Source organism: Bombus vancouverensis, unplaced genomic scaffold (genome assembly GCF_051014615.1).
Source record: "Bombus vancouverensis nearcticus unplaced genomic scaffold, iyBomVanc1_principal scaffold0073, whole genome shotgun sequence".
Classification (NCBI taxonomy): domain Eukaryota; kingdom Metazoa; phylum Arthropoda; class Insecta; order Hymenoptera; family Apidae; genus Bombus; species Bombus vancouverensis.
In genome coordinates, this window is record NW_027468964.1 from 186,363 (window position 1) to 251,626 (window position 65,264).

The window sequence follows — 65,264 nt, forward strand, 5'->3', positions numbered from 1 at the left end:
CTTCTAAACAATTTCTCTCAAAAGTGGCAGGAATTAATATTTTTTTATTCTGAAAACAAATAACTCTGGAAATATTGAAAATGTAAAAGAATAGGAAGCTTAAAATCCGTTCACTTGTCGATGCAATGAGCAGAACTATACATATTTGCGATAATAAGAAGATAAAGTATCTCTAATGATACTTTTAATACATCAAAAGGCAAATACTATAAAAAGATTCGACGCGCTCTTTGAATACAGCTACTATCAAGATGTATAAACATTAGAACACATAATTAGCCTAGATCGTGTCGAAGTAGTAAGTACGTATGTACTTTTGACGAATTTTTAAATTCAAAATTCTTTTGAAATCACGTTTAAAATACAGTTATTCTTAGAATATGATTTAAAATATAATCTTCTTTTTACTTTTTGCGTAATTTATTACGCAAATCATTACTAAAGAAAGTTACTTTCCAGTTGTGTTACAAAGTAATCCACTTTGTATACAGGTATGTAATAAATTGCCAGAAACTTTGATGAGAACGAACTTTTTATTAAAAAAAGTGACATCTTTCATGTATGATTTCCTCTTCAATCTAATATTTGCTTGGTAGTAGTATATCAAATATTTTTGAGCTAAAAGTAAGTAATAAATATTCGGTAGGTTTATATGCGGAATGCATAAATAATTGTTATGAGTATTGAAAGTATTACATTTTTCTGTCTAAATCGTTTCGGTTCAATTTGGAAAATCTTATTCTGCGTGTGCAATTAATACCAGCAGCATGTCAACTCTAAAGTTTCATATCACGAAAAGAGTTTATGCAAAAGACGAATAAGAGTTAAGTTTGACATCGAGTAAAGAAAACCCAATTTGAAATTGATCTAACAGTGTTTTTCTAAATTATTTCTAGGTATTGTTCAATTTGTTCTTTTCTCAATATTGTTGGATTTAATTAACGCAGCGTCATATTTACGCTAATATCTGCTTGTTAAGCATAATTTTAATATATAATAACATGATCTATAACTCTTTACAATTTATATTTTATCATGGCATATGTTTTAGAATATTCTCCGGCTTCTTGTAATTTTTATTCATACCTATTCCACGTGTATCATGTTCTCTTTATTAACTTGAAACGTTTTACACGCACAGGTGTACGCGAGTACTATCAATTACACGTACATACAGAACTTCCTCAAGCTAATATTATCAACTCTAGAGCTATTAATAAATGTTCATAAAGGGGATACTTCTTCACGACATGTAGTTTAATAGTTTATTAACACATTGACTGCCACGCGTGTTTTCAAAAAAATCTGCGTCAGGCCACGCGTACAGCAGTACCAAGCGTTCTCTGCTAGGTGCTCCTATCGATATTTTAGTAATGCGAATCGCTCAAGTGGTGGTCTCAAGAATGATCTTTCGTTTCGCTTGTTCGCTACATTAAAACCGCTAGCTGTTGTCGAATATAACGAAGGAAAGTGTGGTATAGATTATTCCGATCAAATGGTTTCTTATGCCACCACAATTAGAAAAGGAATCAAATGGTACAGAAAACGTGGCATTCAATTCCTTCTGGGAATTTCTGTTGTAAACGCTTTGACGGTTCACAAAATTGCAACAAGGAAAAATATAAATATTGGAATATTTAGACAATTACTAGTTGCAAAATTATTAGGGTTGTCTAAAAATACGAAGAATCCTTGTCTTCGACAGAGTCAGCACAATATCGCCGTTCGGAAAAATGATTCCGGAAGAAGCATTAGACGCGCGTGCAAACTATGTTATGCAAGTAAAAGACGTCGAATGGACCGAACAAAGGCACAAAAGAATTTGAAGAAAACAACAACTTCTTGTCCAAATTGTCCCGACCAACCTCAGCTATGTATAGAATGTTTTTCTTTATTTTATTTTTATTTTATATTTTTTATTTTATAACAATTTTTATTTACAACGTATTACAACGTATTTTTATTTTATAACAATTCAACAGTTTTATTATTATGAAATATCTTTTCAAATACCTACGACGATCCTTAGCAAGTAGTCAAATAAGCGACACCCGAATATGGGTTACGCGGCCTGACCAGAAACTTTGCTGACACCCGAATGCGGGTGTCGTGGTAGTCAACGTGTTAATAAATGTTCTTCAGTAAATTATTAATTTGAATTAAAATACTGGTGGAACTAATATACCTAATTTTGTTTTTATCATGTATTGTTTATGTAGATAGCTTGCTGAAAAAATTGTGCAGGAACGAATCGCGTAACAAAGTACAGTGCATTCGAGATGTAACATTTCAGTGCAAATAATAAATTATTTTCAAACAAATAATCAAAATTTTTATTTAAATCTTCTCGAGATTTTTACGTATTACAAGACAATTGTTATTTTATAAATTCAGAAACATAGTTATATCCACTGTATATACTACGTACATATATGTATAAAATATATGATTTTTTAGGAATATCTCTCTACTTTAAACTGTTACTAGCAAAAATACTTTGCAAGTAGCATTCTTATATGTTGGATTACAAGCTATTTCAATTAGCCTTGTAGTGAATATACTGTACAATATTTGTAATTTTAGCGAATGTCGTGATATTGTTCTGTAGGAGTACCAAAACATAGTTATCTTCTATTAGCAAATAAAATTCTATTTTTGATGAAATTTAGTAAAAAATATTAAAGTATCCGAGGAACAATTTCTTTTGCCTGCAAAAGTCACTTTGAGCAGGTGAAATCGAATCCTCAAGATTTTGATTAACTTGTGATGATCCGAGATACAGTAAAACTTTGCATCGCTCTATTGAAAAATATTCGTGCGCTAGGAATAAATCTCGAGTAAATAATGAGTTTGCTATTTTAAAGATAAAACCTGTAACAGGCATTACATGTAAGAAATACAATGCGGGCAAAATAACAGCTCACTTAACACTTCTGTTAATTTCTAAATACATAGGATTTTTCACCAGATATTAGCGCTTTTATTGGAACAAACAAATGAAAATGAACAATTCCGTGTAACATATTTCGGAGCCATATTGATCTGATATGTCAAACATATACATTGATATTTCGAAAATTAAAAATTATTTTCTAGAGTTGACATGTTGTTTTTCAGGTAAGTAAAATGTTTTTTAATGTACACTATATCTAATTTATTAAGTGTAATTACTAGTTATTTGCCCCACTTTTATAATTTCCTTTGTATATTATATACATTATAATCTAAAACGTATTTGTTCAACGTATTTGTCGTCCAATACCGATGATTTAGTCATAGACCGAATTTCTTTTACCTGTAAGTTCAATATTTTGGCAACTGAGACTAAATTAGAAGGTGTCCGTTTAATTTTTCTTCTACCTTTTCCCATAGAAAAATGTTTGAAAGTCCAAAACAGAAAAGAGAGAAATGGTCAGAGGAGAACATGAATGGGGCTTCGAAGCTACTCTTCAAAAATAAAATGGCCCAAAGACAGGTCACTGAAGCTTTCAATGTTTCAAAAACGACGAATGTGAAGTCTGGGCACACGTCGAATGCGCAGATCAAGAAAATATTAAGTATTTTCCATACGATATACATAATAATCAAATTTGAATAAGAATATGTATACTGACATCTAGAGGACTTTTTAAAACATTATTAACCATTTAGAGCAAAAGATCAAATAATTAAATAATTGATCGGTACTGGACGACAATTTTTCGTTTCCTACAAATTCCGACATTACTATTCTTGCACATTGTTAATTCGTCAATTCGTATTATTGAATTTCATAAAATTAATTTTCCTACTTTTATCAAGTTCCATTTGTGCTATAAAGTCACTTTGTAAATTCTCACTTTTATCAACTCTAGCACAAGGTACCGTGCGACTCTCCCCTGCATCTTAATTTGTATGTGATTCGAAATCCAAATTATTCGATATTTTTCATACCAAACTACGATAAAGATTCTTAACAACTTCTGCAAGATTACCTATACTAGCATTTATGACGTTCCTGTCTCACAAGATCAATAACCAAGCCTTTTCCTCGATTCTTTTTCTCTGATGAAACGTTAAATAGTTTTCTTCCTTCTTTCTGTCCGGATGAATTTTATCTTTTTCGTAGGTCATTGATATCTGGTCGCTTTTTTAAATTACTTTTTCCGTAGTTTTCATGTCACAATAAAGAGATTAAAAAATGCTGGATCAAAATTCTTAATGCTTTTCTCACCCACTCCGTACTCTTATCTTTCTGTTCATGTTCAAAATAGCGAATAGAGGTACATATAGAGGCGAATACTTCTGTGTTTAGTCTATTGACACCCCCTCCCTCTCGCCCCTTGATGAGGTTGACTCGTGTTAGATTACAATATCAGTTTGCCTAACAATCAGAACTACATGGAATTTTGGGGATATACAGGCTGAGTCTTCAACAGCAAACCACCTGAATAATTCTTTCAATTTTTTGAGACGCAGGGAAATGTTTGAAACAAAAGTTGTTTGGTTTCGAGGAGGCTATTACGCGATGGAAAAAGTTTTTCTCAGATGGACGCGTTTACGAGTTTTAAAGAACACTTTAATAGGCTTCGTTTTTTCTTTTAAGTGTAGCCGTGTAGTTTTGAATACCTATTTGTCCCATTGTTGCTCTTTTGAAGACGGATTTAAATATCGCGGTCATTTAAGGTCACTCAAGGTCATAAAACGTAGTAAAATAGTCCAATCGAACGTAATGTTTCAATATTCCGAAACAAAGGAAAATGGATTTACCATTTTCAAGATAAGCGGCCCGTTTATAAAACACCATTAAACTAGGAGACGCAATCAATTGGAGAAAAGATAAATTTTCTGTGACTACTTATCGTACTCGAATTCGACTCTACATCTTCGTTACTTTGTCGAAATTGCTATGTATAATAATTATTAATTATGAATAACGAAAGAAATCCTTAACCGAAAAATACTTCGTTATTCAGTATTCGTTGTTTAATATAATTATAAAACACCAATCAATAATAACACAGGTACTTCACAGTGAGATATTTGAATTATTCATCTAATATAAAGAATAAGAATTTTGGAACAAAAAATTAAACGGTTAGTACAAACATTCGATAATTGCACGAAAAAGTCCTCTACGTAGTTACACAGCCGTCGTGTCCACTTTGAGAAGGACAGATTTCCCTGAGGTATCGCGGAAATTTGGCGGTCCATTGCGATCGAGCAGTGTAACATGATCCAATATTATCAGTTATCGTTGAGACAATGTATCCGAGTAATCATTCAAAACTGAAAATTGCCTTATTTTAGGCTTTTTAAAATTAAATTTCCACTAACGCATTTGTAGGATTTCCCCGACTAAAATAAGATCAAACATGATATAATATGAATAATATTTAATTATCAATTATTAAGTAAGCAAATATGTTCCAAATTTTATCGTGTTTGGTGTCATTTTAACCAGTAAAACGCGAGAAACATATTAGCAAAAATTTCATTGATCAAAAATCGCAAATAAGAATCTTTCAACTTATCGCCAGTCTTTAACGAGGCTCTCTTTCTCTTTCATTCGCGTTGTCAATTTTGAGGAATAGAGTCGTTCCTACGTCTCCATAATTGTAACGTTTCAGTCCCGATTTTTGTGCAATTATCGAATGTAATTATTAAAATTGTATACACGACATATTACAAACATTGAATCGAATCTTCTTCTGCAAAACGTTATCGAACACGAAAAAACGAACACGAATAATCGAATCGAAAATTACTAAACGATCGGCTGTTGGATAAGTGTTTACTAAGAATCTGACTAAGTACACTCTCTTAAATGCAAATGACTCATTGAACTTTTTTGATATTAACTTTTTAATGAACGGCAATCCTCGAATAAAATCTTACTCAAACTGATAACATTAACAAAATATTTAAAAAATGTCAAAATCGGCGGTATCTCCTTTTTTTGTAAATATTTACCGGCTATTGAATCCATTGATTCTCGATTGCCTTATCTGTTTGCTTGTGTATATCTTTTATATATACATAGATGGATACACAAATAAGTTTCGTCTATGGCGAGATCAATTTAGCCACCTGAGTAACCAGCTATCTTTCGAATCAACAGATACAATACCGATACAATGATACGACATGCGATGTACATACTCGAAACGTTACAGATTGAATCAATGAATTAATGAATTAATGAAGAGTAACTGCTAATCATTGGTAGGATACACGCTTGTTAAAGATCGAAGATGTCCGTGAATTAATTAGCTTTGAAATTAAAAGGTTAGGTACGTGGGAGATTTTGCGTTTGAGGAAAATTATTCGAAGATAGCAATATGGTTGATGATACGGAAGTGTAGGGGTAATAGGGTGAATGCAACGAGCAATGTATAATAAACAACTGATAATTGGTAATAATGTATAAATAATTCGTAACGATTAAGAATAGAAGCAGATAGTAATATTTAATTAGAACCCATGTTTTTTGTTTCAACTTCCAATTTATGTTCCTTTGATAGCAAAAACTAAAATAGAATTGATTATAATAAATTTTGAATATAGGAGATTGAAAATTGAAATGGTTTATCAATTGGGCTGATTTCAAACTAATCTCGTAAAAAAGTTGTAAAGAGGAGAAATATAGCTTTAAGAAATACGCAATTAGTCGAGTGTTTACGGTACGTGCCAATAACAAGACAAGCTTTTGACTTTTGGAGAAGTCGACTGTAACAAAAATATATTATATTATATTATATTATATATTATATTATATATTATAGCTATAATTTTAGCAGATACTGTTTATCTATTTCGTTTTGCGTGTATTAACGTTCTCATGGTGTATCGTATAGTAATTAATGCATCAGATTATATACATATCGGTGTTTGTAGGTAACACGTTATACAGAGTGGAGAAGCAGCATCAAATTGTCACGATTGCGAAATAAAATGAGTGAACGGCTGGTGAACGAGCAAAATACTCGTACAATAACAAGTGAATGTAAAGGGAGCTCTAAATTCCAAGAAATTCCATTTTATCAGCCGAACAAAATGTATAATCTGATAACGTTTTGAGGATAGTAAGTTAGGCAGGCGAAAAAAATAGGTGTTAACGATCAAGTATAACAGATACAGTAGTAAATATTCAACAATTTTTCAACCGTAATGTATTTATACACAAATCTGCGTACTTTGTATCAAAGTTTCTGTTGAAAATGACAACGTGAGTTCGTGCTCGCCATCCATATGCAGATGCGTTAGTGATAAGAAATAGTAACTAGAGGATGATGCTAGTTACAATCGATAGATTTAATCGATAGGCTTAAGATGCTTTTTTGTTTTTATCCCTAGTTTTTGTAAGCGTGTGCAATAAAGGCTTTTTTTGGCTCAGAACGGTGTAATAGATTTATCCATTCAATAAAATAATAACTACTCTGATCTTACCTCTGAGTATAGAAATAACAACAGTTTCGATACATATATTTTTATGTACAGCATGTATAAAAAGTGTCAGGGCGTATAAGTGTCCACTAGCGTGATTTCGGAGGATCGGAGCCTCTGGATCGATTGATTCATGCAAAATTTTGTAAAAATTGACGTTTGCTGGCACCGTATGCTACTTAGCACGAGGATCAAATGGAACTTTACTGGGAAAGTATATTTGGATACCATGACGTGCAAGATATTATTCTTGTATATGTAGGATTTCTATACATTTTAATCAATTTACTTTTTTTAATCAATTTAATCCTCATTTTATCAATAAATCCAATTATTTTGCCATCTATCTCTATTACCGACTATCGAATTGTTCGTTGTTCCAAAAATGTGTTGCGCGCAATACTGGGCACTATTAAATAAATTTTCATTTAAATAATTGTTTAAATGTTAAAAGACAGAAATAAATTATTTGCAATTTCAACAAGTTTAGATATATTATTTAAAATAATGAGATTAATTGTTATTTACAAATTTTAGTTTTTATTTATTCTAAAAGAAAGCTAATAAAATCAGAATCTTTGTTTGAAAGTCTTTTTTCACGCAGTAGATAATTCTGTAATAATGTGAAATCACGCTGATTGCTCCATTCTGTTTATCACGGGCTATCCCACCTGCTAACGAAAACTTGTTGTTTTCTCGTTGATGTCACATTGCTTACTTTCTACCTGACTGCGAAATATAAACTTGTTGCGAATAATCTCGATGTAAGACCCAATGAAATTTCAACGTCATTTCTCCAGAAAACGGTTCAATTGCGACTCATAGCTTATTTTGAAAAGTTGGCAAGTTGGTCCTCGCGATGAGTAGACGTTTGTAAAACTGTATCATCCAGAGTTGTAGAATTAGGATGGTCCGGTCAAATAAGTGTATTTTTTATATACTCTGTACATATACAGGCTTTTCCAGAATAATTCCATACCGCCAGACAGGATAAGACGTCAAACAAGAAAAAAAACATTTTTCTTTTCTTCAGCTTATTTTTGCGCGTAAACTTTTTGTATTTAAAGCTAAAGTTTGAAATAGTTGTCGATACTCTGTCACACTGAATGTATTTGATTGTAAGCTAGCTCAAGCAGAAACAAAGCCTTATACAAGAAAACTTCATCCTCTTCCTTTGACTTACTTTTGCATACAGAAAAATCTGCAGTCTAAGTGTGCTATCCTGAGGTTCCTTGATTATACATATCTTTTCTAAATTTTTCGTTTCTGTTAACAAAACTTCCATAAATGATAAAGTGCAGGTATTCCTAAAGGAAAAAAATGTAAAGAAACTAAAATTAACGCCCAAACACCCAAAATTTCAACATTAACCCGCCATATATATATTGTTAAATATGTAAATTCGCACGTTCGTGGGGAGACGCGATCTCGAGGAAGTGCGCCAACGGGAATCGTAAATTCCCGTTACGATTGACTAATCGACGCCACGAATCGTTCAATCCCTTATTTCTTTTGGGATAATGAGGGTAGTTAACATGAAGAGAACGCTGCTATTAACAGATTATTATATATGTCGGAGATGAAAGGAAAACCGGAGCCTTCCCTTTGCAATTTTGAGGAAGCCTTCTAATGCTTTAGCCTAGATTTTATCATAACTGTAATTAAGCAATTGTCATTTGTAATTGTTTGACATTTGTGAAAGCGAAAGTGGGTTCGAGGTGACAACTGGTCGCCGAACGTAGCCACGGTCACGGGATAAACGTTTTGCCTGACGAAGGTGTGGATCGGTTGTATTGTTCTCCCTAGAAATCACATAGAATTGTACTTTGGAGATGCTGATATAATGGGACACACGTTGTATTAGGAATCAATCTCCAGACAGAAACTGCCTAGTATCGGCGTTTGGATCTTTCTCGATGTTTCCAAAGAGTATACAACAAACTTTTGACAGAAATTGCCTAGCAACAACGATTGGAACCTTCTCGATGTCTCCAGCGAGCATATAACAAACAAATGCAGTCGTATAGCGAAAAAGATTTTCATCAGATATTCATTCGTGTGATCGCCTTGGAAAGTGATACATCGAGCAATTTACCGAGTGTCTCAGCAATTGTATTTTGTGTTTAAAATTATTCTACGCATAATAAAGAGTTATCCCGTTGACCGTGGATTCGTTTGGAATCATTAGTTAAACTTATCATTTGTTAATCTTATCATTTGTTAATCTTATCATTCATTAAACTCAATACTCATAATATTTTGTAAAATCTTGTATATTCGCGTAAATATAATCTCTGTTTCATAAAACGATAGCTAATTCAAACGAAGAATCGTTACACGCCTTAAATTCTAATGTTAACCCGACATATATATATATATATATATATATATATATATATATATTATATTATATTATTTATATATATATATATATAAATAATATAATAATAAATCAAACTTGCTCGAGCCTGCTTGAATCTCTGTATCATTGTATCATAATGTGAGAACTTTCACAAGCCTAAATCCTGGCAGTCTGACGATCGAGAATATTGCTATCGGAAGAATCGCTCTCATCCGTAAACAAGATATTTCCAAGGATTGCGTTATAATTTTCTTAGCGGCTAACCATCGAATATTCGTCAAACGACATAATTTCGCACACGGCGAACCTTATAACGTACACCTTTTTGGCGTATTATTTTTCCCACTTTTTTTTTTTTTTTTTTTTTTATTAACGTGGAGGAAATCCGCACGGACACCAGGTCGCTTCTGGGAAAAAGCGGCGTGGTAGTGGCAGACGCCAACGGACTAAAACCTCCACGATGACCGTCCCGGCAGCGATCTAGAGGAGCCCGGGAACTGGTGTGAGGGATACACCCCCTCCGCGCTCAATACACCCCCTAATGGAGCGATATGCGGCCACGTTACACCGCGCCTCGTCGCCGGAGCCGCCGTGCCAGACAATCCGGTTCCCCTGCCGGGCAGATTTGCGACGGACCTAGCGCACCTCACCGAAGCGCTTCCATGGCCTCTGCCGCGCCCTCGCCGGTCAATTCTCTCAGGGTGAGAGTATTATTTTTCCCACTGCTGCGTGTGAAACCCCTATTGGACAAACTGTTCTTTGCAATACATCGATGGATAAATACGCGCACAAACACGCAATACGTGCAATAGAATGCTCGAGGTCAATTTTGTGATCCTCTTTTTCAACAGATCTTCGCAAATCCGAAGGTGTAGAATTACCTCCCAAAGACATAAGATGACAACAAACACTTTCTTGACACACTGTATAACATTGAGGTATCCAGTTTTGCCACATACAATTTTGTCATTGTCACGTTTGACTTTGTTCATTGTAAAGTCAAATTTGCACACTCCATCTGTGAAATAGTACGAAGAAATCATAGTGACTTGTATTTCTTATGATATCATGATGCCACATAATATATAATACAATACAATAATTCGCGAACAGATCACTCGTTAATTGCTTTTAAAAGAATTACCACGGAAGCTTCCTAACACGGTACCCGGGGGCCAGGGATTTATTTCGTCGATAAGTTAGGTTATTAAACTTATGTTCTTTCATTGAAGACATCGATGGACGCTGTGTTCCAGAAATAGCCAATCACACTTGGCGAAGCATAATAGTAATTTACAATAACAAATACTTAAGAATGCCTAATTTTGTTAAACATAGGGTTCAATTTACAATTATGTAAATATTACTTCTTGAAAGTAACTTCTTAATCAATTTTAACAAATTTTGTAAAATCATGTAATAAATCTTATTATTTATCATACGCGTGTATTAAGCCAATTGCCAACCGAACACGTTCAAACTGTATTTTTTTCAAAACGGGACCTTAAGCTAAAAAGCTTTATTTCACATATTCGATTTGTTCTTGTATGTGGTATCAGCACCTAGTCGGATGCCCGCGTTATGCAGGACACCCTGATGGCGTTGAACGCAACGATTCAAATTGAACTGAAAAGTCGTTATGTTTTCAGAGGACTTGTGTGTAGAGGATGGTTGATCGTGAGATTTATTAGACAAGATTGCTCGTTGTTGAAACCTTCAAGTATATTTTCAAATGATTAAATAAATAATTATAGATAATGTTCGCAAAGACGGTAGATACTCGTAGATACTGATCCATAACTCTCGTGAACTCTTTACGATTGCGTCCGTTTAAACTGGTGTAGTATAAACAGGTCGGGGGAGAGTCGGAGAATTCAAATTCGTCTTTGTTCGACGGTTCGACGGTAACGTAACGGCGACATTGTTTTGCCCGGAGTTTATTTATTAATATATTATGTATGTCCTCACGATCTTGATACTCCGAAGCAAAAAAACAACAACATGATTTGAAATGTTCTCTAGCTCATGTACCGCTACGTGTACTTTCAAGGAGCAAAACTGACACAGTTCCGCTTGTGACGCGAGACGGAGATTATCGTTTCACTTCCTTTAACGCATTTTTGCCATTGAAAGACACTAATTTCTGTGACTTGCTTTATCTCTGTTATAAATCTCTCTTTATATTTAAAATTTTATAGTTTTTGTGCAAACGTAAAAGGTAAGTAAATATTAATAAATATTATAATAATATAATATAATGCTATATAATAATATTAATAAATACTTCGCTATTTACTTATTTTATTTCCATTAAGGTATATTGTATTTTTCATTGCATTACTTTCATTTTTATTTAGTGTAATAATAAACGCATACGTTAATATTCATTGGCATTAGTGTAATTGTAAGCTTCACTGTAAATTTAATAAAATTTATAAGAACGGAATTATTAAAAGGGTATATATGTGTAATTAAACTAGATTCTATTCTCAATGTTACTTCATTATTTTATTATTGTTTCATATATATATATATTTTTTTTAATTTACATGTGCTTCTAAGTTAATAGAACTAAACACATGTGTATGTATTAATTGCTATATACGTCATAATTTCAACCATAATATTAAATTATGGTATGTATTATTAAAAAGTATAGTTTAATGTATATATTAAATATATATCATTTATTCGTAGATTTTAAATATGGATACTGGATCAAAGAAGGAGATTAAAGAAATGATTACCAAAGATATATCGAATATACATAATTACTTTCATTTCGAACTTTTTTAGTCTTATTGTTACGTCGATTCTTATATTTCAAGATCTAGTCTTGTATGTACGCTGGGGAGCGCTTTTATTTATTGATTCAACAAAGAATATCGTTGTAGGTGTCATACATGCGAGTAAAAGTAACGAAGTACGAGCAGTTTCACTGTAACATACTTCCTGATAATTTCTCGTTATTTATACCATAAGAAAGTATCAAAGAGGAACTCTTATCTCGAACGTGGATCTATTTGTCGATAATGCATGCGTGTAATACTCGAGTGTCGTTCATACAGCGTAAATATACGTGCAGATACGTAAACCTTTTATGATTTTTGTATCAAAGGCAGACCTGCTATAATACTCGCAAGTGAAATATAATTCTACGAAAGAAAATGGAGCAAAAGAGTTTCCTTGGTAATATATTCTTCCTTTTTCATCACAAGTTTCCTCTTTGTTGTGCTTCTGTTACATTATAATCCTGTTAGATTTACGCGCGTAAAATTTCACTTTGTTGCACTATATATCTCATCATCGCCATCTGCCGAACACCTGTGAGAAACGCGGTTTACTTTGTCTCAAAGCGAGCAAACGTCTAATTTCACAAATTGGATTTTCATCAACAGCGAGAAGGGCATATGCGATGTAAAGGAGGCTGTAAGGGTGTCCTAGGGCTTACGGTGGTTGTCACGATGCCGGAAGTGGCGCCGAGCAGACACGTCAAGGGAGAATCAGAATCGCTATTGGCAAAAACCATCACGAACATTTGTCCTTCGCGCCACCAAAATTCTATCTTCTGAGATATTTTTCGCGTTTCCGAGGTCATCGCCACTCTCCTTAACTTTGCCTTACGATGTATAATATCTCGATGTTACGGTAGTTAGAAATTTGTATTAATTTGGAGAACCTTGCAAAAGTACGCAAATCTGCTACGATAGTCGGATAGAGAGTATCGGCAGAGATCTGTTCCTTTATCGTGAAACTCTCTCGGACAACTTAGATGCTACCAGATATCGATTCTCGCATCCAACCATTTCGTAATAAACGTAGATCACCCAAGAAATTTCTCAATTGTCATCCGTTAATTTCGCGCAACTTTTGCTTTATTTTAGCTACGTGGGAACCTATTAGTGCGCAAATGTTACCCCGAAAATGTTACTCCTCTGTGCCAAATATCGTTCACGTGTATAATCAAAGTTGCATAAAACCGCGTACAATTGCATCAGGAAATTTCTAATAATTTGCTCGTCTCGCAGGACGAAAACAGGCTCACGAAGGATCCCTCTGTTCTGGCTATCGAATGTACCGCAAGCACGTAGTTTCAAGTGTCCGTTCTCTAGAAAATTCGAAACAATTTATGGTCGATGGTCGAGTGAACGGTGCAACGGTCGAGTCGGAAAAATCAGAAAGACAAATCGTCATAGTTCGAACAGACCGGGAAGCAGAAACGCACTTCCATGATCATTTGTATCGTTGCTCGATCTGTTGCTGCGCAATGACCGAGCAAGCTGTTGATTTTTCTTTTTCTGCAATGCTACTATACTCTACACTCTATGCTTTATACCGTTCTTTTGCCCGCTATTTACCTTGTACGCGAACTTTTTATCGCTAGTGGATTGCAAAAATCCTTTTTTATCACGAATTTTACGTGACAATGCGTAGGTCAGGGTGGACGTAAGACAAAGGAAGGTGTAGATAAATAAGACAGGGTGTATTTAAAAATAATAAGTTATTTATTACAGTTTATTTAATATGTATACAGGCTATTCGTATTATAGCAGCGATAGCTAGTGTTAAATTGACAATGACAGTTTCCATCGTAGTTAATATTATATTGGTTATTGGCCATGACGAAGGCGAATTTTGATAGCCCTGGTCGAGGTCGGTGGTCTGGATCTATAACAAATAATACTATATTAATATAGCAAAGAAATGTCGTAAATATCGATATCATTTGCAAGGCGATTCTTTTTGGGCATAGTGAAATTATGTTGATCAGTTTGTGGATATTAGGTTGAAATTAGATAATAAAGTTATAGATTTACCCGTTTTAAGGGATTGTTCAGGCGCCGTTAATTCACTGGATATGTCGCCCTGAAGCAGGATGTTTAAATTTTGGATCATATATTGTACTGATAGGAAGTATTTTATCGATACAATTATGAGTTTATTTGATTAAAATATCTAACGTAGTGTCTAGTCACCAAACGAATTAGTAGATCAGCCGTGAACAATGGCAGTAATTTGTATAATAACAAAGGATAAGCCAAATATAGCAGAATGACTCATCGGCTAGCGGGAGGTTGTGTCTAATTATCAAAAGCGAAAGAAATATGAAAGATCCTAGTTTGTAGGACTTGTTGACAATCAATGTCAACAATTTTTTCGTTTGGTCCATAGAATGTTTTGAGTGGGCTGTATTTCGACACACGACAAAATTGATAACGCAAATAAATCTTATATATTTGTTTCAAGAAATGATAGCTTGTTTGTGAGCGGTATCTTTAGACAGGTTGTTGAAAACTGGATGTTAATTCGGATTTTATATGTTCAATAACTTCGCATGAGTATTTTAGTCAAATCTAGCACGAATCGAACAGGTGAAAACAATCTATACGGCGTTCGTGCTGAGGTGGTATGGTGATAGGTGCGTAAGGAACTACTCTTGGTGTTTTTAACGAACAATAGCTTATTTAGAACTAATCAACAATCAGAGTTAACAATTAACAATTAACAATTACACTTAACAGACAATTGGTAACAACTAACAAATAACGATAGACACCGAGAGATCATTCGACGCGTTGCTATGCAAATAATACCGAGGAGTTACGCATTTAATGGCGTAAGACAGACTGCCTGTGCTTTTGTTTCGGATCGCGCAGATTCTTCCCTTCGTAGCCCATCGATATCGTAGCTCTTCCGAGCTGTATGCTCTTCCGAGAATTCGGCGGAAAGAGTGTGAAGATATCGATGGTACATTGGGCACGTCGGTGTTGCGCTTTGGCGGCGTCGCGCTTTGCATCCGGAGCCGTTGAAAAGTTCCGTGGCCCGTGCCGCCACAGTGCTTGGCAGGCTTTTATTTTGTTTACCTAGTGGATCGGTATGATAGAGTTCGAGACATGTGGAAAGTACGGCTTCCAGGCAAGCAGGGGCTGATTCAGCGCATTAAAATAAGAAGAAAATTTCGTATAAACGTTTTCGAGTAGACGCTTGCTTTGTGTCACAGTACTTTCTTACCTATCTTTAGAGAAATTACTCGAATCGATCAGTTCCAGTTTCTACGGAAACGCGAATGCGTCGCGTCATAGATCGTCCATCTTGTTCGAACAGCTTACACGAATTTGTCGAAAATTTTGATCGTCACGTCAACTAACGTTTTATAAGTAAGAGATTTTAAACGCCCCCGTATTTAATAATCGAACGGATTCGGATCCGAAGAGCGTATTGGTCCGGAAATAAGGCCAGCACGATTTATCTATTTTCCAAGAAATCGTTCATCTGTGTAATGTTTAGCATCGCAAAATAAGCTATAAGCGGAACGTATGGTCATATTAGGCATATTATGTTATATAAAATTTTCTTCTTATTTCAGTATTCAGAATCAACCTCTGCCATATTTTCCACGTGTTCTGATTCACCTTGTATAATATATAAGAATGATAATTGCAAATATATTTGTATAATAACTCTATGATAAGCGCTTAATAATACATACAGTGAACTTGTAGAGAGTAACGTTTGCTGACTGTCGGAGGCACATTGTTGCTGTCTATGCAAAGACAAGTGCCCATTTCTTGTCGAAGAACTCCAGTCAATTCTAGCGTTTCACCCACATAAGTTTTCAACGCTGAAACATGAAAATATATAGTCGTTATTTTTTAGCTTTGCCTCTATTTGATCTTCATCTTATCTGCTTACGCGCTTAATAATAGAACTAGGTTTGGTCTACGTAAAAAGTAACTTCTTTTTATTAAGACTCATATTTATTAAGATTTAATAAGATACAATTTATTAAGATACATGTAACGAAAGGCAGGAAGTAGTAACATTTTACGTGAATTTGCATGGATCGAATATGCTGATGTGCTTACGAATAAGAGAGTATTGATCGATAATTATTAAAGCCAATTGTTTGTGACATGGGAATAAGCAAAAGTCATTTTTAAGTTTAAAGATCTTTAGTTTAGTATTGAAATGTGTTTAATGTATTTTAGCAAAAGTAGATAAAATAGGAATATTAAAAAGTTGTGTTTGGAAGACAAAATTTGACAAAAATGATGCATATACAAATGCTATCTGTGGTCATTAATATATTTTTTCGTTATCGACAGAACATTTTCCCTTGATTTTATTGACATACTGGATTAATCACTTCTTTAAGTTACTCGTTCTTGAAACAACATCAAAATCGTATATTGTTTCGTGCTAAAAAATCTACTAAATCCATTGACAGTGAAACGATATTTCGTATACGGTTCTTACAAGAATTATTATTATTTAAGACTTAGGAAAACGTATATACAGTAGCCACGCACACTGTGCGTATTTCTGGCGCGCGTTTCCGTTCAGTGACAGTACTTCGGCGGACTGGATTGCCGAAGCGAAAGGGTTAAAAAAATACGATAAAATCACATGTAGCTCTCTATTTGTCTAGTCGCTTTTGTAGCAATATCACTATGTCCTCTGACATACTTGAGGTTTCTTACAATTCATAAATTAAATGAACAACTGTGCAAGCGAAATCGCTGCTGTAGAATCCCCGCTTCTGTAGAATCAGTCGTATGGATTTCAAAATTTAGTGTGTCGCCGGGATTAGCGTTATCCAAAGTACGCCACAGGAATAGAACATAAAGATATTTCTCAAAATTTGTTATTGCTGGTATGATATTGCTGAAATACAAGGCTGCAGTTTCGTAATGTCGTCAAAACATTCAGTTCTTTTTTGGTCAGTCACTTTTCGCGTGCTTTGTATTGCTCTGTCGAATTTGAAAGTTTCTATTACGATAGCGGATGGTGCGAAAGACGCAAGTTTCTAGTATTTTAGAGATGTCTGAACGTCAGCTGCGTGATTATGTAACAAAAAATGGAGATATCCACTGAAATATTTTAACACGCAAGAGATTTCATGTTAAGACAATACACGCAAAGTAAATACACACGAATATAATAGTATATCCCTTTCGATGTCATTCGATTTTTGTATCATTCATTTTTTCCCCGATATATTTGAGCGATTCGAGATAAACAGGATACACTTCTAAACAATTTCTCTCAAAAGTGGCAGGAATTAATATTTTTTTATTCTGAAAACAAATAACTCTGGAAATATTGAAAATGTAAAAGAATAGGAAGCTTAAAATCCGTTCACTTGTCGATGCAATGAGCAGAACTATACATATTTGCGATAATAAGAAGATAAAGTATCTCTAATGATACTTTTAATACATCAAAAGGCAAATACTATAAAAAGATTCGACGCGCTCTTTGAATACAGCTACTATCAAGATGTATAAACATTAGAACACATAATTAGCCTAGATCGTGTCGAAGTAGTAAGTACGTATGTACTTTTGACGAATTTTTAAATTCAAAATTCTTTTGAAATCACGTTTAAAATACAGTTATTCTTAGAATATGATTTAAAATATAATCTTCTTTTTACTTTTTGCGTAATTTATTACGCAAATCATTACTAAAGAAAGTTACTTTCCAGTTGTGTTACAAAGTAATCCACTTTGTATACAGGTATGTAATAAATTGCCAGAAACTTTGATGAGAACGAACTTTTTATTAAAAAAAGTGACATCTTTCATGTATGATTTCCTCTTCAATCTAATATTTGCTTGGTAGTAGTATATCAAATATTTTTGAGCTAAAAGTAAGTAATAAATATTCGGTAGGTTTATATGCGGAATGCATAAATAATTGTTATGAGTATTGAAAGTATTACATTTTTCTGTCTAAATCGTTTCGGTTCAATTTGGAAAATCTTATTCTGCGTGTGCAATTAATACCAGCAGCATGTCAACTCTAAAGTTTCATATCACGAAAAGAGTTTATGCAAAAGACGAATAAGAGTTAAGTTTGACATCGAGTAAAGAAAACCCAATTTGAAATTGATCTAACAGTGTTTTTCTAAATTATTTCTAGGTATTGTTCAATTTGTTCTTTTCTCAATATTGTTGGATTTAATTAACGCAGCGTCATATTTACGCTAATATCTGCTTGTTAAGCATAATTTTAATATATAATAACATGATCTATAACTCTTTACAATTTATATTTTATCATGGCATATGTTTTAGAATATTCTCCGGCTTCTTGTAATTTTTATTCATACCTATTCCACGTGTATCATGTTCTCTTTATTAACTTGAAACGTTTTACACGCACAGGTGTACGCGAGTACTATCAATTACACGTACATACAGAACTTCCTCAAGCTAATATTATCAACTCTAGAGCTATTAATAAATGTTCATAAAGGGGATACTTCTTCACGACATGTAGTTTAATAGTTTATTAACACATTGACTGCCACGCGTGTTTTCAAAAAAATCTGCGTCAGGCCACGCGTACAGCAGTACCAAGCGTTCTCTGCTAGGTGCTCCTATCGATATTTTAGTAATGCGAATCGCTCAAGTGGTGGTCTCAAGAATGATCTTTCGTTTCGCTTGTTCGCTACATTAAAACCGCTAGCTGTTGTCGAATATAACGAAGGAAAGTGTGGTATAGATTATTCCGATCAAATGGTTTCTTATGCCACCACAATTAGAAAAGGAATCAAATGGTACAGAAAACGTGGCATTCAATTCCTTCTGGGAATTTCTGTTGTAAACGCTTTGACGGTTCACAAAATTGCAACAAGGAAAAATATAAATATTGGAATATTTAGACAATTACTAGTTGCAAAATTATTAGGGTTGTCTAAAAATACGAAGAATCCTTGTCTTCGACAGAGTCAGCACAATATCGCCGTTCGGAAAAATGATTCCGGAAGAAGCATTAGACGCGCGTGCAAACTATGTTATGCAAGTAAAAGACGTCGAATGGACCGAACAAAGGCACAAAAGAATTTGAAGAAAACAACAACTTCTTGTCCAAATTGTCCCGACCAACCTCAGCTATGTATAGAATGTTTTTCTTTATTTTATTTTTATTTTATATTTTTTATTTTATAACAATTTTTATTTACAACGTATTACAACGTATTTTTATTTTATAACAATTCAACAGTTTTATTATTATGAAATATCTTTTCAAATACCTACGACGATCCTTAGCAAGTAGTCAAATAAGCGACACCCGAATATGGGTTACGCGGCCTGACCAGAAACTTTGCTGACACCCGAATGCGGGTGTCGTGGTAGTCAACGTGTTAATAAATGTTCTTCAGTAAATTATTAATTTGAATTAAAATACTGGTGGAACTAATATACCTAATTTTGTTTTTATCATGTATTGTTTATGTAGATAGCTTGCTGAAAAAATTGTGCAGGAACGAATCGCGTAACAAAGTACAGTGCATTCGAGATGTAACATTTCAGTGCAAATAATAAATTATTTTCAAACAAATAATCAAAATTTTTATTTAAATCTTCTCGAGATTTTTACGTATTACAAGACAATTGTTATTTTATAAATTCAGAAACATAGTTATATCCACTGTATATACTACGTACATATATGTATAAAATATATGATTTTTTAGGAATATCTCTCTACTTTAAACTGTTACTAGCAAAAATACTTTGCAAGTAGCATTCTTATATGTTGGATTACAAGCTATTTCAATTAGCCTTGTAGTGAATATACTGTACAATATTTGTAATTTTAGCGAATGTCGTGATATTGTTCTGTAGGAGTACCAAAACATAGTTATCTTCTATTAGCAAATAAAATTCTATTTTTGATGAAATTTAGTAAAAAATATTAAAGTATCCGAGGAACAATTTCTTTTGCCTGCAAAAGTCACTTTGAGCAGGTGAAATCGAATCCTCAAGATTTTGATTAACTTGTGATGATCCGAGATACAGTAAAACTTTGCATCGCTCTATTGAAAAATATTCGTGCGCTAGGAATAAATCTCGAGTAAATAATGAGTTTGCTATTTTAAAGATAAAACCTGTAACAGGCATTACATGTAAGAAATACAATGCGGGCAAAATAACAGCTCACTTAACACTTCTGTTAATTTCTAAATACATAGGATTTTTCACCAGATATTAGCGCTTTTATTGGAACAAACAAATGAAAATGAACAATTCCGTGTAACATATTTCGGAGCCATATTGATCTGATATGTCAAACATATACATTGATATTTCGAAAATTAAAAATTATTTTCTAGAGTTGACATGTTGTTTTTCAGGTAAGTAAAATGTTTTTTAATGTACACTATATCTAATTTATTAAGTGTAATTACTAGTTATTTGCCCCACTTTTATAATTTCCTTTGTATATTATATACATTATAATCTAAAACGTATTTGTTCAACGTATTTGTCGTCCAATACCGATGATTTAGTCATAGACCGAATTTCTTTTACCTGTAAGTTCAATATTTTGGCAACTGAGACTAAATTAGAAGGTGTCCGTTTAATTTTTCTTCTACCTTTTCCCATAGAAAAATGTTTGAAAGTCCAAAACAGAAAAGAGAGAAATGGTCAGAGGAGAACATGAATGGGGCTTCGAAGCTACTCTTCAAAAATAAAATGGCCCAAAGACAGGTCACTGAAGCTTTCAATGTTTCAAAAACGACGAATGTGAAGTCTGGGCACACGTCGAATGCGCAGATCAAGAAAATATTAAGTATTTTCCATACGATATACATAATAATCAAATTTGAATAAGAATATGTATACTGACATCTAGAGGACTTTTTAAAACATTATTAACCATTTAGAGCAAAAGATCAAATAATTAAATAATTGATCGGTACTGGACGACAATTTTTCGTTTCCTACAAATTCCGACATTACTATTCTTGCACATTGTTAATTCGTCAATTCGTATTATTGAATTTCATAAAATTAATTTTCCTACTTTTATCAAGTTCCATTTGTGCTATAAAGTCACTTTGTAAATTCTCACTTTTATCAACTCTAGCACAAGGTACCGTGCGACTCTCCCCTGCATCTTAATTTGTATGTGATTCGAAATCCAAATTATTCGATATTTTTCATACCAAACTACGATAAAGATTCTTAACAACTTCTGCAAGATTACCTATACTAGCATTTATGACGTTCCTGTCTCACAAGATCAATAACCAAGCCTTTTCCTCGATTCTTTTTCTCTGATGAAACGTTAAATAGTTTTCTTCCTTCTTTCTGTCCGGATGAATTTTATCTTTTTCGTAGGTCATTGATATCTGGTCGCTTTTTTAAATTACTTTTTCCGTAGTTTTCATGTCACAATAAAGAGATTAAAAAATGCTGGATCAAAATTCTTAATGCTTTTCTCACCCACTCCGTACTGTTATCTTTCTGTTCATGTTCAAAATAGCGAATAGAGGTACATATAGAGGCGAATACTTCTGTGTTTAGTCTATTGACACCCCCTCCCTCTCGCCCCTTGATGAGGTTGACTCGTGTTAGATTACAATATCAGTTTGCCTAACAATCAGAACTACATGGAATTTTGGGGATATACAGGCTGAGTCTTCAACAGCAAACCACCTGAATAATTCTTTCAATTTTTTGAGACGCAGGGAAATGTTTGAAACAAAAGTTGTTTGGTTTCGAGGAGGCTATTACGCGATGGAAAAAGTTTTTCTCAGATGGACGCGTTTACGAGTTTTAAAGAACACTTTAATAGGCTTCGTTTTTTCTTTTAAGTGTAGCCGTGTAGTTTTGAATACCTATTTGTCCCATTGTTGCTCTTTTGAAGACGGATTTAAATATCGCGGTCATTTAAGGTCACTCAAGGTCATAAAACGTAGTAAAATAGTCCAATCGAACGTAATGTTTCAATATTCCGAAACAAAGGAAAATGGATTTACCATTTTCAAGATAAGCGGCCCGTTTATAAAACACCATTAAACTAGGAGACGCAATCAATTGGAGAAAAGATAAATTTTCTGTGACTACTTATCGTACTCGAATTCGACTCTACATCTTCGTTACTTTGTCGAAATTGCTATGTATAATAATTATTAATTATGAATAACGAAAGAAATCCTTAACCGAAAAATACTTCGTTATTCAGTATTCGTTGTTTAATATAATTATAAAACACCAATCAATAATAACACAGGTACTTCACAGTGAGATATTTGAATTATTCATCTAATATAAAGAATAAGAATTTTGGAACAAAAAATTAAACGGTTAGTACAAACATTCGATAATTGCACGAAAAAGTCCTCTACGTAGTTACACAGCCGTCGTGTCCACTTTGAGAAGGACAGATTTCCCTGAGGTATCGCGGAAATTTGGCGGTCCATTGCGATCGAGCAGTGTAACATGATCCAATATTATCAGTTATCGTTGAGACAATGTATCCGAGTAATCATTCAAAACTGAAAATTGCCTTATTTTAGGCTTTTTAAAATTAAATTTCCACTAACGCATTTGTAGGATTTCCCCGACTAAAATAAGATCAAACATGATATAATATGAATAATATTTAATTATCAATTATTAAGTAAGCAAATATGTTCCAAATTTTATCGTGTTTGGTGTCATTTTAACCAGTAAAACGCGAGAAACATATTAGCAAAAATTTCATTGATCAAAAATCGCAAATAAGAATCTTTCAACTTATCGCCAGTCTTTAACGAGGCTCTCTTTCTCTTTCATTCGCGTTGTCAATTTTGAGGAATAGAGTCGTTCCTACGTCTCCATAATTGTAACGTTTCAGTCCCGATTTTTGTGCAATTATCGAATGTAATTATTAAAATTGTATACACGACATATTACAAACATTGAATCGAATCTTCTTCTGCAAAACGTTATCGAACACGAAAAAACGAACACGAATAATCGAATCGAAAATTACTAAACGATCGGCTGTTGGATAAGTGTTTACTAAGAATCTGACTAAGTACACTCTCTTAAATGCAAATGACTCATTGAACTTTTTTGATATTAACTTTTTAATGAACGGCAATCCTCGAATAAAATCTTACTCAAACTGATAACATTAACAAAATATTTAAAAAATGTCAAAATCGGCGGTATCTCCTTTTTTTGTAAATATTTACCGGCTATTGAATCCATTGATTCTCGATTGCCTTATCTGTTTGCTTGTGTATATCTTTTATATATACATAGATGGATACACAAATAAGTTTCGTCTATGGCGAGATCAATTTAGCCACCTGAGTAACCAGCTATCTTTCGAATCAACAGATACAATACCGATACAATGATACGACATGCGATGTACATACTCGAAACGTTACAGATTGAATCAATGAATTAATGAATTAATGAAGAGTAACTGCTAATCATTGGTAGGATACACGCTTGTTAAAGATCGAAGATGTCCGTGAATTAATTAGCTTTGAAATTAAAAGGTTAGGTACGTGGGAGATTTTGCGTTTGAGGAAAATTATTCGAAGATAGCAATATGGTTGATGATACGGAAGTGTAGGGGTAATAGGGTGAATGCAACGAGCAATGTATAATAAACAACTGATAATTGGTAATAATGTATAAATAATTCGTAACGATTAAGAATAGAAGCAGATAGTAATATTTAATTAGAACCCATGTTTTTTGTTTCAACTTCCAATTTATGTTCCTTTGATAGCAAAAACTAAAATAGAATTGATTATAATAAATTTTGAATATAGGAGATTGAAAATTGAAATGGTTTATCAATTGGGCTGATTTCAAACTAATCTCGTAAAAAAGTTGTAAAGAGGAGAAATATAGCTTTAAGAAATACGCAATTAGTCGAGTGTTTACGGTACGTGCCAATAACAAGACAAGCTTTTGACTTTTGGAGAAGTCGACTGTAACAAAAATATATTATATTATATTATATTATATATTATATTATATATTATAGCTATAATTTTAGCAGATACTGTTTATCTATTTCGTTTTGCGTGTATTAACGTTCTCATGGTGTATCGTATAGTAATTAATGCATCAGATTATATACATATCGGTGTTTGTAGGTAACACGTTATACAGAGTGGAGATTGATTGGAGAGAAATTGTCACGATTGCGAAATAAAATGAGTGAACGGCTGGTGAACGAGCAAAATACTCGTACAATAACAAGTGAATGTAAAGGGAGCTCTAAATTCCAAGAAATTCCATTTTATCAGCCGAACAAAATGTATAATCTGATAACGTTTTGAGGATAGTAAGTTAGGCAGGCGAAAAAAATAGGTGTTAACGATCAAGTATAACAGATACAGTAGTAAATATTCAACAATTTTTCAACCGTAATGTATTTATACACAAATCTGCGTACTTTGTATCAAAGTTTCTGTTGAAAATGACAACGTGAGTTCGTGCTCGCCATCCATATGCAGATGCGTTAGTGATAAGAAATAGTAACTAGAGGATGATGCTAGTTACAATCGATAGATTTAATCGATAGGCTTAAGATGCTTTTTTGTTTTTATCCCTAGTTTTTGTAAGCGTGTGCAATAAAGGCTTTTTTTGGCTCAGAACGGTGTAATAGATTTATCCATTCAATAAAATAATAACTACTCTGATCTTACCTCTGAGTATAGAAATAACAACAGTTTCGATACATATATTTTTATGTACAGCATGTATAAAAAGTGTCAGGGCGTATAAGTGTCCACTAGCGTGATTTCGGAGGATCGGAGCCTCTGGATCGATTGATTCATGCAAAATTTTGTAAAAATTGACGTTTGCTGGCACCGTATGCTACTTAGCACGAGGATCAAATGGAACTTTACTGGGAAAGTATATTTGGATACCATGACGTGCAAGATATTATTCTTGTATATGTAGGATTTCTATACATTTTAATCAATTTACTTTTTTTAATCAATTTAATCCTCATTTTATCAATAAATCCAATTATTTTGCCATCTATCTCTATTACCGACTATCGAATTGTTCGTTGTTCCAAAAATGTGTTGCGCGCAATACTGGGCACTATTAAATAAATTTTCATTTAAATAATTGTTTAAATGTTAAAAGACAGAAATAAATTATTTGCAATTTCAACAAGTTTAGATATATTATTTAAAATAATGAGATTAATTGTTATTTACAAATTTTAGTTTTTATTTATTCTAAAAGAAAGCTAATAAAATCAGAATCTTTGTTTGAAAGTCTTTTTTCACGCAGTAGATAATTCTGTAATAATGTGAAATCACGCTGATTGCTCCATTCTGTTTATCACGGGCTATCCCACCTGCTAACGAAAACTTGTTGTTTTCTCGTTGATGTCACATTGCTTACTTTCTACCTGACTGCGAAATATAAACTTGTTGCGAATAATCTCGATGTAAGACCCAATGAAATTTCAACGTCATTTCTCCAGAAAACGGTTCAATTGCGACTCATAGCTTATTTTGAAAAGTTGGCAAGTTGGTCCTCGCGATGAGTAGACGTTTGTAAAACTGTATCATCCAGAGTTGTAGAATTAGGATGGTCCGGTCAAATAAGTGTATTTTTTATATACTCTGTACATATACAGGCTTTTCCAGAATAATTCCATACCGCCAGACAGGATAAGACGTCAAACAAGAAAAAAAACATTTTTCTTTTCTTCAGCTTATTTTTGCGCGTAAACTTTTTGTATTTAAAGCTAAAGTTTGAAATAGTTGTCGATACTCTGTCACACTGAATGTATTTGATTGTAAGCTAGCTCAAGCAGAAACAAAGCCTTATACAAGAAAACTTCATCCTCTTCCTTTGACTTACTTTTGCATACAGAAAAATCTGCAGTCTAAGTGTGCTATCCTGAGGTTCCTTGATTATACATATCTTTTCTAAATTTTTCGTTTCTGTTAACAAAACTTCCATAAATGATAAAGTGCAGGTATTCCTAAAGGAAAAAAATGTAAAGAAACTAAAATTAACGCCCAAACACCCAAAATTTCAACATTAACCCGCCATATATATATTGTTAAATATGTAAATTCGCACGTTCGTGGGGAGACGCGATCTCGAGGAAGTGCGCCAACGGGAATCGTAAATTCCCGTTACGATTGACTAATCGACGCCACGAATCGTTCAATCCCTTATTTCTTTTGGGATAATGAGGGTAGTTAACATGAAGAGAACGCTGCTATTAACAGATTATTATATATGTCGGAGATGAAAGGAAAACCGGAGCCTTCCCTTTGCAATTTTGAGGAAGCCTTCTAATGCTTTAGCCTAGATTTTATCATAACTGTAATTAAGCAATTGTCATTTGTAATTGTTTGACATTTGTGAAAGCGAAAGTGGGTTCGAGGTGACAACTGGTCGCCGAACGTAGCCACGGTCACGGGATAAACGTTTTGCCTGACGAAGGTGTGGATCGGTTGTATTGTTCTCCCTAGAAATCACATAGAATTGTACTTTGGAGATGCTGATATAATGGGACACACGTTGTATTAGGAATCAATCTCCAGACAGAAACTGCCTAGTATCGGCGTTTGGATCTTTCTCGATGTTTCCAAAGAGTATACAACAAACTTTTGACAGAAATTGCCTAGCAACAACGATTGGAACCTTCTCGATGTCTCCAGCGAGCATATAACAAACAAATGCAGTCGTATAGCGAAAAAGATTTTCATCAGATATTCATTCGTGTGATCGCCTTGGAAAGTGATACATCGAGCAATTTACCGAGTGTCTCAGCAATTGTATTTTGTGTTTAAAATTATTCTACGCATAATAAAGAGTTATCCCGTTGACCGTGGATTCGTTTGGAATCATTAGTTAAACTTATCATTTGTTAATCTTATCATTTGTTAATCTTATCATTCATTAAACTCAATACTCATAATATTTTGTAAAATCTTGTATATTCGCGTAAATATAATCTCTGTTTCATAAAACGATAGCTAATTCAAACGAAGAATCGTTACACGCCTTAAATTCTAATGTTAACCCGACATATATATATATATATATATATATATATATATATAATATATATTATATTATTTATATATATATATATATAAATAATATAATAATAAATCAAACTTGCTCGAGCCTGCTTGAATCTCTGTATCATTGTATCATAATGTGAGAACTTTCACAAGCCTAAATCCTGGCAGTCTGACGATCGAGAATATTGCTATCGGAAGAATCGCTCTCATCCGTAAACAAGATATTTCCAAGGATTGCGTTATAATTTTCTTAGCGGCTAACCATCGAATATTCGTCAAACGACATAATTTCGCACACGGCGAACCTTATAACGTACACCTTTTTGGCGTATTATTTTTCCCACTTTTTTTTTTTTTTTTTTTTTTATTAACGTGGAGGAAATCCGCACGGACACCAGGTCGCTTCTGGGAAAAAGCGGCGTGGTAGTGGCAGACGCCAACGGACTAAAACCTCCACGATGACCGTCCCGGCAGCGATCTAGAGGAGCCCGGGAACTGGTGTGAGGGATACACCCCCTCCGCGCTCAATACACCCCCTAATGGAGCGATATGCGGCCACGTTACACCGCGCCTCGTCGCCGGAGCCGCCGTGCCAGACAATCCGGTTCCCCTGCCGGGCAGATTTGCGACGGACCTAGCGCACCTCACCGAAGCGCTTCCATGGCCTCTGCCGCGCCCTCGCCGGTCAATTCTCTCAGGGTGAGAGTATTATTTTTCCCACTGCTGCGTGTGAAACCCCTATTGGACAAACTGTTCTTTGCAATACATCGATGGATAAATACGCGCACAAACACGCAATACGTGCAATAGAATGCTCGAGGTCAATTTTGTGATCCTCTTTTTCAACAGATCTTCGCAAATCCGAAGGTGTAGAATTACCTCCCAAAGACATAAGATGACAACAAACACTTTCTTGACACACTGTATAACATTGAGGTATCCAGTTTTGCCACATACAATTTTGTCATTGTCACGTTTGACTTTGTTCATTGTAAAGTCAAATTTGCACACTCCATCTGTGAAATAGTACGAAGAAATCATAGTGACTTGTATTTCTTATGATATCATGATGCCACATAATATATAATACAATACAATAATTCGCGAACAGATCACTCGTTAATTGCTTTTAAAAGAATTACCACGGAAGCTTCCTAACACGGTACCCGGGGGCCAGGGATTTATTTCGTCGATAAGTTAGGTTATTAAACTTATGTTCTTTCATTGAAGACATCGATGGACGCTGTGTTCCAGAAATAGCCAATCACACTTGGCGAAGCATAATAGTAATTTACAATAACAAATACTTAAGAATGCCTAATTTTGTTAAACATAGGGTTCAATTTACAATTATGTAAATATTACTTCTTGAAAGTAACTTCTTAATCAATTTTAACAAATTTTGTAAAATCATGTAATAAATCTTATTATTTATCATACGCGTGTATTAAGCCAATTGCCAACCGAACACGTTCAAACTGTATTTTTTTCAAAACGGGACCTTAAGCTAAAAAGCTTTATTTCACATATTCGATTTGTTCTTGTATGTGGTATCAGCACCTAGTCGGATGCCCGCGTTATGCAGGACACCCTGATGGCGTTGAACGCAACGATTCAAATTGAACTGAAAAGTCGTTATGTTTTCAGAGGACTTGTGTGTAGAGGATGGTTGATCGTGAGATTTATTAGACAAGATTGCTCGTTGTTGAAACCTTCAAGTATATTTTCAAATGATTAAATAAATAATTATAGATAATGTTCGCAAAGACGGTAGATACTCGTAGATACTGATCCATAACTCTCGTGAACTCTTTACGATTGCGTCCGTTTAAACTGGTGTAGTATAAACAGGTCGGGGGAGAGTCGGAGAATTCAAATTCGTCTTTGTTCGACGGTTCGACGGTAACGTAACGGCGACATTGTTTTGCCCGGAGTTTATTTATTAATATATTATGTATGTCCTCACGATCTTGATACTCCGAAGCAAAAAAACAACAACATGATTTGAAATGTTCTCTAGCTCATGTACCGCTACGTGTACTTTCAAGGAGCAAAACTGACACAGTTCCGCTTGTGACGCGAGACGGAGATTATCGTTTCACTTCCTTTAACGCATTTTTGCCATTGAAAGACACTAATTTCTGTGACTTGCTTTATCTCTGTTATAAATCTCTCTTTATATTTAAAATTTTATAGTTTTTGTGCAAACGTAAAAGGTAAGTAAATATTAATAAATATTATAATAATATAATATAATGCTATATAATAATATTAATAAATACTTCGCTATTTACTTATTTTATTTCCATTAAGGTATATTGTATTTTTCATTGCATTACTTTCATTTTTATTTAGTGTAATAATAAACGCATACGTTAATATTCATTGGCATTAGTGTAATTGTAAGCTTCACTGTAAATTTAATAAAATTTATAAGAACGGAATTATTAAAAGGGTATATATGTGTAATTAAACTAGATTCTATTCTCAATGTTACTTCATTATTTTATTATTGTTTCATATATATATATATTTTTTTTAATTTACATGTGCTTCTAAGTTAATAGAACTAAACACATGTGTATGTATTAATTGCTATATACGTCATAATTTCAACCATAATATTAAATTATGGTATGTATTATTAAAAAGTATAGTTTAATGTATATATTAAATATATATCATTTATTCGTAGATTTTAAATATGGATACTGGATCAAAGAAGGAGATTAAAGAAATGATTACCAAAGATATATCGAATATACATAATTACTTTCATTTCGAACTTTTTTAGTCTTATTGTTACGTCGATTCTTATATTTCAAGATCTAGTCTTGTATGTACGCTGGGGAGCGCTTTTATTTATTGATTCAACAAAGAATATCGTTGTAGGTGTCATACATGCGAGTAAAAGTAACGAAGTACGAGCAGTTTCACTGTAACATACTTCCTGATAATTTCTCGTTATTTATACCATAAGAAAGTATCAAAGAGGAACTCTTATCTCGAACGTGGATCTATTTGTCGATAATGCATGCGTGTAATACTCGAGTGTCGTTCATACAGCGTAAATATACGTGCAGATACGTAAACCTTTTATGATTTTTGTATCAAAGGCAGACCTGCTATAATACTCGCAAGTGAAATATAATTCTACGAAAGAAAATGGAGCAAAAGAGTTTCCTTGGTAATATATTCTTCCTTTTTCATCACAAGTTTCCTCTTTGTTGTGCTTCTGTTACATTATAATCCTGTTAGATTTACGCGCGTAAAATTTCACTTTGTTGCACTATATATCTCATCATCGCCATCTGCCGAACACCTGTGAGAAACGCGGTTTACTTTGTCTCAAAGCGAGCAAACGTCTAATTTCACAAATTGGATTTTCATCAACAGCGAGAAGGGCATATGCGATGTAAAGGAGGCTGTAAGGGTGTCCTAGGGCTTACGGTGGTTGTCACGATGCCGGAAGTGGCGCCGAGCAGACACGTCAAGGGAGAATCAGAATCGCTATTGGCAAAAACCATCACGAACATTTGTCCTTCGCGCCACCAAAATTCTATCTTCTGAGATATTTTTCGCGTTTCCGAGGTCATCGCCACTCTCCTTAACTTTGCCTTACGATGTATAATATCTCGATGTTACGGTAGTTAGAAATTTGTATTAATTTGGAGAACCTTGCAAAAGTACGCAAATCTGCTACGATAGTCGGATAGAGAGTATCGGCAGAGATCTGTTCCTTTATCGTGAAACTCTCTCGGACAACTTAGATGCTACCAGATATCGATTCTCGCATCCAACCATTTCGTAATAAACGTAGATCACCCAAGAAATTTCTCAATTGTCATCCGTTAATTTCGCGCAACTTTTGCTTTATTTTAGCTACGTGGGAACCTATTAGTGCGCAAATGTTACCCCGAAAATGTTACTCCTCTGTGCCAAATATCGTTCACGTGTATAATCAAAGTTGCATAAAACCGCGTACAATTGCATCAGGAAATTTCTAATAATTTGCTCGTCTCGCAGGACGAAAACAGGCTCACGAAGGATCCCTCTGTTCTGGCTATCGAATGTACCGCAAGCACGTAGTTTCAAGTGTCCGTTCTCTAGAAAATTCGAAACAATTTATGGTCGATGGTCGAGTGAACGGTGCAACGGTCGAGTCGGAAAAATCAGAAAGACAAATCGTCATAGTTCGAACAGACCGGGAAGCAGAAACGCACTTCCATGATCATTTGTATCGTTGCTCGATCTGTTGCTGCGCAATGACCGAGCAAGCTGTTGATTTTTCTTTTTCTGCAATGCTACTATACTCTACACTCTATGCTTTATACCGTTCTTTTGCCCGCTATTTACCTTGTACGCGAACTTTTTATCGCTAGTGGATTGCAAAAATCCTTTTTTATCACGAATTTTACGTGACAATGCGTAGGTCAGGGTGGACGTAAGACAAAGGAAGGTGTAGATAAATAAGACAGGGTGTATTTAAAAATAATAAGTTATTTATTACAGTTTATTTAATATGTATACAGGCTATTCGTATTATAGCAGCGATAGCTAGTGTTAAATTGACAATGACAGTTTCCATCGTAGTTAATATTATATTGGTTATTGGCCATGACGAAGGCGAATTTTGATAGCCCTGGTCGAGGTCGGTGGTCTGGATCTATAACAAATAATACTATATTAATATAGCAAAGAAATGTCGTAAATATCGATATCATTTGCAAGGCGATTCTTTTTGGGCATAGTGAAATTATGTTGATCAGTTTGTGGATATTAGGTTGAAATTAGATAATAAAGTTATAGATTTACCCGTTTTAAGGGATTGTTCAGGCGCCGTTAATTCACTGGATATGTCGCCCTGAAGCAGGATGTTTAAATTTTGGATCATATATTGTACTGATAGGAAGTATTTTATCGATACAATTATGAGTTTATTTGATTAAAATATCTAACGTAGTGTCTAGTCACCAAACGAATTAGTAGATCAGCCGTGAACAATGGCAGTAATTTGTATAATAACAAAGGATAAGCCAAATATAGCAGAATGACTCATCGGCTAGCGGGAGGTTGTGTCTAATTATCAAAAGCGAAAGAAATATGAAAGATCCTAGTTTGTAGGACTTGTTGACAATCAATGTCAACAATTTTTTCGTTTGGTCCATAGAATGTTTTGAGTGGGCTGTATTTCGACACACGACAAAATTGATAACGTAAATAAATCTTATATATTTGTTTCAAGAAATGATAGCTTGTTTGTGAGCGGTATCTTTAGACAGGTTGTTGAAAACTGGATGTTAATTCGGATTTTATATGTTCAATAACTTCGCATGAGTATTTTAGTCAAATCTAGCACGAATCGAACAGGTGAAAACAATCTATACGGCGTTCGTGCTGAGGTGGTATGGTGATAGGTGCGTAAGGAACTACTCTTGGTGTTTTTAACGAACAATAGCTTATTTAGAACTAATCAACAATCAGAGTTAACAATTAACAATTAACAATTACACTTAACAGACAATTGGTAACAACTAACAAATAACGATAGACACCGAGAGATCATTCGACGCGTTGCTATGCAAATAATACCGAGGAGTTACGCATTTAATGGCGTAAGACAGACTGCCTGTGCTTTTGTTTCGGATCGCGCAGATTCTTCCCTTCGTAGCCCATCGATATCGTAGCTCTTCCGAGCTGTATGCTCTTCCGAGAATTCGGCGGAAAGAGTGTGAAGATATCGATGGTACATTGGGCACGTCGGTGTTGCGCTTTGGCGGCGTCGCGCTTTGCATCCGGAGCCGTTGAAAAGTTCCGTGGCCCGTGCCGCCACAGTGCTTGGCAGGCTTTTATTTTGTTTACCTAGTGGATCGGTATGATAGAGTTCGAGACATGTGGAAAGTACGGCTTCCAGGCAAGCAGGGGCTGATTCAGCGCATTAAAATAAGAAGAAAATTTCGTATAAACGTTTTCGAGTAGACGCTTGCTTTGTGTCACAGTACTTTCTTACCTATCTTTAGAGAAATTACTCGAATCGATCAGTTCCAGTTTCTACGGAAACGCGAATGCGTCGCGTCATAGATCGTCCATCTTGTTCGAACAGCTTACACGAATTTGTCGAAAATTTTGATCGTCACGTCAACTAACGTTTTATAAGTAAGAGATTTTAAACGCCCCCGTATTTAATAATCGAACGGATTCGGATCCGAAGAGCGTATTGGTCCGGAAATAAGGCCAGCACGATTTATCTATTTTCCAAGAAATCGTTCATCTGTGTAATGTTTAGCATCGCAAAATAAGCTATAAGCGGAACGTATGGTCATATTAGGCATATTATGTTATATAAAATTTTCTTCTTATTTCAGTATTCAGAATCAACCTCTGCCATATTTTCCACGTGTTCTGATTCACCTTGTATAATATATAAGAATGATAATTGCAAATATATTTGTATAATAACTCTATGATAAGCGCTTAATAATACATACAGTGAACTTGTAGAGAGTAACGTTTGCTGACTGTCGGAGGCACATTGTTGCTGTCTATGCAAAGACAAGTGCCCATTTCTTGTCGAAGAACTCCAGTCAATTCTAGCGTTTCACCCACATAAGTTTTCAACGCTGAAACATGAAAATATATAGTCGTTATTTTTTAGCTTTGCCTCTATTTGATCTTCATCTTATCTGCTTACGCGCTTAATAATAGAACTAGGTTTGGTCTACGTAAAAAGTAACTTCTTTTTATTAAGACTCATATTTATTAAGATTTAATAAGATACAATTTATTAAGATACATGTAACGAAAGGCAGGAAGTAGTAACATTTTACGTGAATTTGCATGGATCGAATATGCTGATGTGCTTACGAATAAGAGAGTATTGATCGATAATTATTAAAGCCAATTGTTTGTGACATGGGAATAAGCAAAAGTCATTTTTAAGTTTAAAGATCTTTAGTTTAGTATTGAAATGTGTTTAATGTATTTTAGCAAAAGTAGATAAAATAGGAATATTAAAAAGTTGTGTTTGGAAGACAAAATTTGACAAAAATGATGCATATACAAATGCTATCTGTGGTCATTAATATATTTTTTCGTTATCGACAGAACATTTTCCCTTGATTTTATTGACATACTGGATTAATCACTTCTTTAAGTTACTCGTTCTTGAAACAACATCAAAATCGTATATTGTTTCGTGCTAAAAAATCTACTAAATCCATTGACAGTGAAACGATATTTCGTATACGGTTCTTACAAGAATTATTATTATTTAAGACTTAGGAAAACGTATATACAGTAGCCACGCACACTGTGCGTATTTCTGGCGCGCGTTTCCGTTCAGTGACAGTACTTCGGCGGACTGGATTGCCGAAGCGAAAGGGTTAAAAAAATACGATAAAATCACATGTAGCTCTCTATTTGTCTAGTCGCTTTTGTAGCAATATCACTATGTCCTCTGACATACTTGAGGTTTCTTACAATTCATAAATTAAATGAACAACTGTGCAAGCGAAATCGCTGCTGTAGAATCCCCGCTTCTGTAGAATCAGTCGTATGGATTTCAAAATTTAGTGTGTCGCCGGGATTAGCGTTATCCAAAGTACGCCACAGGAATAGAACATAAAGATATTTCTCAAAATTTGTTATTGCTGGTATGATATTGCTGAAATACAAGGCTGCAGTTTCGTAATGTCGTCAAAACATTCAGTTCTTTTTTGGTCAGTCACTTTTCGCGTGCTTTGTATTGCTCTGTCGAATTTGAAAGTTTCTATTACGATAGCGGATGGTGCGAAAGACGCAAGTTTCTAGTATTTTAGAGATGTCTGAACGTCAGCTGCGTGATTATGTAACAAAAAATGGAGATATCCACTGAAATATTTTAACACGCAAGAGATTTCATGTTAAGACAATACACGCAAAGTAAATACACACGAATATAATAGTATATCCCTTTCGATGTCATTCGATTTTTGTATCATTCATTTTTTCCCCGATATATTTGAGCGATTCGAGATAAACAGGATACACTTCTAAACAATTTCTCTCAAAAGTGGCAGGAATTAATATTTTTTTATTCTGAAAACAAATAACTCTGGAAATATTGAAAATGTAAAAGAATAGGAAGCTTAAAATCCGTTCACTTGTCGATGCAATGAGCAGAACTATACATATTTGCGATAATAAGAAGATAAAGTATCTCTAATGATACTTTTAATACATCAAAAGGCAAATACTATAAAAAGATTCGACGCGCTCTTTGAATACAGCTACTATCAAGATGTATAAACATTAGAACACATAATTAGCCTAGATCGTGTCGAAGTAGTAAGTACGTATGTACTTTTGACGAATTTTTAAATTCAAAATTCTTTTGAAATCACGTTTAAAATACAGTTATTCTTAGAATATGATTTAAAATATAATCTTCTTTTTACTTTTTGCGTAATTTATTACGCAAATCATTACTAAAGAAAGTTACTTTCCAGTTGTGTTACAAAGTAATCCACTTTGTATACAGGTATGTAATAAATTGCCAGAAACTTTGATGAGAACGAACTTTTTATTAAAAAAAGTGACATCTTTCATGTATGATTTCCTCTTCAATCTAATATTTGCTTGGTAGTAGTATATCAAATATTTTTGAGCTAAAAGTAAGTAATAAATATTCGGTAGGTTTATATGCGGAATGCATAAATAATTGTTATGAGTATTGAAAGTATTACATTTTTCTGTCTAAATCGTTTCGGTTCAATTTGGAAAATCTTATTCTGCGTGTGCAATTAATACCAGCAGCATGTCAACTCTAAAGTTTCATATCACGAAAAGAGTTTATGCAAAAGACGAATAAGAGTTAAGTTTGACATCGAGTAAAGAAAACCCAATTTGAAATTGATCTAACAGTGTTTTTCTAAATTATTTCTAGGTATTGTTCAATTTGTTCTTTTCTCAATATTGTTGGATTTAATTAACGCAGCGTCATATTTACGCTAATATCTGCTTGTTAAGCATAATTTTAATATATAATAACATGATCTATAACTCTTTACAATTTATATTTTATCATGGCATATGTTTTAGAATATTCTCCGGCTTCTTGTAATTTTTATTCATACCTATTCCACGTGTATCATGTTCTCTTTATTAACTTGAAACGTTTTACACGCACAGGTGTACGCGAGTACTATCAATTACACGTACATACAGAACTTCCTCAAGCTAATATTATCAACTCTAGAGCTATTAATAAATGTTCATAAAGGGGATACTTCTTCACGACATGTAGTTTAATAGTTTATTAACACATTGACTGCCACGCGTGTTTTCAAAAAAATCTGCGTCAGGCCACGCGTACAGCAGTACCAAGCGTTCTCTGCTAGGTGCTCCTATCGATATTTTAGTAATGCGAATCGCTCAAGTGGTGGTCTCAAGAATGATCTTTCGTTTCGCTTGTTCGCTACATTAAAACCGCTAGCTGTTGTCGAATATAACGAAGGAAAGTGTGGTATAGATTATTCCGATCAAATGGTTTCTTATGCCACCACAATTAGAAAAGGAATCAAATGGTACAGAAAACGTGGCATTCAATTCCTTCTGGGAATTTCTGTTGTAAACGCTTTGACGGTTCACAAAATTGCAACAAGGAAAAATATAAATATTGGAATATTTAGACAATTACTAGTTGCAAAATTATTAGGGTTGTCTAAAAATACGAAGAATCCTTGTCTTCGACAGAGTCAGCACAATATCGCCGTTCGGAAAAATGATTCCGGAAGAAGCATTAGACGCGCGTGCAAACTATGTTATGCAAGTAAAAGACGTCGAATGGACCGAACAAAGGCACAAAAGAATTTGAAGAAAACAACAACTTCTTGTCCAAATTGTCCCGACCAACCTCAGCTATGTATAGAATGTTTTTCTTTATTTTATTTTTATTTTATATTTTTTATTTTATAACAATTTTTATTTACAACGTATTACAACGTATTTTTATTTTATAACAATTCAACAGTTTTATTATTATGAAATATCTTTTCAAATACCTACGACGATCCTTAGCAAGTAGTCAAATAAGCGACACCCGAATATGGGTTACGCGGCCTGACCAGAAACTTTGCTGACACCCGAATGCGGGTGTCGTGGTAGTCAACGTGTTAATAAATGTTCTTCAGTAAATTATTAATTTGAATTAAAATACTGGTGGAACTAATATACCTAATTTTGTTTTTATCATGTATTGTTTATGTAGATAGCTTGCTGAAAAAATTGTGCAGGAACGAATCGCGTAACAAAGTACAGTGCATTCGAGATGTAACATTTCAGTGCAAATAATAAATTATTTTCAAACAAATAATCAAAATTTTTATTTAAATCTTCTCGAGATTTTTACGTATTACAAGACAATTGTTATTTTATAAATTCAGAAACATAGTTATATCCACTGTATATACTACGTACATATATGTATAAAATATATGATTTTTTAGGAATATCTCTCTACTTTAAACTGTTACTAGCAAAGATACTTTGCAAGTAGCATTCTTATATGTTGGATTACAAGCTATTTTAATTAGCCTTGTAGTGAATATACTGTACAATATTTGTAATTTTAGCGAATGTTGTGATACTGTTCTGTAGGAGTACCAAAACATAGTTATCTTCTATTAGCAAATAAAACTCTATTTTTGATGAAATTTAGTAAAAAATATTAAAGTATCCGAGGAACAATTTCTTTTGCCTGCAAAAGTCACTTTGAGCCGGTGAAATCGAATCCTCAAGATTTTGATTAACTTGTGATGATCCGAGATACAGTAAAACTTTGCATCGCTCTATTGAAAAATATTGGTGCGCTAGGAATAAATCTCGAGTAAATAATGAGTTTACTATGTTAAAGATAAAACGTGTAACAGGCATTACATGTAAGAAATACAATGCGGGCAAAATAACAGTTCACTTAACATTTCTGTTAATTTCTAAATACATAGGATTTTTCTCCAGATATTAGCGCTTTTATTGGAACAAACAAATGAAAATGAACAATTCCGTGTAACATATTTCGGAGCCATATTGATCTGATATGTCAAACATATACATTGATATTTCGAAAATTAAAAATTATTTTCTAGAGTTGACATGTTGTTTTTCTGGTAAGTAAAATTTTTTTAATGTATACTATAACTAATTTATTAAGTGTAATTACCAGTTATTTGCCCCACTTTTATAATTTCCTTTGTATATTATATACATTATAATCTAAAACGTAACGTAAAACTCGAAGCATAGGGTCTGCGTGTGGCGAGCCACGGGACAGAAACCGTTGGAATGTTTACTGTCGCGTGTCGCCACGAATATTTCTTTTAAGGAGAGCTATAGAATTACTCCATACCTTTGTTAGGCAAAGCGTTCATCCCGTGACCGCGGCTACGTTCGGCAACTGACTGTCGCCTCGAGCCCAAGCTCACTATCACCAATCTCGAACAATTACAATCGGATTGAATAACTACAATTGTTCAGTTACAGCTATAGTAGACTCTAGGTTACAATGTTGCGGGATTATCCAAAATTCCAAAGGCTCCGGTGTTCTTTCATCTCCGACATATTTATGTGACACAGGTATATTCGTGTCGATACTTGTCTATTTCTACCGAATATTAATATACATATTTATAAGTACCACGAGTATATTCTCAAATGTACATGTTTCAACTAACTATTAAAAAACTAATTATTATAATCGCGATGTGCGAGAAGACCTATCCTGAACTAATAAATAAAGATTTGAGAAAAATGTTACTACTCACGAGTTTAAAAAATATCCGCGGTCATTATGCTCGCAAAAAGTTCTACGTAATACAACCCCACGCCGATTCGCATCTTTCCATCCTATCACACGATTGAGTGACCGGAGGAACAGAAATGCATGCGACTCACCGTTAGGAGGAACAGAGGAACAGAAGCGTTACGCCATCGAACTGCCGTGCTATCCCAGCAGAACAAAACACGATGAATGACTGCTGATTATTTGGAAAGCTGGAGATAATGAAAAATGCAAGTTTATTGAATTTGTAACTTTGCTAATAATAAAGATTGAAATGCTAATAAACTTAGATAAGTACAAAAACTGAAACTCTGATATGAAAGTTTAAAATCTAGAATAATTCCTGAAATATGTTAGTTATTTGTTTTACACTTCGATATTAAGACTTTAACTAACACTCTTTTTATTTTAATAGAAGAATAACCCGAGAAGATCCTAACCTCCCAAGTTTTTAATCAAATTGTATTCCCTAATTAATAGCGTTCAAAGCAAAATATACAAAATATACAAAATATACAAAATATACAAAATATACAAAATATACAAAATATACAAAATATACAGAATAGACATAATTAAAGTACGATATGTAAAGATACTTACGTTCTTGGCTTCTGAGCCACTGTTAGAACATTCCCAAAGAAGACGGAAAAGTTGAAGCTGTGATATGTCTACAACAAAACATAAGATATCGTTTATATCGTTAATACATAATGTTACGTCCGGTGACTCTGTACACAAACCAGGCCCCAATCCGCGGGCAACATGACAGCCAGTTGTCTACGCATCGTTACTGCGTACCCTCAATAGTCTTCAGGACCCACCATAAATCTTGGCATTTTCATAGTTCTTTTATTTCAAGTGTTCCTTAAATTTATTGTCTACTACGGAATGATACGGGAAAGTTGGTTTTTCTCACGTTCGGTGTCTCCGGCTAGCAACTTTCTCTCCGGGGCGGTTAGAACATTTCCTTGCCCACCAACCTTTTTCTCATCCAATCAGAAGCAATGACTATTGCCCTCACTTTCCTAGTCAAAACTGTCATCTACAAATCCGATGGTCCCGTGCGCTAGACACACCCATCGCTAGCCTTCCTCCGCCATAGTGTCACGACCGGCATACTTCAAATCCGACGGACTGACGATAGAGATAGAGATAAAGATGTGGCGGCACTCGGCGACAATGTATATCGCTGAAGTGCCTAATGAACCATCAACATCCCAACGGTCCTTCCACCGAAGGTTCTAGAAGAAAGAGCACGTGGCAACGATCGCGGACGCCTAGCAAATGCATGGACGGTAGGGATGTTGAGGGATGACAAAAGAAAGTAATCGAATCCGATTGAAAGTAAAATCGTAAGAGTCAGTCTTAGAAAGTCACGTCTAGAGTTCGGAAGTAGATTGTAAAGTGTATTGATGTTAGAAAAAAAATAAAGTTTTCTTTTTTTATTTTTTTACCTCAAATTCCTTTTTTATTTTGTTATTTTACGTGACAATAGCATCGTCACCGAACTTTACTGATTTTCCATCTTTAGAACAGTCGACATCTCTTGACCGGGTTTCCACCCTTAGATCAGTCACCTACTTCACTTATCTATACGCACCAGCTCAACTATCTTCTCTACAAAATTGTTGGAATAAAGTGCGAATTGTAAACCGTTATCTCAGTGTAATACTTCATATAACCACCTCTATTGTCCTAACCGAAATAGGGAATCGATCATTTCATTTGCGAGAATCATACCACGAATGTTCGTTATTAGAACACGAAACATAGTTAACACACAACGGTCGCGTGTTATAAATATCCGAAAATATTTCCAAGAATTCAAAAGTTCACAACTAAAAGAATGCTTAAAGAATGCTAGAGAAACGCGCGCGAAGCCTTGCTTTGAAGTATTTCAGTCTATTTGCGCGCCACCTCTATGAAAAAGACACAAGTTACAAAGTTGCAATATATGACGGAAACTATAGCAAATTCACGTAATATAGAAAAATAATTTGAATTCGATATACCAATACCTAGTGTGTTACAATACCTATAGAAATAGTTAAAGCTGTTATTGTTAAGATTTCTATGTTTCAAACTGTCTACACGAAGCTATCGTTAAATTATCAAAGATTCTACATTATGAATTACATTGAAACAATAAAATAATTTGTTACAAGTTCGTTTGAAATAAGAGAATGATTTCATATATTTGAATGAAAAAAAGTGATTTGTTTAATCGTATTTACTTTCATTTTAATATTCCAAATAATTACGAAACGATCTATTATGAAATATGTATCAAGTATATTTTAAAGTAGACATAAATTGTATATCAAATGTTACCCATGCTCGAATAAAAAGGCAATAGAACCGTTCATACACAGCTGTCTTAGTTAAAATAAATTAAACGTTACCAGATTTCCATGAAAATTCATCAGACTGATCGTTGATCGTCGTTGCGTCCATATATTAATATTCCTGTTACTTCTATATTATCCCCGCCATCGATCGATAACCTGCACAAAAACAAACTAGAAATGTATAAAATAATTACATGAAAATACGATCAAACGATCAATAACGATTTTATTACGAAAGCTTACGATACAAGCTACCGGTAACAGTATCATTTTGTAACTAGACGATTAAAGAGAGATACAAACAAAAAATTTCAGAAAACCACCTAATTTCATTATCTGAATGTTCGACAAATCGTTAAATAAACGTGGATTGATTAAACGATATTAATAACGAGATATAAACGATAGTAAAAAATATAGTAATGACAGTAATGAAGAAGTGACGCCGCTAATAGGTTAGAATAGGTTACAAACCTGACGCAACGTGATCCATGTTATCGATAGAAAAGAAGACGACTGAATGGACTCGTCGCACCTTAGTTTCGCTGAGCAGCTTCCAAAGTGGCGTAGTGGGAAGGATGACGGAGATACAAGCAGATACGGAAAGTCAAACGATCTACACAAAACGATCTTACACGAATCTTTCCAAATTTCAAACAAAGGATACATCGCGCAATATCTATATCTCACACAATGATTACATCCATCTTTATAAACATCGTACTGTAAGATCGAAAAATAAGGATAGAAATTTTTTTTCGCTTACTTACAATTTATTAATATTAAACTGAATATACAGATATAAATTGGACAGAGAACGATATTTATTTAACGGAACTAAATGCAATACTCGTATCTATATCAAATAACTTTACAGTTATTTGATCACTCTCGTCACAACGAATCTAACACACACACTCTCTCTCTCTACAACTCTATCAATTCTCACGACTCTACTCTTCGACGACTCGAAACCTCTAACGACTCTACTCTTCAACGACTCGAAAGCTCTAACGACTCTACTCTTCAACGACTCAATTAGCTCTGCTCTTCGCCAATACAATCCTGCCCGGTCGTGCTCGCTCTTGTTCTCGTCCTCTCACACACACACACTTTTCGGCTCACATACTTTGGCCTCTCGATTCCTTGAAATATGAAACCGTACCTCTGTTTTGACACTGCTTATCCTTTCTCGCGTCGCTGTTACTAGGCGCTCTTGGATGTAAACAAACCACGAAAGACGACGTACACGGTGCTTTCTAATTTCAACCGATCTCTAATTCAAATCTATTCTACGATATTACAGTACGATAATTCGTAGCCCCACTGGTTTGCATTCGGCATCAAAGACACATTTGTCTAACCTGGGACGAGAGAAAGAAAATGAAGCTACTGACGCTGTATGTGCCCCTAAAAGTAGGCAGAAGCCAAAGAGAAACTGCAATCAATCGGAAAATCAAATAAAAATCACGGCACGAACGAACGAGTTTGCGATCTTTCGGAAGAATCAATGGACGCGTGTTTCGGCAGAAAAAGAGAATAGAATTTTAATTTTCCTTGCAAGGTGGATAAGTATCATTGTACACGATGAGCTCACAATGCTCTTAACATAGACTAACCTATCTTACGAATAATTAAGGCTAAAACGCACGCATTCCACGGTGTCTCACGGCGTATGTATTGAAATTTATCAATTAGAATAGGTACAGCATGTTGTTCCAAATAATTATACCTGAACATTGAACTTATCGTCGAAGAAACGAAACCATGCGACTTACCAATGGTAGCACGCATCAATGGATGATGAAAACTGGTTGGCTTTGATCTAAATTGCACTTGCTCCCTTGATTCCATGAATACATTCTATGAATAAATTGATATAAATGAATAGAGTAATTATCATAAATTATTAGTTTAACTGTAGGTAAGGAAATAATTAGGAGAGATAAATGATTTTCGATATCTTACGATTGGTATAAAGGAAACTAGAATGCTTTTGCAAAAATATCTTAACCGCAGAGAGAATTGTTTTATCAAATGGCCGTCATTGAACGCTTGGATCGATTGATTAGGACGGAGTATTTAACGCCACCCTTCGGTGCAAACAATAACTGTGTACGCCGAAGGTAAAGAATATGAACTAAACCACCGAGCTTACTCAATGAATAAACCAAACTATCGTTCATCATGCATCTAAAGTAGTAAGTAATAATAATATACATAGTATCTGATTATTAATATATACGTATTGTTATTGGCAACGAAAATGTTTAACAAAATAGCAACTTGCAAATCAAGTATGCATACATATATCTAACATTTTTATATTCCAGATTAAACAAATTATACCCTGAAGCGCAATCTTATTTCGATGTTATCTCCAATTATTCTCCGATATTAATTGGCTAATTAATACATAGAACTATATTCGCAAAAACAACACCATAATACCTGCTATTACAGTAACAAGTACAGTATCAATTAACTAGAGTAAGGGAAAAAATGAAAGAAATGGGCAGAAGAAAATATCCGTATTATTCGTTATCATAACTCGTTTGAAGCAGTCGACTAAAGTGGAAAATTGTTCGAAAATAATTTATTTGATCTTATAACTTAAAGTTAGTTTGTTTCTATGTTATTTTAAAAATAAACATAATAAAACAGTTAAAATGTTGGTTTCAAGCTCGTTCGGCTTATTGGGCTTATTAATAATAAAATAAGCAATATCGAATATTTATAACATTGTATATTTTGCCGAATATAATTAAAAAGATGTAATCTAGATAGAAAATTATTTCATCTAATAATTTGTATACTTTGGATAATTTCGATATTTTTGCATATTATATACGTTCTATGGATCGCTTCGCTTTTAGATCTGTCGTAAGTGCAGAAGAATCTCGCGCTACAATGCCTTAAGAATTATACTATGCGAATTATATTATTGACAAAGTAAATAGATGTTTTTAAAAATGTTATTTCCACATAGCATAGCATAGCATAGCATAGCATAGCATAGCATAGCATAGCATAGCATAGCATAGCATAGCATAGCATAGCATAGCATAGCGTAGCGTAGCGTAGCGTAGCATAGCATAGCATAGCATAGCATAGCATAGCATAGCATAGTATAGTATAGTATAGTATAGTATAGTATAGTATAGTATTGTATAGTAGTAGCGGTATAATTTTTAAGCAACTTTTTTAATTCAATCTATATGTAATGCTGGAAAAATGTGCAAAGCGCAGAATTCGAGGAGGATAAAAAGTTTGGCTGATATAATACGCGAGGGAGAGAGCGCGTTGCGGTTCGGCGTCACGTAGGTCGGTTGGTAGGGTAGAAGGAGACAGGCGAATGTATAGAGAGAGCACGCACGTACAGGTCGCGAACAGGAAAGGAACGAAGCCACCGCGATAAGACTGAAAGCATACGAGATAGATCTCGGTTGAGAGGGGCGGAGGGCGTCAGAGGAGGGTCACGAAAGAGAGCCAATGAGCTCGACGACGTGGCGCCAGTCGTCGAGTCGCCGTGTTAGTAAGAGTACTTGCTCTCTGATCGTGACTCGCTGCATCCTCGTTCGGAAAGGGTCGTGTCCTGACTCTGTCAATAGGGGTTGGAGACCCGTGGCAAATTCTTCGATTTTTCATCCATCCGATACTCGATCGATTCGTCACAATTTATCGATTTCGTGCTTACCGACGCGGTAACGTCACTGCTACCGTGTGTTATCGTTTCACTCGCGTTTTCTATCCGCGCCTTTTCGTTTTTCTTTTTCCCATCGATACGATACGTAGGCTGAATCGACGACGGCCGAGATCAAGGTCGTCCGGACACGAACTCGACGACAGTGGCTATGTGCAGCTATTACGCTCGAACGAACCGTTGATCGTCGATGATCGACCGTGAGAATCATCGATAAAGAAACTGTTTGGTGGCTATGTGACGGGTATGAGGCTGTAAGAAAGCCTTTCCATTGGAAGATAATGTGAGATCGATTCGTTTTAGAGTCGTTCGACGATCAAATAATGGTGACGGTGGTCGCAATGGGACGAAAAGGGCATCGTAAAATAGGTAATGAAAACGATTGCCCGAAGATCTTGGCACTCTTCGCAGTGTGAACGAAACTGCATAGAACGTTACGAAATTCGTAAACGAAAGATTTGAATTTTTGTGTATTTAACCAACGAGTATATGCCCGTTTGATACTTTGAAGATTTTTTTTACGAGAAAGGGGAGAAAAAACGAAGGGATCGACGCTTTGTTGTTGCAAGACGATCGATATTTTTGCGAATTATACGGTGTCATTTGAAATAGTTGGGAAATTAATAACGAAAAGTGAAAATTATTGATATCGATATCGTGAATATCGAAGTAATATCGTTCCTTAAAACGTTCTTTCTTCGTTCGTTCTTAAAACACGCGTACGACTCTATCGTTGATAACGATCGATAAATAAAATTAATCGAATTGAAAATGAAATTTTTTACAGTCAAGCGAACGCTCGATCGGGTTGAGGAAGTGGAAAGGCAGAAATTATATTAACCGATTCAGCATCGAATTTCTTTTAGACTGTGAGAAGAAGATCTCTCTTGTCAATTATCGATAATAGAAGTACATTTTTTTTATCTCTCTTACTTTCCTACATCGAATAATCGGACGCATTTTTTTTGTGGAGGTGGAGGAGGAGGAGGAGGGCGCTTACAATCCAGGCGCGATAACCGAGCTTCAACGTGCCAAAGCTGAGTGAAAGGAGAGAGAGAGAGAGAGAGGAAGAGAAGTCTGATTATTAAAATCAACCTATCGACTGCCGCTTCGTTCAACGTGAAAGATCTGGTTAAGCAAAAAGTGAGAGGAAAGCAAAGGCAAAGGGACTCGGTCAGTGTCGTCGGTACTCTTTTCCATTATGTAGCCACGATCTTCAAAAGGGTTAGAGACCTGCGGAACAGGGAAACTCGGTCAATGATATCGATGTCCGCGCGCGTCCGACAGCCAGCATGTTTAAAAAAGGTGGTTTATCGATGGTAATAAATCACGCAACTTGGCACCAATGCTACGAACCTCGAAGCTTTCAACGGATAACTAGCGATGGTATCAAGTTCGTTATATACTCGGAGATCTCTGTTTAAGGCTGTAGTTTAGACTGTTATCCAGATTTCTTGTTACATTTGCTACTTTTGCTACTACTTTGCTACTTTTGTTCGGAATTGTCGCATCTTTCGCCCTCGAGCGATTTTCGAGCTACGTATATACAAAATTCAGCATCTACGTATAAATCGGAATGAAATGTAAAACTCGCTAACGCTCGCTTTGTAGCGTTCGAATTCGTTTTTGGAAAATAAATTTCTCGCTGTCGTATGAAAATACATACGACTAAACGAGTAAAGATACGAAACTTTGTATATTCGAGCGCAATTAAATAGTAATAAAATAGTAAATGCTGTAATACTTAGAAGGACGTACAAATACTTTTCGTAGCCGTTGCAACAGTTGGTGGCTACAGTTACGCTGGCCAAGTATTGGAATTCGTTGTAGCTCTTAATGAGGATGAACCGAGAAATTATTATAATTATGCGAACGGAATACTGGCCGTGGTAAGGTGTTGACAGAGTAATTCCGACTCTGTTTCTGGAAATACGGATTCGAGGCGCGGGAATTCGAATCTGGTTATCGGTCGACCTTCTCTTTCTTTCTAATTAAATAATGAAATTTCGGAAACGATCCTCGAATCGGATCGATTCGACATCTCTGAACAATGTATTCGTTTATCCGTTTGCCCTCTGCTCGGTATTTTGTACGCTCTTACAAAAAGTATTTACATTCTACGACATCGATACGAAGATAATATCTTGACTGGCTGATTTTAGTAAACGAGACGAAGCAAAGAAGAAACTAGAATTCAGAAATTAACAAACGTTCTTTTTCCTTTGCAAATGGTAAATCTACGATCTTCTTAGCGTAAATCGGTGGTTAAGTTGGTATTGTTCGTCGTTGAACATAGTAATCGTTTGTAACGTATCTAATACAGCGATCGATTTGAAAGAGGCAAAGAACGTAACAGAGCTACGGGGGAAGCTACGGTATCGACGTATTATCGGAAGGTTGCAGTGTGCAAAGTTTTCGCACACGACGAAAGTGTACGACGTGCTTTCTACGATTTTCTGTCGTTACTGTGGCTTTGGTAGGAAAATGACGCTGTACACGTTAATATCTCGCGTATAATAAGACGGACGTTTTTTACCGGATCGGATTAAAGGTGAACATTTCGAGTAGAAGAAAGGTGCTGTTTCGAGCAATTACGAGATCGTGGAAACGGAAGCGGAAACTGTGCATCGGTAAAGATGGCGGGAAAACTATTTAAAGGGGGAAATTAAAGAGGAAAGAGAAGAGAGAGTGGAAAGATGTTGTGCTTGGACATAAAGCTGGTGTCTCGTTTGCGAGGAGTCTCGTTGACGAGCGGCTCGTCGACGAACGTGTCGGCAGTCTCGTTGCCGGTGAGCTCGACCTCGTCGACGACCGTCGGCATAGAGAAGAAGAATTTCTCGAGCAAGCGAAGCAAAGGGGGAAGGGAGAGTTGCGCTGGAAATGGGAATTCGGTGACGGAAAGCGACGGCGACGAAGAGACGTTGCCTGCTTCTCGGACGATCCAGAGGAACAGGTCGAGATCGGTTTGCGTGCCTGCCTTGTCGTCTGCTGCTCGTTGCGCGCATCTTCACCGACGATCCAGCCATCATGCGTACGTTTCTTTAAACATGGTCTATTATCGTTGTGTCGGAAAACGGCTGAGCGATATGCGAGTTTGCGATACGATATAGCAGTTATAACGCGTGTCGTATAGTAACGCGCGCTATTTTATATATTCGATATATTGGGTTTGCCGCTACGAGGCGTTCGAAGTAACCGGTTCGATGAAAACACGCATGAAAACACGCATGAAAACACGAAGAACGATTGGAAAGCGGAAAAACGCGAGGCGAAAATCTCGTTGCGGATAAATTCTCGTTGGAAACTTCCTTCGCTGCTCTGCTAACCGTTTATCATCGCTTGCGATTCTACGCATCGCTATTGCATCGAATGAGACGGCGACGCGTATCGCTCGTATCGCTATACGAGTACGAACGTAATTCGCGCTGTGTCGAAGGTCATTGCTAGAATCGAGGTATATATATACCATATCGTACGCTATGGCTAAGATCGTACACAGAGTTTAGGTCTAAAACTCCTAAAATACCCGCGAGAAGATACGAGGACAAACGGCAAAAGGCTGAAAAATTGTCCACTCCGGATACTATAGTTTATCCTTTGAATTTTCCTTACCTTTTCGGACCTAATAATTTCTCCGAGTTACCTGTTTCCATATTTTTAATCGTTTGTTCTTTTAGAGATACGCGTCAACGACGATCGTATCGACGCGTAAACGCGACAAAGTCGGACGGATACGCAAAATTGGACGGATGTATTGGATAGAGCAGTGTTTAGGGGCTGGTTGTAGTTTGCTACTGGTTCGACGATCGTCAACCGATCGCGGTTATACGCTTTGGTAATCGATGAACCTTGCTATAGAGATTCACTCGCCACTCTGAATTCGACTAGAAACAAGAGCAACGACACTATTAGAGAAACTATTATTCGATGGTTCGGATATCGTGGAAAGTTTTAACGAGCACCGGCAAATCGTACAGCAGAATTATTTGGATAACTCGGGTGAAAAATAATTGCGACCGAGTGTCTGCCGTAAAGAAAGAATTTCATCGGGAAACGTGTGGTTCGTTTCTTAGGGGCCTCGTTAACCCAGATTTTTTGCTGGGAAAGAAGCAATAAACACGGGCAGGAAGCTGGGCAAAAGAGACCGCGACCGTTTCTTCGTTTCGTCGTGGCCGCGTAGAACGTTAAACGCGTATTGTAATATCGTAGAATAGCTTTGATTGGAGATCGGCTGAAATTAGAAAACACCGTGTACGTCGTCTTTCGTGGTTTGTTTACATCCAAGAGCGCCTAGTAACAGCGACACGAGAAAGGATAAGCAGCGTCAAAACAGTGGTACGGTTTCATATTTCAAGGAGTGGCAATCGAGAGGCCAGAGTATGTGAGCCGAAAAGTGTGTATGTGTGTGAGAGGACGAGAGCAAGAGCGAGCACGACCGGGCAGGAGTGTATTGGCGAAGATCAGAGCTAATTGAGTCGTCGAAGAGTAGAGTCGTTAGAGGTTTCGAGTCGTCGAAGAGTAGAGTCGTGAGAATTGATAGAGTTGTTAGAGAGAGAGAGAGTGTGTGTGTTAGATTCGTTGTGACGAGAGTGATCAAATAACTGTAAAGTTATTTGATATAGATACGAGTATTGCATTTAGTTTCCGTTAAATAAATATCGTTCTCTGTCCAATTTATATTTGTATATTCAATTTAATATTAATAAATTGTAAGTAATCGGAAAAAAAATTTTCTATCCTTATTTTTCGATATTACAGTATGATATTTTCAGATGCAGCACGGATGCCATTTCGAGGCGGGGTGTCCTCTCCAGGCGATATTACGGCAGCGTGGAAATGGTGAGTTTGGAAAGCAGCGCGGTGGTCATTTGTATGGAGAGTGGGCGATTGAAAATCGACTTGATATAGATGTGCGCGCCGAGAGAATTTGGCAGTAACGCGTAATACGCGAGACATGGTACGCGAGACTATTTTTAAAATAGTTTTTCGTGCACGCGTTCCGAAAGGAAGAAAGGCGCGCGCAACGATAGCGCCGAGAAAGGGGACGGTCTATCTGTTTCTCGTCTCCTTTTCCTTTTTCCGTGTGTCGTCGGAGGAGATTCGCACGGTCTCGCTAACCTTAGTCTCTCGATATGGTGCGTTTCAGCTGCCACAAATGGAGCAAGACGGGTCCGACAATGGAAGAAGATTTCGAGTGGAGAACGGTGATTCGCCGGGCGAGAAAGAAGAAGTAAGAGATCGGTAATTATACGAATCCGTTTGCTTTTTAACTGGTTCTCTCAACTTGATAAAATTCCTTCTTCTTTGTTACGGCGGCATGTTAGTTTCAACGACGTACAAAATACTCGTTAACGCGTTGGAAATATTCGAAGAACGAGCAAACTCGTAAATATCCAGAAATCGGATATGCCATATTGAAACCGGATATTGTTTAATTTTCATTTTTTATCGAGAAGCGAGTACCATCCATCCATCCGCGTACCATGGACGACTGATCGTCGTGGTGCTTTTCAACGAACCATATATAAGTTATCGTTAACGAATTGAGATAAGATCGGTGGGAGTACCGGCTTCGCAGATAATTCGATAAAACGATGCTGGAATGCGTTTACTTTGATTATTCGTGGACGATGCGCGACAAAGGTATTCGTCGCTGTAACTGACTATGTAAATGGTTTCTAAAAGGCACTTGTTTATTAGCGATCCTAATTCGTTCGATGTAATGCGATGTAATTCTGTACAGTTAGATAATTAATTAGTAAGGTAGAAATTAGGCATGAAACACGCGATATTCCTGCTTTCCGCTTTCCACTTGCGCCGCTTCTTTCCCCTCGTTTAACAGAAAATTTGATTACGTCCGTGGCGAAACTGATTTTGCACGTGTGCAGATGTTCGGATCACCGAATACGCCGATATTGGAAAATCCAGAGTACCAAACGCGCTGGTACTTCAAATACTTTCTCGGAAAACATGAGTAAAGAACATGCTGTTATGTTATACGAGTCTTTTAGAGTATCAGTGTACGTATATTCGATATACATGTACAGGATAAGAGGAACGACGGATGAACAATATCCTATTCAAGCGTTTTTCAAGCAATATCCTATTCTTTTATTTTGGATTTAGCTCGATCCGTTCTCGTCCGACAGTCTTTTACGTTTATTATCGTAAAAAATTCGTTATCCGTATAATTTCTTACTTTACTTACTTACTTACTTACTTATACGTATATCGAAAATATTTGTCACTCGATGAAAAATTGGTTTACAGTGCATCAAAATTACGTTGCCGCGGACCAAGAAAGGAATCCCTTGTTTCTATCGGTGGTGACGAGCGAAGTCAGCGATCAAAGCGTGCCGCATTACAGAGTTATTTTATGGAGAAAAACTGTGAGTATCCGCCTGTACCTCTACGTACCTCTACGACAACTACTGCAACTTGTCAGATACTTTTCTATTCGAAATGAACGATGATTTGATCGAAACTAATGAAAAAATAAAACGTAAACGTAAATATCGGCGATAAGACGATAAAAGTAAATTATAGAAAATAAGAAAGACTAAATTTACCGCGGAGCTGACCGTTTCCAACATCGTACTTTGACGAACCATATGTTTTTCGTGTACCGGGTTTCGCGTACAGCTGATCGCGTTTCGTCGTTTTAAAGATTATTCGATGGACGAGTAACGAACGAATCGCGGAATAAATTGACGATCCCTTTGTGCAATTATCTTGGACAGAAATCGAAAGCGATAAAAAGTTAGGCGTCGGTACGCTTGCTACGAATGAATTTCTAAAAGCAGATTTCTACGTGAAAAATGCCAACGCACTTGCACGCTATACCCATGTATAGTTATATATAGAAGAAGTATCGGCACATAGCCTTATCTCGCAACGAAGGATACCGTTATCTACTTATCGCGTTCTCCGCGTTTCATTTTCATAGAACGAAACGCACGAAAGTCTACCGCTAAATGCTAGAGAATCGAACGTTCTTGCGAATCTCTCGAGAATCGATTGATTAGTAGGTGAACGGTAGAACGAACCGTTTTATCACTAAACAGTGTCGATACTGTGACTTTTTATAGCCACACTTTTTCTTCGGATGTTATTACGTATTAAAAGACACTATGTAAGAGAAAGGCGAGGCAAAAAAAAGTTTACAGCGATCGATGAATGAAAGAGTAACGAATTTAGGGCGCACAGAAGATATCGCTGCCATACTCTGCGAACAAAACGATGACGATCAGGCAGATCTTGAGGTACGGACTTGCTTACTGCTCGTTGATTGCTAATTTTCTTCGGTTAAATTAAAATTAAGTCAAGTTGAAGTAACTAATTGGTAAAATTTCAGCAATTTCTTTGGTCTTGAGAAACTCGATAAGGCTCCGCGCGAGGTTTTCAAAAGGTAAGTGGCCAATCCTGCGATTAACTTAATAAGAAACAGCTTTTCCGTCTTTATTTCTACAAGTGTGTGTGTGTGTGGGAAAACGGCAGAAACCGTACGAAATTGCGAGAAACTGTAGGAAATCGTAAGAAGGAGACGGTGGAGTTGAACTTTTGGAAATTTTTGCATCGCAGGATCTGCTGTTGCTGGAAGAGCAAGAGGGTTCCGTCAACTTCAAGTTTGGCGTGATATACGCGAAGAAAGGGCAAACGACCGACGACGAAATGCTATCCAACGGTAAGCGGAGGAAAAGTTTCGATTGAAATTTAACCAAGACGAATCGACCAACCCTTGAAACTTGGACGACTATGCGGAAGAACGGCGGTCGCTTTCGCTTAAAGCGTACGTTCCACCTATTACGACCGTTTTAGCCGTTTCGATCGTTTCAAGCATTTTAACCGTCGTACGAAAAAGTAGCTTCTCGCGAGTCTATAGCACTGTTACGCGAGCAATTTTTCACCGCCTTGTATCCGTTTCATAGCGAGTTTCAAGTTTTAGAAAAATACGATTCCAACGTTGATTCGTAATTCGTCTCGATACGCGATCTGTTCGCTCGGTTTACAGAGAAGGGTAGTCCAGATTTTGACAAGTTCCTGGAAATTGTGGGCGAGAGGATAGAACTGAAGAATTGGGACAAGTATCGAGATGGTTTAGACGTAAAAGGTACCGTTCTTATTTCCGTTTCTATGTAGTTAGTAGGTGGTAGCTATGGTTTGAAAATATGGTCGACGGTAAGGTAAACGCTAGTTTTTCATGTTCGTTTGTCGTCGTTGTTATTTTTTCTTCGTGTTGTATTTTTTTCGAGTTTCTTCTTCAAAGTGCGAACTCTCTCTGAACGTTTGCAGGCGACATGACTCGCAACGAGAGTTATTATACGGTGTACGCGGGACACGAAGTGATGTACCATGTGAGTACGATCAACCCAAACTGCATCAAAAGTCAATTTACCCGTAAGTTGATACGCCATTTATCTACATTTTTTCGATCTAGGCTGAGTTTCTAATATCATTTTTAATCGATCGGTAAGATAAGGAGGAAAGAACAAAGTAAGATAAAAATATAAATACGTCTATCCGTGTAGGCAAGAGCTGCGATCTTTTCGGATATAACCGATATAACCGCGATATAACCGAATCGTGTGGAGAAATGTTTCGAACGAGAGCGAAACGATTGGTTTCGAGGTCGAGGGAGACGTTAGTCGACGTAATTGTCATTTTGACGAGCTAATGCCTGGTCGCAGCTCCTAAGAATCCCGTAATATAACGACGGTTACATAACGATATACCGTAGACGATACCATTTTTACCGTAAATAACCTGACCCACCGACCGGCCGGCTGCAAAGTCGCAGACCTGTTTGTCGGTTCTGCTACAACGGGCGATGCGCGGCGCAAATTTGCAGCTGGTGGTCGACGAGTTCGCACCTTTGCGAACAATGTGTCGGCCCATTCTCGCAAATACACGCCACTTTTGCGGAGAAAACTCTTTCTTCCAACGTCTTCTTTCACCATCTTCTTGTATATTTTCCTAAGGATAAACAAGATCGTTAATTCGACGTTCACGCGATACATTTACAAATACAGACGTGTTTGCCGTGGTATCGGCCGAAGAAAACGGCAAAGGATGGCGCGTGGCCATTTACTGCGACGAAAACGTTCCTCTGTTTGGCCCGAGCCTTCCATGCCCGCCTGTGTTCGAGGACCCGTACACCCTGCGAGAATTTCTTCTCGTCAAGTTAATAAACGGCGAGAAAGCCACGTTCAACACGCCAACGTTTGCTCAAAAAAGGGAAAGGACCCTGGACGCTCTTCTTCGGGATATGTATCAAGAACACTCGCAGGAGAGCAAGAGCAACGTAAGTCTAATCGATCAATCATATTTATATGCATTTCCTCTCGCTTTTAGATCCTTCTTTGATAAAGTTGCTCTTAGTTCCGACAGTATTATCGGCACCTGTGTACTCGTTGTTATCCAGTATCGAACATCTCTGTATTTATACGTGCTTGCGGTATTATTCGTTGTTATTAATAAAACACGGTTTTTCTGTTATTTGTTCGAGTAATGCGTTTCGATTCGTTCGTTATCGCATCTATAATATTCTTCGTGTTGAAAATTCGTCAGACGACCTGTAGCTAGAAAGCCAAATTAGGGAAATCCGAATTAGAAGGCATGTAAGAAATACTAGAATACTTTGGATAAAATGCTGAAAGATTCGGTCCAGCTGCCTTTAATTAGTACGCTGTTTGTAATTGCAATCGCGAGTATTTATCAGGAGTATTTATCGCGAATTCGTTCGTCTACGCGGATAAAACTACTCGAAATACAATATTTACACAAGCTTCGACGCGTTTTCTTGTACGTAGGCGTTATTCGACCAAAGCTATCGCACGATAACGAGTACGTAAAAGATGATACAACGTGAATTCTGGCTTCAAGCGTCTCTTTTAATAGCGCGTTGCCGTTTTTTGCGTTGCGACATTTCGTCGACGACGTCTCGAACAACGCGCTATCGGAGAACGCGATCGGAGCACGGACAAGCGATAAAATGATCGTGAAAACGGTAAATTGCCACTTTTCTCCGCCTTTGCACGAATTTCCGAACCGCCCGCGTCGCCTGGCGAGCAACGAAAACTGTACTAGCTGTATGTATTAACTGTTGGCGGCACACTCTCCCCGTAGAAAGGAAAATCGATGAAATTTTCGCAGAGTATGTTAAACCGACGAGCATTGTCGGATGTCGTGGAGGCTCCAGGTCGACGTCGCGAGGAGACCCGTGCCGTGGAGATGGTGCGCGTCGGACAGGCCCTGAAACTCGAAGCGATCGTCAGAGGTTTGGCGCCAACTTCCTTGGCCACTGCTGGTCCTTTGAAGCCTAGACCGTGGGAGCCGAGGTGTATCTATCCGGATTTCCCGCACGAAGTCGTATGCGGCGACGTTTGGCTGGATAACAAGCTGATCTTGGCTACCGAGAATGGAACTTTTCTGATCGAAGGTGAATCGAGCATTATCAAAACCTTATTTTACCATTACAGGGAATATTTTCGAAAATACGTCTTCTCTTACAAATTGTGCGAAACTGTACAATCAGAAAATTGATTTATTTATTAAGCGAAAACCTCGTTAGTATAAAGGAAGAAAGGAAAGAAAGAAAGAAGATGACGCGTGTATGAAATAACAATATGAAATATATGAAATAATAAAATATATAAAAGGAGAGCACGCTTTCCTTCGTCGAGGACAGAGAAAACCGATGCTCTCTCTCTCTCTCTGTTCCTAACTACGAAATTACAAAACGCAAGAACCTTCCAATGCATTTTCTGTTTCAGACAGTTTATCGCACAGACTGATCTTCGACGAGTCCGTGCAAATTAAACAGCTAGACGTGGTCGAGCAACACGGAATATTGTTGTTTCGAGCCGGTGATAAAGGCAAAGATAGCAACGTGTACGTTTTTCGTCTAAGAGAATTCGAGAATAGCACGACGAGTAGGCCTGCCGAAATTGCAAACGATCATGAAGACGATCAAGAGTGCGAAGACAATGGCGACGAGGACGATGCGGACGACGACGGCGACGAAAGCGAAGAAAACGATTGCGACAATTTCACGCGAGCCACTACAAAATTTAAGCCCTTGATTCGTCGTACTCGTGTTCGTGTTCGTCCCTTGGCTGTTAGAGGACGAGCGCATATAAAGGAAAGAAGACTACCTAGAACTCGGGGCTGCCATTTATACACCGTTACTATGCCTGGTGGCTCTCATTTGCGCATGGTATGTACCGAACAAGAGAAAAGGAAAAAGGAGAGAGAAAAAGAATAGACGACAGTGGCTTTTCAAATTTTTCCCAAGAATTGAAATTGTCGAGTGGAGAGAGTTGATCGTTTCGTACGAGCAACTTTTATATACATTTTTCCTCTTATTTCGATTTATTGTTTTAACCGAACGTACGCAGTACGTAGCGCGTATGTTTATAAAATAGACTGTATTTGGACAATCGACTCGAGACGACGAAAAACGTTGCTGTCAAGGAAAGGTCAGTGGCGGCTTAATTTTTCGAGTTGTCGACAATTTACGTAATTTCTCGAGTAAAAACCGCTGTACAGATGTAACTCGCGTGGATCGGCTGACGCAAAGCAATCGTGTTTGTAACGTGTAAACAGACGCGAAAAACGATCGTTGCTTCGCGTTGCTGAAATATTTAAAGAAATTATTTTCGAATTAGCGCTTATACTTGGAATCGATTCTTCTTATGTAATTTTGCTTATTTAAGCTTTGTTTGCACATGGAAACTACAACCGCTACACTGCTGCGTATATTTATATCCGATAAATATATCCGATATATATTGATTAAAAGCTCGATAATTTACGATCTTGCTGTCGAAGCTTTGGCTGTTCGTATAAAGATGAGTTTTTCTTTGTTTTTTAACGTAATACGCGTATTGGGATCGCAAAAGCTTGAAAATCGCTTGGAACACGATTCGAAGCTGAAAATATCTGGATCGTATGGCGAGTAGTAAGTCGCGAAAGTTTAAATGTGTTTCGTAGGCGAGTGTTTTCCATTGCTTTTGTCGAAACAGCGTATCATCGGACTCGGAATTGTCGTAAAAATACTAAAAGATTCCAGACTCCGATCGAATTCGAATCGTCTGCCAATTTATCTGATATATATATATATATATATATATATATATATATATATATATATATATATATATATTCTATCAGGATTCCAAGATTTTCGGATCGCGTCGCTAAACATAGTATAGTATAGTATAGGTGCGTGTACGATGTATCAATGGCGATGGCATCGAGACCCTAGAATCTACCGGACCGAGTAAAAAGCAAATTTATCTAATCTTCCATTTGTCTAATAATTACTTGAACTACTCGTACGATAGTTATGTATATTTTTGTTAGTAGTAGTTTTGTTCGAGTAAATTATAAATATAGGAATTATAAATATAGGAAATATAGGAATAAATATAGGACGATAATAGAGAAATTCAGATTACCTTGGTAATTCGGATATCGTTTTTTATTTTATTTAGTGCGTAGCGGTCGGCCGACGTTTGATAGTTTTCCAATGGAAACATAGCGCCGCGTGGACCGCATGGTGTTCCGCTACGGACACAGACACCGTGGAAGGATTTTTGCATTTGAAGGAGTTGAACGCCAGCGAATCTCCGACGTTGGTAACGATAGTAGAAAATACAGATTCGAACAACGAATGGACGCTTTGCTGCGGTGTCCGACATCATTTTGAATTGATCTCAGCTTCTGGAAGCACGAGAATTCTTCACATCGAGGGAACACCGAAACCACACGTGGTGGCTGCTTTGGATCTCTGCGAAGACGAAGAACCCGAATTGTTACTCTGCTACAACAGTACGTATTTATATATGTATATAGTATAGAGGTTGGAGCAAACGCACCGCTATACGCTAAACCGATCGAACGTATCAAAGTCGTAAAGTAAAGTAAAAAACGTAAAGGTTCTTTGGCCTGTTGTACTTACTGCAGTATACTCGACGAAAGAGCGACGTAATACGAAAGTACAGTTGAAAATTGTAAACAGCCGAATAAAGGTGAAAAATGTAAATTTAAAGGTAGACAAAATTTAAAGATAGAAGGTCGTCGTTCGATTTCAACGATACGTCGTGCCTATGTATATCGATCTAGCTAAAAGTCGAATAAGAAGCGAAATGGGAAACCGAAGAATTTAATAAATATAATAAACGGTAGAATTATGGTTAAACGGAGGAAGAATTGGTGGCAGCGATGCAACAACGACGTGGTCGATCGATACTCGCTTACCTGCCTTTGTTACCTCAGATACGTGTCACTTTCAAAAACTCTTAGAAGAGAATACCGTAGCAACGGAATTCGATTTCAACTGGAATTCCGTTCCTGCGGCAATAGGTAACGTATCTTTGCATCTTTACGTTTCGTCGTTCTTTATTTTTCGATAATCCTTCGTGTCCCGATACAAACTTTCAGCCTGTGCCTTTCCCTACGTGATCGCCTTTACCAACGACACCATGGAGATACGATTGATAATCAATGGAAATTTGGTGCACACGATCGCCATGCCAAACCTGAATCTAATCACTTCGAAGCAAGACATCTTCTTCGCCACAACGGCTCCGGAATTTCTGCCTGGAAAATGCGAAAGAATTCGCCTGGACTCGAAACCCATGGACAAGGAAGAACCGGTTTCCAGTCCGCCTCCTTTCCCCCAATCTTCTACGTCTCGATCCAATCAGCAAAGTACGTGTCCGTCTTCTCCAAACCGATCGTCATTTTCTACTTATTCTACTTATTCTACATTTATCCTAATAGGATAATTTATTTTATTTATTTATTTATTTATTTATCTATTTATTTATTTAGAACGATATCTATACGGTATATATATATAAAATACGCTTGCAGCGATAAACACGTTTACGCGCCAACACTGTGCCAACAACTTGCTAAATCGAAAAGTCTAGAAAACCATGACGTACTATATCTGGCGTTATAGTATAGTATAGTAGCTAACGTTGATACGAGTAGGAAATCGATATAATCGAGAATAATTGTCTTTTGCTTTCTATAGACAGTCAGGGCGACTGGAAGCCGATAAGAATCTACCAAATACCGTTGCAAACGTTATCGAGAAGTAGCTTGTCAACGTGCTCGCAACGACGCTGTCCCAGCCCTGCCGAGCCAGAAATCATCTCGGCGCCGCCGACCAGCGACAAGAGTTTCCTCAGCGTTGAGCCTCACAGAGCGTTGAGCAGATCGTGTAGCAGCAGTCCAACGCCATCGCCGACCAACGTGCTTCCGCCTCGACTCAGAAAATAGGCTGGATCGCTAGCGATCGCTAGCGACACTCGCTCCTTACTAAGTTAATCCCGTAACCTTTTCCATATCTAACCGATGAAAAATGCGCCATTTTCTTTTTAACGCGTTTCTTAATCGTTTCTTAGCTGTATAACGATAGATGTTTTTCCAATACTCTACGTCTTACGTTCTTGCTGCGTTTAGTAACTTACGTTTAAGTTACGATAAAGCGTAAAACGCAAGATAGGAAAAGCACGTGTCTTCGTAAATACGAAAATGTGATTTCTATTAGTACAAAAAGTTACATGGTTGATCGAGCGTGCCTGCTATTTATTAATAACGTCGTTGGTAATAATCGTCGTTGATTGGTTGCGAGTGCATGAGCGCCGACGGGTGAAACAAAATTTCCTTTAAACTCGAGCTTCGCGCACAACGTATAAACGACCTTCCTTCCGACAGATCGCAACTGCGATCACCTGAAGCTCGTGCCTCGATCCAATTGTAAAAGCGACAACGGATCGTGCACGATTCGGTGCGTTTCATCTGTAGCTAGAATTTACTGCCGTTGCAAAGAGCAATCGAGATAAAATACACGTACGCGCGCCGTTTCTTTCTCTTCTTTTACAATTAGACCGTTTAATTAACAGTTTTACAATTTTTATGCGAACCTGACTTTGTCCGCGTTAGCGTTTATTCGAACGTTGATCGAACCCAGATCAAATTTATGTTTCTATCGCGTTGGAAAAATGTTAGAGAAAGAGTTGGAAAAGTATCGGACGGCGGATATTTATGCATTTGTGAGAGATTTAGAATCGCGGAGATACGCAGCATGGGTAGGAGTGAGCGACAGGCAGAAATATTACAAATGCCAAAAGTAAATGCAAGTTAGAACGTGCCATCTTTGTTTTTCCTCGTTTCGCCTAAAATATCTAGTCGTATATATTATAATTATAGACGTATATACAGTATAATTTCCAAACAGTCTATACGATATGATTGCGACGTATCTTGAGAAATGAAAAAATGCCGAATAGCTTGTTTCGATCAAGGAGAGAGCGATACGACGCTTGTTGTAATTTAGCCACGTTCCTACAAAATTCACGCTTCGCGAGATACGTACAAGCACACACAAGCGTCCATCGATTCGATTCAACGTACGGAGAACGAAACGTACGTAAGTGTAGGAATTACTCTACAAACTGGTTTCTATATCATAAACGTAAACAACGAAAAAATATGTTTTTTAAATAAATCTATACGAACGTATTTGTTTTAACGACGTAGTATCCGAGGAAATAATTACACAGAGTGTCCCGTTTCAAGTTTCGCAGACTATAGCTATATTTGTCGTTATTCGTCAAACTATAGAAGCACAAAGCTTATCGGCTGTTTCAGTTTCTACGAAATTACGTCTACGACGCGATTTCGTTCGCTGCTCGTGAAAGAAGCGTTGATCTTGATAAGTTCTTGTCGCAAATACGAAAAATCACTCTATGCCTATATAATAATAATAATAATACTAATAATAATAACAATAACAATAGCAATGATAATAATAGGTAGAAGAATGTTTAGTACGAGACAAGGCACCGGATAAAAAGATGCCCCGATAGTACTAGCACGATGGTAATAAATAATAAATAATAACTAATAAATAATAAATAAAAGTAGAAACTGAAAAGAGAATGATACGAAATTTTACGTATAGTTGGATCTGATCGTAAAAAGTACGTGTAAAGGACTCGTGTAAATCGGTATATATGATAAATAGTACGTACAGTGTATTTTGACGGGTATTATATCCCGTAACATACAACAAGTTTGATTATTCTGTTAATGTTAGAACGTTAAAGCGTTATCTTAACGACAAAGTCGAAGAGTCTGCATAAATATCCGCAGTCCACGTGTTACTTTTATTCCTTTCTCGTCTTATTCGTATTTACTCGGCTTTAAATTTCGATCAAGGGTTATTTAAAAGCTGAACTCTTTACGGAGAACTGGAAAAATCAAAATGATATACGCGATCTAATTTAGCCGCTTTACGAGAATTATTTTACCGACTTATCAACTCGAGCGAACGAACGATAAAGAGCAAAGGATTCTCGTCGCTTTCAAAGGTTTTCCAAGGTCTACGCGCGAGTTGTACCAAGTTTTACTACAATACCAAGTATTGCCGACTGCATATTTATCTGGTTCAGCCTACGCTATGTTTATTTATTTATACGATATTAAAAATGATTATCGCGTTGATAAGTTTAAGATTAAGCTAGGTTGGCCTATGTGCGTCAAATGTACATAATCTGTCGTAACATAAAAATGTATTCGATGAATTTGATCCAAGCTTTTTACTACTTTACTCATATTTCTCTGTCGCTAACGTAATACGTCAGAGTCAGAGGAGGACAAAGTAAGGCCGAGCCCTTATAATCGTAGTATTATATGTACACGTACATTGTATCGTGTTTAACGCGTTTTAACACAGTTAAAATTCATTTCCTCGGAGACGTATCTTAACATCCTCTCTTTTTTTTTTATGACACTCTTCTTTTTCATCCTTGTGACGTAATTGGATTTGATTATAGAGCAATTTTAATGTTTTAATGTTTAATCTTTTAATGTTTCGAATGTTTTCAAATGTAATATTCCAATATAGATATAGATATATACACGCACAATTGGTACATTAACAGTGTTTGGTTACGCATCGCACCGATCCGTGGAAAGGACCTGGTTTTATTATTATTGCCGCGTTACAAGTGGTACTCGTATTGCTGAGCGCGATGCCGGGCGCATCGTAAAACTGCTACAGACCTCGAGGAATCTTTCTCGGACCGTACTCCAGCGGAGGGAGTTTCTTCGACGGCGAGGACAGTCTTCGTCTACCCTCGTTAACGGACGATCATCGCTCGGAAGCAGTTGATCGTTGCTATCAAACACGCGTTCTAGCCACGGAAAGCTGTCTGTAATCATCTTATCGTATACGCCTATTTTCTACCTTTCGTCTACAGCGCTTCTAAACTTGCTAACTGGACGCCTGTTTCTGACAGTGTGCGCGGAATCTTGTCGCAACGGAAAACGTCCTTTTGCTCCAGTCTGTCTCGTATCGACCACCGACCACCGACCACCGACCAGCTGACGCCGATACATCACAACGCATATTGAAAATTTATTCAAATCCACGCACTCGCGTATTTCATCGTCCATCTCCGCTTAAAAAATGTACAGGTGAATTTTTTTACATTTGCTCAGACGATTAACTCCTTCAAAAAACTATATTACATTGTATTCTGTATCGTTAGTTTTTTTCCATATACGTATAAATAATCTTCTTCGCGAAAACCACTGAAAATAATCTGAAAATGTTATTCTCACGAAACTTTTCTCTTAGTAAATTCGTCGATGAATTTGTCGAATCTTTCCGTTCTCTCCGATCTCAATGTATTTTTTTCATATGCTGTAAAACTCGACATTTTTCTATTACAATCAATTTTCTGTTTTCTATTGTGTCTATTACGATCAGTTGAATATTCGCATGTAAGAAAATGTTCTCTTCGATAATTTTATTTTTTCGATTTAGCACCAGTTTCTTCTCGATTCTCGTATTTTTATAAAATGATTTCTAATCGTCAATTTCACCGATTGCACAACGATTGTTTACATAAACAAAACCAACAAAATTGTACATATACGAAAAGATACGTAGTTCAAGGTAAATGTTGAACTTTCATCTATACATATTTTATAAAGAATTGCTGAAAGTCTGAAAAATCCGCTCTCGTAAATCTATAAAATTTCAAATACTCTTCAAATACTTTCGCAACCCTGCCTAGATTAATTTATTTCCTTTTTCTCTTTCCTAATATTTATACACCTTTCGTGCTTCGGTTATAATCGCTTAAAGGAAAACGATCGGTTCGATATGATCGTGACGAGTGGAAAGGGCTGGCTCACGTTTCCTGAAACGCGTTTAAACGGGTTCAAATCAAACGCATTCCGCGACTTTTTTGCCACACCGCACCGTCGAGAATTATAGATGCCAATCGCTGTCAAGCGGAGCTAAAGGAAAATGCTTTGGCGACCCCGGTCAGTCTCGAGCGTTGAACTATGATCATTTACGTTTACCTGACTTATATGCCACTATCAGCCGAGTCTTATAATAATAATTGTCCGCGTTCTTTCCTCTAATTTATCTGACATTAACGTACAAAGAATAAATTCCCGTCTTATTTTCCAGATTCGTGACGACATTCAACGGGTTTTCGGAAGATAGACGAAAAGAATTTTAACAAAAACCATTAATTATAATAGCGATTGCACAATTTCACAGAAGAAATATTAGTTTCCCTATTGATCTATCGATACACTTTAATTTAACGAACTTTCATGTCAAACATTAGATTCGATTTAATCGTTCAAGTCGAACCGTAATTAATAACACTAAATATAATCCAGCTAATGGTTTATTCGCGCCAGTAGCAAAACAATCATTTTCTCTAATTAAAACACCTTGTTTCTCTACAAAATCCCATACAATCATTTCTGTACAATTTATTTAATATTGCGCCGCAATCTACTTGTCGAATGGAATCTAATTCATTTCAATTGTTATGAAATTTTTTTATTACTTTCTATACTTCGAGCTTGTCAAGTTTTACTGATTTACTTTAAATTAATAACTAGCGATATTACTAACAATTTAATTAAATTAATAACGCTAGAATCATTTTTTTGCAATCGGTAAAATAAGTTTTCCCCGACACTTGATTAACGCCGAATTCAATATCGTAATCGAACTCTAATATAATACTGTAATATCAGCGAAATTCGTTTTAACCTCGTTGTTCACTATTCACAGACTATTATATATTTTTTCATATTTTCTAATTATTTCCTATATCTCTATACCAAATAATAATGAGCGAAGAACAAGTACATTAAATTAACGAAATATTTCATAAATGCTAATTGACGTAATGAAATATACGTAATAAAACAATACGATATAACATATATACAATAATAATAATAATAATAATAATACTAATAATAACAACAACAGCAACAACAACAATAATGATAATAATAGTAGTAGTAATAATGATAATAATAATAATAATGGACGAATAAGTAAAATAAAATGTTCGAATCTCGTAACTAAAATACCTATGAAAAACATTGTGCACAAAATAAAATCGATCGATTTCGTTGATCAATCAGTCTGTGAATAAAATTTTAATTAATTGTAAAAAATCATGAAATACAACAGTAATTACTAGACTGCGGATTTTCATGAGTTTATAGAAAGTTTGAGAGTGCAGGATTTGAGAAGATAAAATACAAATAATATAAAAAAATATGTAAAACGTGCAGGGTGCGGTGCTTTCTACGATACTTGGTAGGCACAAAACAATTTTCTATCGAGGTTCTACCTTTTTTAACTATGTTCTCAAAAATGATAGACTGCATACTTAGTTGATTGCAAATCTACACTTATACCTTCCATATTCTTGCAAAGA

At 36.1% G+C, this 65,264-nt stretch overlaps 1 protein-coding gene and 1 pseudogene across 1 annotated transcript; one reads left to right on the plus strand and one right to left on the minus strand.

Moving 5' to 3' along the window:
• Positions 1–32,125: 32,125 nt before the first annotated feature.
• On the minus strand, positions 32,126–43,862 carry LOC143305006 (uncharacterized). The gene is made up of 6 exons (XM_076627563.1): positions 43,743–43,862; positions 43,553–43,637; positions 42,249–42,390; positions 41,829–41,930; positions 34,097–34,228; positions 32,126–32,274 (listed from the first exon to the last, which is right to left on the minus strand). Exons 4-6 carry the CDS (start codon positions 41,878–41,880, stop codon positions 32,126–32,128), a joined length of 333 nt encoding a protein of 110 aa, XP_076483678.1. The 5' UTR covers positions 41,881–41,930; positions 42,249–42,390; positions 43,553–43,637; positions 43,743–43,862.
• Positions 43,863–46,527: 2,665 nt separating this feature from the next.
• On the plus strand, positions 46,528–60,643 carry LOC117164564 (GTPase-activating Rap/Ran-GAP domain-like protein 3; annotated as a pseudogene).
• Positions 60,644–65,264: the final 4,621 nt, after the last annotated feature.

Coding starts and splice junctions, on each gene's coding strand:
- LOC143305006 (XM_076627563.1), bottom strand. CDS start 41,880: ATGGACGCAACGACGATCAACGATCAGTCTGATGAATTTTCATGGAAA. Junction 34,229..41,828: donor TGAATTTTCATGGAAATCTG/GTAACGTTTAAT, acceptor TTCATGTTTCAG/CGTTGAAAACTTATGTGGGT. Junction 32,275..34,096: donor TTACTCTCTACAAGTTCACT/GTATGTATTATT, acceptor TATTTGTTATAG/ATCCAGACCACCGACCTCGA.